General features: G+C 42.6%; 1 protein-coding gene and 1 long non-coding RNA gene across 2 annotated transcripts; both read left to right on the top strand.

The window, feature by feature from the left end:
- The first annotated feature begins 12,547 nt into the window (after positions 1-12,547).
- LOC114571644 (uncharacterized) lies at positions 12,548-27,684 on the top strand. Its single transcript, XR_003694690.1, has 3 exons — positions 12,548-12,766; positions 26,684-26,830; positions 27,580-27,684. It is a non-coding gene; the product is annotated as an uncharacterized LOC114571644 (long non-coding RNA).
- Positions 27,685-27,877: 193 nt separating this feature from the next.
- On the top strand, positions 27,878-34,501 carry cdc42ep3 (CDC42 effector protein (Rho GTPase binding) 3). Its single transcript, XM_028603483.1, has 2 exons — positions 27,878-28,495; positions 32,672-34,501. Exon 2 carries the CDS (start codon positions 32,887-32,889, stop codon positions 33,958-33,960), a length of 1,074 nt encoding a protein of 357 aa, XP_028459284.1. The 5' UTR covers positions 27,878-28,495; positions 32,672-32,886; the 3' UTR covers positions 33,961-34,501.
- The last annotated feature ends 36,182 nt before the right edge of the window (positions 34,502-70,683 follow it).

Here is a 70,683-nt window from a genome sequence, read left to right as displayed (position 1 = left end):
ATGGCCTGGTTGATATTTTATTGGCCCTTATGCATCCCTGTGTTTTGGCCCTATTTGTAACAAGAGCTTTTCTTCCAAATATGGTATGTTCATGAATATTTAGATGAGCTGCGCGCTGATTAGTTGAGCAAATCCCCCATACACACACATTAGAGACGCGCGCTGATTGGTTGAGTGAATCCCCCATACACACACATTAGAGAAGCGACAGAATCTCATATTCCAAATTCACTTATGAGACTTTTTTATGCGAGAAATCAACTATATAAAGCTCAAATATGGGCCGTTTTACGAAAATTGATGGCTAATTGCAAATTTGGTAAGACGTGTCGGACTTTAGGAGCTCCACACAGTCTGACGAGAAAGCGGCAGCCTGCTGGGCTCCATACCCAGGGCAAAGTCACCCTTTGTGGATACTGCACTACCGGGGCTCCGCGGCCGGCTGCCGGTTACCAGCATAACTATAATATATTTACAGTTTGAATTTCGTCACGCCACTTATATAACATCTACCCCAATGTCTTACAAAGCTAACAATGGTGTCAGATTTCAATTTAATGAATTTTTGTGAACATTACCTAGGGGTTTCGTTAGCTGCGACTGTCCCTTCAATCCTATGTGTACAGATTGACAGTTTGAATTTCGTCACGTCACTTATACAACATCTAGCTACCTAAAGGTCTTATAAAGTTAACAACGGTGTCCGATTTCAAGTTAGTGAATATTTGTGAACATTAAGGGTTTTGTTAGCTGCGACTATCCCTTCAATCCTAGCTGTGTGTAGCTACAAATTACCTGATAGTAAGCTTCATTTTCAGCGTAATTCGAGTATATTTACAGTTTGAATTTTGTCACGCCACTTATATTACCTCTACCCCAAGGTCTTATAAAGCTAACAATGGTGTCCGATTTAAATTTTATAAATGTTTGTGAATTTCAGAGGAATTCTAAGAGGAGGCTAGCTAGCTCTCATTGATAGAGCTAGCTCCATCCAGCCGCAGGCTCTATCAATGAGACTCGCGGACAAGAGGTGTTTATTTCACCAACCGTTTGTTTAAATAACTCAACACATTATAATTACACACATTATAAGATTAACTGGAACCTGTGGTAAGAGATTGCTGGCGTAACAAACTCGCTGACCGCGCTCTCACTCACACACACGGGGCATTTAGCAGGGGGGGAGCTGCAGGCCCTGGAGCTCTGTCCAGGCAGCGGCGTTTGTTAGTCCATTAACCCACAAAACGGTGACTTTGCGCGGGTATGGAGTGCCGTGGGCTGCCAGCCCTGACGGAGCTCAATCTACCTCACAGCACGCCGGGGTCTGTGAAGGAAGGCAGGCCAGGCAGCGAGGCAGCTACACAGGCAGCACCGGCCGCTGAACTCTGACACCTCTACATAGTTGATTTCTCGCATAAAAAAGTTTCAGATGTGAATTTTGTAATGGAATAGCAGAGATCTGCACGACCTAGATTCAGAAGACTACCTGATCTCAGGTCAGTTGTGTAGTCTATGTAAATGTTGGGGCGTGACCGTTCTCTTAATACACTCATGGCATGGGCGTGACAAAGGTACAGGTCTTGGGATGCTTACGTAAGCTTCCAGTTTTGTTGAGATTCGCCCGTTTTCAGCGGCAGTTTCAAAATATGAGATTTTCATAGTAAAGGGGTGTCAATGGGATTTTCAGCTTCTATGTATGTCCTATTTACCCACCGAACTGTCGTTATTCAACTATGACAAGGTAAAATCGGTTTTGCATTCTATCACCCCTTTAATGTTAGCATGACGTCACAGTGAGTCTATATCTAGGGATGTAAATTAGCCCTGTGGCTATAATCCGGCGTGTTTACGTCTGTTTTTGTTGTTTCAATGCAGATGTTCATTAATGTGCATTGTCCCTATCAAATAAAGGATTAAATAAAAATATAGAGCTTCAGCATTTTAAGTACAATTTTCTCAGGTGTCAATAAAATAAGAGTTGACAGCCATGCTAGCAGCTCTATGAGGCTGTACTTAAGCACAGAGGTGTATTGAGCTAAATGCTAAGTCTTCATGTTAAAATGCTCACAATGACAATGTTAACATGCTGATGTGTAGCAGGTATAATGTTTACCATGTTCACCATCTTAGTTAAAGGAACACGCCGACTTATTGGGACTTTTAGCTTATTCACCGTATCCCCCAGAGTTAGATAAGTCCATACATACCCTTCTCATCTCCGTGCGCTAATCACTCCGCCCAAGTAGCAGTGCTTTGCCTTCTGAGAATATAGTTCCCAGTATGTATACGGTTAGAAGATGGCTGTGTCCCATGTGACCTTGTTATTTGCACACGCTGTGACTATACAAATCACAACATGTAAAATGTTGGCGTTATTTTGTCACTTATTGGGAACAGTAGGCTAGATGGAGCCGGTTACGTCCAGAATCTGTGCTAAAAGAGGCTAGTGGTGGTTGTCCCAGTGATGCCCCCAGACAGAGTTACAACACACACGGAGATGAGAAGGTTATGTATGGACTTATCTAACTCTGGGGGATATGGTGAATAAGCTAATGTCCCAATAAGTTGGTGTGTTCCTTTAAGCGTGGTAACATGCTAACATTTGTTAATTAGCACTAAACACAAAGTAGCCTAGGCTACAGCTGAGGCTGACGGGAATGTCATTAGTTCTGGAAGTGTTGAATTTTGAAATAGTTGACAATCATGGCAATCCATTCAATATTTGTTAAGATATTTAAGTCTGGAACAAAATGGTGGACCAGCAGGCCGGCTGCCTAACAGACACACATTGCCATGCATAGAGCAATGTTTGGCTGCTAAAAGACTTGGCCTAGGTGCTCTTAAAACTTGCTGTTACACCTAATAACCATGATGAAATAAAAAACAGCGAGAGAGTAAGTAACTCAGTGTCTGTAGTAGTCCCAGGAGACACCGTTGTGGAACATCTATCGGCTTCAAAGAGCAACTGAATGTGCTGGTTCTTTCTTCATTTTCTTTTGATCAATGTTTAATGCTTTCGCGAAGGGGGAACGGTGAGTGTACGGCAAATAATAATGAATACACAAGTAAAGGGAGAAGTACCAATATGAGTGTATATGGCTATCCTTTTTCACAAGTGCCATGAAATGTCACAGAATTCATCGCTATTAATGCTGTCTGTCATCAGTCAGCTGTTAGATATCATTTCCACACTGATGGGAAATGCAGGTGCTGTTCAGAAGGGGATTTATTGCAGAATTGGCTGTAAGCAGAGCTGATTAGCCCCATCAGAGTAGACAAAGATGGCGTTATTATCATGAGGCAAACTGCAGAGGGGCTGTGTCACCAAGTTACAGACAGTTCAGGTTGAGAAGATGGTTTATTATCCATGACACGATGAACAGTATCCAGCACAGGCTTGTATTGTCTGAAGCCAGTGAGGCCTTACAGGGAAAGGGAGTACATTTTTGTGTTATTTCTAAAACATGAGATAGTAAAAGTTGCTAGAAGAACACATGGGGTTGGGATTAATAAGGGTTACATTCTGGCATTATAAATTTAAACTTCAATCATATACTGCAGTATACCCTGATGTACAGCCATTGTGTGATGCTTTATACCAAAGGATACAAATGGGATGAGAGAGGCCACAAAGAATTACAAGCCCCACCGCAGCCCCACCAATAGATTACCAGATGTTTGAGGTACAAAATCATGTCTGATTTCTTTTATTTGGCTGTTTTGTCTACCATTCTCCAGTTGATTATTTCCACTGGAATTATAGGATAGGAAATGTTTGTGTTGCTTATCACGCCAAATGTATAAAATGTATCATTACACTATCAAATGACCCGGTCAAGAGGTACCAAAATCTAGTTAAAAAGAGGAAGTGGAGGCAGGCAGAGAGAGATTTAGAACAACTACGAGAGTTTAACTATGTAAATGTGTATATATTATATAATATTTTGTAGGCTATAATCAGTAGGCCACATTATTTTTCCAACCTGATCCTACAGATGTACGTAAAAGTGACCACAACCTCCTATGTTTAACATTTTCATAGTGAGGGAATATTAAAAGAAATCTTACATAATGTAGCTTTAACTTTGGTGGTGTTTTCTTAAAGGATCAATCATTCTGGATTATTACAATTTGGGTCCTATTTGGGTAGGTTCGGCCATCATTACTTTTAGTTATAATAAGTGTGGTGACATTAACAGTGTGGTGACATAACTCAAAAGAAATCCAAGAGTTAAAAAAAAAAAGAGTAGTGAGATGATCATCCAGGTTTTAAACCAACTTTGACCAACCATACTTGGGTGTGCACACAGATTTCTTTCCGCAATGATGGGTTAGTATAAAAATTCCAAGTATGATCAATTTTGATTTTATCTCTAGCTGAAGTGGATTAGATAATCTGACTAGGGCTGCAACTAACGATTATTTTCATTATAGATTAATCTGGCGATTATTTTCTTTACTAATCAATTAGTTGTTTGGTCTATAAAATGTCAGAAAATGGTGAAAAATGTCGATCAGTGTTTCCCAAAGCCCAAGATGATGTCCTCAAATGTCTTGTTTCGTCCACAACTCAAAGATATTCAGTTTACTGTCACAGAGGAGAGAAGAAACTAAAAAATATTCACATTTTTAAAGCTGGAACCAAGGAGCTTTTTGTTTTTTTCATAAAAAGTGAGCTATACTTAATCAGATTCATTCTTTAAACACGAGTGCTGGTGATGCTATGGCAAACTTATTGTAAACTGCTGCGGGATGTCTTTGTTTTGGCGATCCCATAAATCAGCTCCCATAAATCAGCTCAGACACCATTTGATGGCAATAGATAATAAAAAAACAAGACAAACAGTAAACAATGCATCTCCTCCTCTCCTCGCCTGAAGCTTCAGTTTCTCATGTTTTTCTCTCTCAGGCATTATTTGTGTGGTTGCTGAGTGAAAGACACCACAGTGGCAGAGAGGCCCAGAATAGCAGAGGGCGGGGAAGGCCAGCAGGCTTGCATGTGGGCTGCTGAGCTGTGCGCTCTGTAGTGTCTCTCAACCATCCGCTGGCCTGTGGAATGGAGGCTGCTTCCTCATGCATGCCAGTGGTCAGAGCACGGTCTACACACCCTTAACTATTTCTGTCCGCTTCTCTTACTCTTTCGTTTTCTCTCCCTCTGTCTCTCACTTCTCCCCATACAGCTGCCTTTTAGAGTGATACAATATTTGGAAATGCAGTGGAAGCATACAGGAAGATGAAAGGCAGGAGGGAAATTGAGTTTGAGATGGAAAATAACTAGATTCATATTGCCTTCACCCCTGATTTCAACCTGATCATACTGCACCAAATGCAAATATATATATATATATATATATACAGTATATATATCTTATTCTACTCCTCTATTCCCACTATTCCTATTCTATAATTTAGTATGAGATAAACAACTTTTAGGGCAATGTATTTGACTTATTTATTCCCCATACTGTCTGTTTTCTACAATGTGCATCTTATTTTTGGCCGGTTTACTGTAATATAATACTGGTGAATATGATACTGGTGACACAAGAATATTTATCTATTTTTTCCCTTGTCGTAAACTGCTCTGTTGGGAAGAAAAAGGAAGAAATAACATATGCAATGAGTTAAACGCATGATGCTATTTCTGGATAAAAAAACCAAATGTAGGTAGTAGGCCTACAGGGAAAAAAGATAAACACACCCAGTGGAGTTGTTAATCACAGCATCAGTCATCAGAGTGAAATGAAATGCACTTTTAATGATAACACCGACATTCCTGGGTCGTTACTGCTGCTGATCACACAATTATGGGAAGCCGATTGAGTCTAATTCAATGACTAATGAATGTTTAGCTTCCGCCACGCAGGACAGTATAATCTGAAAGAAATGTGAAAAATTTCTTTTGTTTGGTATTTGAATGTGTTGGCAAACTGCTCCGCTGGGAAATATAAATTCAAAACAATGTAATGACGGGCTGTTGGGGAATTCTTCAGCCCGTACAGAGAGTGGTATTGTTTTAGGGACGCCTTAAGTTAACATTTGTTATTCTCCAGCTTTCTTTGCTGACTTAAATGTGTAGTATTCAGCAACACAAAGGACCATATGAGTGAAATATTGCCTGTTTGTCCAGATGCATTCCAGGCACCTGGTGAAGCACAAACACACAGACACTCAATGTAGAAGAATGCATCCACTGAAGACACTCAAATATCACCCACTCAAATACTCCCTTAATCTCCCTCTTTCTTTCCAACACTCACACTTACTGTACTTTAGTGGCGTGGAAACATGCCAGCTACGCCTACTGTATTTCTCTATCATGCATTACATACATGACATACAGCAGAGGCCCACTCTTTATGGTTAAGTTACCTAAATCGCCCACACTTTCAAACCCAACACATTTCAGCTTAGAGATGTAATTAAATACGCAGCTATCCATCCCCCATAATGCACCCCAGTCTTGTCTTCACATGTCAGCTCCGACATTTCTGTACGTATCAGCGGCTGAAGGCTCTGATTGACGGCTAGCCTTGGCTCCAGAAAGTAAGAGATAGGCAGGCCCAGATGGGGAAGGTCAGATGTGTCTGCCCACATGATTTAACCCCGAGTCTGGGACAGTGGAGGGGACCAGCGCGGAGCTTATGGCCCCACCCCCACCTCCACCCCATGTCAAATACATACCACATGGGAGAGGTGTAGATCACCGTTTGATCTGCCCTGTGGGGGGATGAGGATATGTTTTGCTGGTGTTTCTCTGTCCTCAGCCCCTGTATGACCCAGCTACTACAGGCAAAGAGGTTGGGATAGTTTACTGGGCAGTGAATTGTGACAGATTAAATATATTGCTGCTCATTATGCCACAGGAAAGCTCAGCCAATGGGTCGATCTTGGACTTCAGTCTCCTCATTTTTACAGTTGCGCGCTCTTCCTATGACCCTGCTGACTGGTGAGGTTAGGAGGTTGCATTATATTGTGCTGCAGAAAAATAAAGAAGGTTGAAAAGTGGCTGCTAATCATTGCACAGAAGATGAACGACGGCCCAGGAAAAGTAGCAGATGTTATCATGTAAGAATAAGCGTTTCTGTCTGACCTGTCTGTTTCTGTCTGCCCTGTCTGAATGGAAGATTAGTCTTATAATAAGCATTCCATTATTTTTTAGTTAACGATAATGGATAACAAGTCAGCGTCAGTGTTGATCGGGAGACAGAGGATTTGATTCTAAACAGCTCTCCTTGAAACATACAGGTTATTAAAGACAAAACAAGAGTTAAATGAAAACATCCCAAGTGGCTATGCATTACATCATTTAAACTTTACTTACCCACACTAAAGTACATACATTACAGAGATAAGCCACATTTGAGCTAAACTGTAGGCATCTATCATTTCACTCTATCTTAATAGCCCTGTAATATTTCAAAAACATTTCCTCCTCCAGCATCTTTCAGCTGAACTGTACAGTATTTACAGTAAGTGCTGTATGCTATGTTTTAAAGTGATGTATGCGTTGTTTTAGCCGGTGAGTTGCTCATAGGTGGGAAAAGAACCAAAGAAGCTTATTCAAGCAGGAGTACAACTCCTCCCCAAAGGTGAATACAAGCTGAAGGCATATTATTTGGTGTCAAAAGAGACATGGAAGAAGAGACATTAGTAGAGACATTAAAAAGAGTATTATCTAAGAAGCTACAGCCATGCTAGCAGCTCTGTGAGGCTGCACTGAGGAAGGAACAGCAGTGCTTTGAGCTGAATGCTACCGTCAGAATGCTAACATGCTCACAATGACCATTCTAATATGCTGATGTTTAGCAGGTATATGTTAACAATGTTTACCATTTAGTTTAGCATGTCAGCATGTTAACATTAGCTAATTAGCATCATACAACAAGTAGATCCGACCAGACAATCTGATTGGTCAACTAGACATTTAGAACGTGCTGAAATCAGCATGATAGCACACCCAGAGCCAAATATCACTTCGGCCTTTTCTGTGTCAACATTATGATTACGGAGTTAAATTAGGGTGACCAGATTTCCTGGAGCTAAAACCGGGACACTTTGCGCGTGACCGTAGTGTGTTTGTGCACGCACACGCTTTTTAACGTGAACATGTGCCAGCCCTGTTCAGACACAGACACAGACAGTAACTTCATTATTTTGATCCTAGGCTCCTCGTCTAATAATAAGTGTTTTTTCCTGTGAAATTAACAAAATTGCAGTAACAGCCTTTTTCAGTTTAGTGTGAGATTTATGTTGATTTTTTCTAAAAAAGATTTTTTTAAGTGTTATTTATTCCAATAACAGCAAAGTAATTAAAATGATTTATTGAAAATGTTGAGCATTAAACACTTAATTTCCTGCATTCTGGTGAATTTTTATGCACCTATTTCTACCTTTTTCTGAATCAATGTATGCTGCAAATATCGTTATGTAAAGAGAAACAGATTACAATCCAAATATAAAAACATAATGGAATATATTGCAATAAGGCTGTCAGGCATTCTGTATTGCTTTCAACTATTTATTCTTCTTTGGATGGACTTTTCTAATTATATCTGAGTCAGCACACATGTAGCCTATACGCATCATTTACTCTTACCTCCTGTTTTGCGTCTTTTGTTGGTTAAGTAACCTCCTTAATGTGCATATGACAATTATTCACCTCAATGATACATTCATTCATTTTAATTTATTAATAAACCCCTGGACTGTAATATTTCAGATGTTTGAGCAAGATTTACTGCTCTTGTGCAAAACTTTGTGCACATTCAAAGTATATAAACACAGTAGTGTTCTCTGTGATTTGGAGGAGTCGGGATATTTTGAGAAAAATAAAGTGATAATAGGCTATTACAAGAATAAAATCGCAAGCTATATTTCAGAAAATAATCTATACCTGCACCGTAGTCTGCTGTGCATTACGTGATTGCTCTGCTGATACGGTAAATCTCAGACCTTCTGACAGACACAGAGCCCCGTTTGGGTCTCTGGTCTCTGAATGAGACAAATTGTTTAGCTATGGAAGTGGCTGTACGCTGCTCTACGTGGGAGGTGGAAACCCGAAACTAAAGAATACACGGAGCACAAACGCAACACATCTGCCGCAGCATGGCCACAGCTGAGCGCGTCCATCCTCCTCCGAAAACTTCACCCCTTTCACAGCTTTCCTCACGGAGAGACGGTTGCTAGGTGATAGCAACAAATACAGCATGGTCGGACCCCGCACGTAGCTACCCGTTCTATTCGCCTCGGAAAAATAAATGGACAAAGTTACATTCGGGGCTACACTCAAAACATTTGGGGCTGAAGACACGGCAAAATCGGCTGACGCCGCTCCTGGTGTAAACCGGGACATTTTAGCGTCCCGACAAAAGCTTTTGTCGGGACTCGGGACAAGCAATTAAAAAGAGTTAGACAAGTCGATACATACCCTTCTCATCTCCGTGCGTGCTGTAATGCTGTCTGATGGCTCCAGCGGCATCAGGCCAGCACAGAACATGCAGGTGAATGGTTCCAGCAATCCTACTGCTCCGAATAAGTGACAAAATAACGCCAACATGTTCCTATTTACATGTTGTGATTTATAGAGTCACAGCGTGTACAAAAAACAACGTAACATGAGACACAAACGTCTTCTAACCCTAAACAGTATATTCTCAGGTGGAAGAATATAGTACTTGGGCGGAGTGATATGCTCGCAGCAAGCCTGTCTGAGAATATAGTTCCCAGTTTGTTTACTGTCAGAAGATGGCTGTGTCTCATGTTACGTTGTTTTTTGTACTGTGTACTGTGACTATACAAATCACAACATGTAAATAGGAACATGTTGGAGTTATTTTGTCACTTTTGTCACAATTCGGAGCAGTAGGCTGGTTGGAACCAGTTACCTGTAGGATAGCTAGGCTAAGCTAATGCTGGAACCGTCAGACAGTGTTACAGCACGCACGGAGATGAGAAGGGTATGTATCGACTTGTCTTACTCTGGGGGTTACGGTGAATAAGCTAAAGTCCCAGTAAGTCGGCGTGTTCCTTTAAATTAAAAACATTTGTCTTCATGTAAGTAATTCAGGAACCACAGTGGAACATACAACAGCTTTCCAACTAGTATATAAAGTGATTCATCGGATTAAATGACTTATTTGTTACAACTCTCTGAAGCTAAATTTCACGGGAAATGTTTTGGGTCAGCTGTGACGGCGCTATCTTGAACAGTACAGAGACAGGAGCTAAATCTGCCGATGAAAAAAATATTTAGTTAGGATAAATATTTAGTTAGCTACAACAAGATTAAGCTAGCAAAGCTGTTTGGTTTTTATATGTGTGGCAATTATTCAATTTGGAAAATCCCATGAGCTCTACAAAGCTAACATTAGCTTAAGTTGACTGGCTGAGTAACGTTAACGTTTTACAGGGACAGGAAATTGTCTCTGTTGTTTGAATTTCGCAAACGTTTAGTATCTAAATCTATCCATGGAAAAATAGCTTAAATTGACTGGCTGACTAAACACAGAGGGACTAAAAATCCTCTCTGTTGCTTTTTTTATATTTTGAGAGCGAATTGCCCCACAATAGGAATACAGTTTGATTATAACTTTTATTTTGTTGTTAACCGTTGTTGTATTATCGCAATATTACACTCGAGGGTTTAACGTCATATTATTGGTTAAATCAAACCCTCCAGTGTAGGCCTAATATTGCTTAATTAAACATAAAACAGCTGATCTGATGGGAATGTCATTAGTTTTGCAAGTATTTAGTGATAAACCAAAGTATTGGACATTTTGCCAATGTGGCTAAAAAGGAAAAGTTTGTCACATATGAAAAAACTAAATTGTTTTTAATTAACAAAACACGCATTAATAATTCAGTATATAACAGAATATAATTATAATTCAGTATATAACAGAATAACTAAAGTTGGCAGCTTTTCAGTGCAATGTAACTGATAAACTAGAATGCTTTGGTCAACATAAGGAATAATAATTGACAAAAAGTGCAAATATTAAACCATGCTACTAAATTACAGCAACATAAGAAATATTATTTTATTACCACCAGCCAATGTTAATTATCAGCTCGGCTTCAGATCGAGGTCCTGTTTGATGGTCTCTGTGTTGATGCCACACACGGTTTGTGCCCAAGCTATCAAATGCCCTTCCTTTCACATGATCAGCTCTTTTGTGGCCTCTCTGTGCCTCTGCCTTTTGCACACACTCAGTTTTACCGCACACGCTCGGTGTCTCAGTACTTCTGTACTCGCTCACTGGCTCTGAATACAATAAAGCCTGAGGTATCCCTGGTATTTGTCTAGCCCCCGCAGCAGCTCACTCCACCTCTGACACATACTAGAGTGTCTGAGGAACAGGCCGTTATTACAGGCCCCCGCACAATCCTTTCTGAGCTAATTTCTATGTTTGAGTTGAGAAATGTACTATGAGTGTGATGCTGTATGTAGCATGTATTGACGTTAAATAAAGTGAAGGGTCATTTTGTGAAGTTGAACAGAGGCTGAGAGGAATGTCAGGGTCAGTATAATTCATTTAGTTAGACAGAGTAACTGAGGGGGTGTCATGTTAAAATACCTGCAGTGTTCTTCCCTTCTGTCGACAGGTTTGGACAGGTCCCCATGGCGTTACCACTGTCAGCTTTTAAACTACAGTCACAGCAGATAGTAATTAAGAAGTTGCTTCATGCAATTTTGTTCTGTTGGAAAACATTTCAGATATATGCTCATCAAATCTTGTTTTTTTTAATTCTCAAATTAGATTAAAAAGTACAGCAGATGGTGTCTGGGCATATTTAAAAGTCATGGCTCAGATCTTCTCGTGCCTCGCTGCCATTCCGTGCTCAGCGCTGTTTTGGAACCAATCATATGCTTTACTGTGGGGTGCGTGCCATACATAGAGCTGCCTCTAAAATGAGCAATAATGCCCTAGAAATTCTCAAGACTGTGTTTCTTATTTCAAACTACACAATTAAGCAATTGTATAAGAAGTACAAATGCAATCAACTTAATCAAAGTGTTTCTAAGTCGGCAGCTGGAAACCGCTAACGCTTCTAATGAACTGAGCCTTTGGAGATAATCTCACCAGATGTTACAAAGCACATGGCTGTTGCTGGAAATGAAACCACACATACTTCTATCAAAAGCTGATGAAAAGTAGCCAACACACACTCATTCTGATAATGTACAGTGCTGCAGAACACTCCCAAAGATCATAAATACTCACTATCAGCTCAGATAAATCAAATCAAGAGCATAACTTTCTGTCGGTGATTTGGGACTCTTGTCTCCTGCTGATGCTTCTAGTAGCAGCAGAGTGGGGATTTTTTTAAAGGATACATCAAGATTTTACGTGTCAGCTACAAACAGAATTGTTTTTCTTTTTCCTTGTGTAGTGGTGTGTGCAGTAACCTTTGCACTCTGTTGACTCTCGAACGCACCTCAACTAGACCAAATTAGCTCCACCCAGACCCAACCCCCTCGTTAGCTGAGCTTATATAAATCACCTGTATCATCATGACTTTCTCTTGGCTTTGTCTCTGCTTGTTGGTCGCCACATGGGACCATCTCGGTGACTTTTAAGTAGGTAATAGTGTGAAGTCTTTTTATGCAAGGTGTTTTCAAATACAGAGTTGTATATTTCGCAGCAGTCTGCTGCCTGCCTGACTGTTGTCTGCCTGGGCCTGGAAGGGATTCCAAGCTCCCCTGCCTGGAGTGGTGTGATGACCTCTCCTTTAGCCTACTGAGTACATTTGAGTGAAGGTATGAGTAACTATAGCAGCACGTCAGGTATGATCACTACCTGAGCTAAAAGTTATCACACATTGATCACTGCCTTTTTTTCTTAAACGTGTCATTAATGGAATGTTCGGTCTAAATTGTAAGTTGTCAGCTGCTATTTTGACTTGGTATTCTTTTTTTTTTTTTTTGGGATTTTAATCATTCTAGTAAATCTTTGTTAGTGCCCCCAGGACACTCACTGTTTGTTATGCTTATATTTTAGGTTATCAACTGGTTTTATTGTTTTGCTTTCCAGTGGAGCTAGTAGCCAGCTTGTGGTAGAGGCTAGGCACATCAGTGTGGTTCCCTTCACAGATTGTAGTGATAACCGCACGTTGACCCGATTTTATGGTGACCTGATTTGCAGTGACTATCCATCGCAGTGGGCACATGCGGTGGGTAAGTTGGTGCACCCCTGCAACACACCTTTAGTAGACTGTCTCTCCACAACCGGCCTCTGCCCAATTTACACCATAACTGGGAGGGAATTTGTTTTAGAAGAATTAACCTGATCGCTAAATATATATTGTAATAAAACCTTTTCTACATTTTGTGTGTGTCTGCCCCAGGTGGTGTTGTCGGTTAGACTCAGGTGGCGACTCCTCCCCTAGTGCCACCCGGCTTGCCACACTTGGAATGACTTTCATAAACCAAACTAAAGCGACATGGATTCCCCAAGGACATCAAAGTAGGCGGGGGGGGGGAAACAGTAAGTAATCATTCCATCAGATTGGAGGTAACCAGACAATGCTGGGTTTCAGTTGAGAGGTCATTCCCCTCCCAAAGTTGTCATGCAACCACCATGTAACATACTCCAGGCTCAAAAATAGAACTGAGAGCCGTTATTCACCCAGTATCCTCCTTGCATCTTACAAGGAATGCTGACTATTTTTCTTTTCTCTTCCCCCCCTCCCCCATGTGAGCCAGAAAATCCACAGGAGAAGACTTTACTGTCTGGGTTGTTGCTCGATAATTTCATCCAAACATCAGTTTACGCACATTATCTCTTCACATGAAATATAATTATATAGACATACATTCTCTAAATTCCAACATGGTGGACCATGTTCTCAGAGCCTGAAAAGCATTTCTAATGAGGAACAGACTCTGCCATGGGCTGACGAATAAATCAATGATCTGCTAAGGACGTGTACAATACATGGAGTCCACCAGCACAACATAAGACATCCTTGACAAGTGTTGGCTCTCATATCCTCCTCCCAGCCAATGATGTGAACACACAACACATTCTTGTATGAAAATGCATGCACATCAAATCCATGATGTCCTACGAAAATAGACGTCAGCCGGCCGGACACTGGCTACAGAGCTCCGTGAGCTGTCAGTCCTATTAGCGGCCGTTGGTAGTTGAGTTTAGCTGACCAGAGGTTACTCGGAGCTGGCTACAAGGCACCGGAAGATGATGGTCCTTTAAGGGGCCGTGGCAGGTGAGTTTAGCTGTCAAAAAGTGAGCGTTATGGGGTGACAACAGTTAATTTTGGACACCAAAACGAGTAGTTAGGTTTAGGAAAAAGATCAAGTTTTGGATTAAAACCCTCCCAAAGAACGAACATGCGTTTCCTGGGTAAAAGTCTTGTTTTCCCCAGGAAGTGAACTCCGCTCCCCGGCTTAAAAGCGCTGCGTTTTATGACCCATCCACCTCCTTTCTTCCACAGTCAATGTGTTGCATACAGCAATAAATATGTTTAAAAACATACAAAATTAAAGTGCTTTACATTTTGTAGCTATATTTACAAATGGTTCATGAGAACAGCCTGGAAAACTGCAGAGTTTCAGGCTTCAGCTTGACTCTACTAGCTGGTATCCTGGGGCCTGTTGCACAAAAGTAGAATGAAGAAATCCAGGAGAAATGAAAAAGCGCAGCTTGACTTAGTGTGATCCACTCATCGCGGCTTAATCGGTTGCACGTTTGCCGAGCCAGGATAAGTAGGTGAAGCTATGTCAAGCCAGGTGTAGATAGCTGGGGATAAGTGCACATTCACGGCTTTCTTAAATAGACCACGGTATCGATCACAGATTTACTGATGCAGAAATGGAGAATATGCGTGCACCCGCTGAGCAGCAACTAATTATGGAAAGTTATGAGGAGGTGAAGCATATAATATGCAGAAAAGGGAAATACGGCGGTTATCAAACGGAGAGAAAAAGCCTGACAATAGCGGACCGACTGAATGCGTATGGATTTTAAATAATCTACTAGTCACTCAACATTGTGCTAACGTGCTAAATGTGTTGGTTTTACTGTAAAGTGTCTTTTAGCCTATGTAAAGCTCTATATAAATGTATTATTTAGCCTACTTTGCCTTAAAAGTGAGCAGAGGGAGTTAATGTTCCTCGGGAAATTTACCCTAAGAATAGGCTTAATTCCAAACCCTTATTCATAATGCGAGAATATGTTTTGCAACCATATGCACAAATCTCTATGAGCTATGTCTAATTCTAAATATCTTTCTACAATTAATAATCATACAGAACAAACATGACTCGTAAAATAAGTAAGTGACTTCAATACACACGGTAAGCATATCTGTAAAACAAAGTAGCCTATTATTCATGTTTTTTTATTCTCAGTCCCAAGCTCGAAGACAAGTGACAGCACCAAAATATAATGATTAAGAAACTTTGAACACATTCTCACTCCCATCACGTAAAATACGGACGTTTGGTCAGGTGCCATAGTCGTCGTTATTGACGCTAAAAGTCTCCACCGCTGCACGGTGTGGGAGGACCCCCCCTCTCCGCGTTGGACGGGGCACACTTCACAGGGACAGCAGCGGAGGAAAAGCCCATTTCCTCCATGTCGTCCCACTTAATCTCTGGGTGCCAGTGCAACCATTTCTTACCATCTAAACAACTGCAATAGTAGGATTTAAATCAAACTCATGACAGCAATAGTGACAAGTAATGCATGTTAATAAAAATAAAGCCGAACACATTCAGAAGACAACGGAATAACTGTTAAACACGTTTATTTCGGATCAGAGCGGCAGCTGATTTAACACATAAGACTCCAGGATTAATCTTAGCCTGCCTGTTAGCCTGCTCTGGAGCAGGCTAGCTGCAAAGAATAAATCTCAAGTGAAAGCTAAATTCATCCAGGATAACCTGAATATCCCTGCTTAATCCCTTATCTTGGTTTTGTGCAACAGGCCCCTGCTCTGCTCACCCCTCATGATATGGGTAAGGACAGCCTTCCAATTCTCATGGACATAATAGCGCTTTTGGTTGTGGATGGAGCAGGATGTGAAATGAACGACCACAAGCTGATTGTGAGAGGGTGGCCTGTGGCACAGCTACTGGAATTCCAGTGGGAAGACACACTCCTTAGCAAGTGATGTATCACTTGCTCTCTTTCCAAGGATGTGCGCCAGACATCAACACACCAGTGTGGATGTGGTCAGATAGTCTAATTGTCAAAGAGAGAGTTAGTCTCTTCAAGGTTGAGGAAAAATCCCCCTCGGATACTCTTACACTATCATCAATCTGAGATGTTTAATGCATTCCAGGAGTTGTTTTGCAATGAAGTGTTACATTAGGTAGCATTTACTTGTACAGTTTCCCTCAAAGTTTGTCCTGTTTCCATCTCCATGACAACAATCCTCCATTTGCTGCAATCCGTTGTGGTTTATACATGGATGTCACGTCGGTGTCGAGAGGCAAGCGATTATAGTAATGTGTGACCGTTGGCAAGTTTTTCCCATTAATAAAATGAAAGAGTTATACCCCTTACTCCAAATGCAGCGGGACTGTGGCTACACTGCATTCTAATCTTTTGAAGCTGTCAGTATCTGTGACTTGTTTGTGGTGATTTCTCCTAGTTTGACTGTTTTTAAGTAGCATATACACTACCGGTCAAAAGTTTGGGGTCACTTAGAAATTTCCATTCCAGACAGAATACCAGCAGAGATCAGTTGCATTGTTTTTTTTAATCAGGGCAGCAGTTTTCAGATTACATTATGTGCTTACATAATTGCAAAATGGTTCTCGACTGTTGTAAACAGAAGTGGCTGAAGAAATGCTTGAAATTCCATGCTTTTTGGTCTAAACGTCATACACAAATTAAAAGTGGTACAGCTCCCATATACTTTGACACTTAGGGGTGTGCCTGATATCATTGGAAAGGAAACACTCAAGTTGTGTCAGGGTGATTCTAGGCCTTACTGACACAGAGTTACAGAGGCTAGAATGGAGATTTTTTATTTCTGTCCAAGTTATAAATCTGTAAAATTATTAAAATACACTGCTGTAAACACATCTGACAGGTGACAGACAACACAGCATTAGCCACGTCTCAGCTTACTACAGAAAAAAAAATTCAGAAGCTAAAAGACTCAAAAATGGATTTTATATGAATTCTTTTCTACAAATATGTCTGTGCGTTTTTTTTATTTCTATTTGAAAAGTGCAAATAAAAAAGCCAAAAACTACAAAATACAACACTTCTCAAATACACAAACAAACCCACATCAATCACCTTTCCAATGATATCAGGCACACCCCTGAGTGTCAAAGTATATGGGAGCTGTACCACTTTTAATTTGGGTATGATGTTTAGACCAAAAAGCATGAATTTCAAGTGTTTCTTCAGCCACTTCTTTCTACAACAGTCGAGAACCCTTTTGCAATTATGTAAGCAAATAATGTAATCTGAAAACTGCTGCCCTGGTTAAAAAAAACAATACAACTGATCTCAGCAGGTATTGTGTCTGGAATGGAGTGGAATGGAAATTTCTAAGTGACCCCAAACTTTTGACCGGTAGTGTAGATTTTTCAGTCGGACAACTCAAGTTTAAAATGTTTATTATAACAGCAGAATATTGTGTTTGGCGGCCAGACTCCGACCTCATCACTCTGGGTTTACAAGAGATATTCGGGAGTGATGATAAAGTAGCTTCCCCCTGGCCGGAGCCTGCAGATGGATGCTGGGGTGGTGGTGAGGCTGAAAGCAGGCAGCGATACAGGTGCAGGGAAGCAGCAGCATTGGCAAGGCAGAGATGGGGAAATGTGCAGCTTAAATAGACTGCCAAATTGAGAGGGTGTGTTTGGTAAATGATACGGAGAGTGAGGCATGTCACGTGTGTGTACAGTGGTGCAGCTCGAGTTTTCGCCCCATTTTTGGCCCCTAAAGGCCAGTAAAACAAGCTGTGAACACACTTTTAAAGATGTTATGGCGAATGTGTTAGCAAAAGTTTACCTAATGACACACAAACATTATCATCAAATTGAAGTCATGTTTTTACCCACCTGACAAATATAAGTCCAATATTTACTCATCTTTTAGCTCTGTTTTGGTCTCCACCAACTTCTGAGGAAAATGGCTGGCTCTTTAACTGCTAATCATCTTTGTTTACCAGCTAGTCTCTAACTTTTTCAGTGTGCTGTTAGGTGCTGGGCAGGTAATGTACAGTAGTTTATCAGAGCCCATTTGTTAAAAACAGCTACCTGCTGCAGTTGTAATCTGGTTAGTGAGCAGTGCTAAACAAAAAGTTGCGGGCCGTGAAACGGAAACAATGAGCTGAAAAACGCTAAAAAGCTTTGTAACGTGATAATGTTCCTATCGTTTTTCCCAAAGAGCGATCTCCTTCACAATACACATTTTCATTTGACTCAACGTTAATACAAAAATTGTGTAGCTTCAAATGAGCTAATACTGTTGTCAAGAGGGAAGCTCTTGCTCTTTGATTTCTGAGGAACTGAAACCAAAACCTTACAGTGATATTTCACCTTATTTCAGATTGATAACCTTTGGCCATTTAAACAACCCCAGCTATTTGTTATCATGCATCTAGTAAAGTGTAAGGAATCAATTGTTCTTTTTAAAGGTTTGAATCCCACTGAATACTATACTGAGTACTATCTTGTAATTAAAAAAAGAGAATAAAGGTTGCACACCAAAAAGGGTCAAGACTCTATCAATGAAAACTAAAGTGTCAAATTGCTTAGTGAACTTACAGCAGTATAAGTTGTATTGCTACAGCAGCATTTTGAATCCTGAACTCTTGCTGTCCTTGCTCTTGAACTCCACCTTTCACCTCATGCTCAATTTGTTCTGTTGCTAAAATCGGCACAGAAGCCGAGGTGCTACCTCTGGTGTGTGTGGTCTGCTGTAATTCAGTGTGGTGCATCCCCCGCGCGCACACACACAAAAACATTTTGGGATGCAGCCACAGAGCAAGACGGTGTTTAGACTACCCACAATCCCCTCCTCCCCCTCCGCTCTGCAGCACATCTCCTGCATTCAAAACATTGGCCAGTGATCTCAGGATCGGGTCCCTCCCTGTGTGCTGCCTGCAGGCCTGAGAACACTGTGAAATGTTTACTGTCAGGATGGAACTAAATGTGCTCATGGTGACCTACGTACAGTAAATTAGTGCAACCCTGAGAGAAAGCTTTGATAAGAATGCAAATGGAGCATATAGACGAGGCTGTCAACATGTAGCTTCACGTCTCCAACTGTTTACAATGTATTGAATATGTGTGCAGAACATTTTGCTCATGACGTTGTTGTTGTTAAAAGCTGTGTAAAAATGTCATCGTAACTGTTACAGACTGAAATTGTGTCCCTGTGTTTAAGGGTACTGCACCACGGAACCTTTATTATTTAACCCAGGTTCCCCTCCGGGGACATTAAGAAGGTTACCCCGCCCTGTTGACCCCGCCCATGTGCTGCTCCTGTGTGTTCCTACCTGTGTATGTAGGCTGCTGCAGACGTTAAGAAAAGTCCGTTAACCGTTCAAAGTGTGCGTGCATTATTAACCGTATAAGGTTATAACACTGGCGACGAGGATTCAAACCAAGTTAGGTCGAAGAAGAAGTTTCCGTGTAGTTTAAGCATGGCTACTGTGGGTTCACTTAGTGAATATGTCGAGTCGGACGGTGACTGGATTGAATAAGTCGAGAGACTGGAGCACTTTTTCCTGGCGAATGACATTACAGAAGAGGACAAGAAACCGCGGAGCCCAGGAGGTATTGGGTTTAAGGAGCTGGTGAAGGTGGTGCAAGACCACCAAAACCCGAAGCCAACTGTAATTGTTCAGCGCTTCAAGTTTCATACTCATGCCCGCAGGCCAGGAGTTTTGGTGGCTGCGTTTGTGGCGGAGCTGAGACAGTTATCGCGGCACTGTGAGTTTGGAGCGGCCCTGGATGACATGCTGCGCGACAGGTTAGTCTGTGGCATCAGTGACGACGGCATCGGGGTCATATAGTTGTTGGGAGAAGCTACACTCACGTTCAAGAAGGCGTTGGAGATTGCACAAGCAATAGAAACCGCGGCCAATAATACTAAAGACATCCAACAGGCCAACGGGAGTGTGCAGCAACGCGCCGTTCATCGTGTGTTCAAGGAGAAAACGGGCAAGCCAGTAAAGTCAGTTGAATGTTACCGGTGCGGAGGAGCACATTTTGCTAATGACTGTGGCTTTAAAGACACTGTATGTCATAGCTGTAAGAAAAAGGGGCACATTGCAAAGAAGTGCAGAGCTGCTAAGAATAAACAGAGAAAGTATTGGGGGAAATCTAGGCCCAATGTGAACACACATCACCTGGAGAGTGAGGCGGCTGAGGTTTCCTTTAACATGTTCAACCTCATCGACCTCTGCGAGCCCTGGGCTGAGCCCATCAGTGCAACCCTGCTGTTAAATGGAAAGGAGCTGGAAATGGAGGTGGACACGGGCGCCTCAGCATCAGTGATAAGTCAGGCTACCTACCTCAACTTGTGGCGCTCCGAGGAAGCGCCTGCACTCGAAGGGACTAATGTCAGACTGAGGACATATACGGGTGAGTGCATTCCACTTCTTGGAGCTATAGAAGTTAACATTGTGTACCAAGGGCAGGAGGCTACAGCGAGGCTGTTTGTGGTCAAGGGAGAGGGGCCAAGTTTGCTTGGTCGTGACATCCTGCGGAAAGTTTACCTGAACTGGGGGGGAAATCAAGCACGTGAGAGTGATTGAAGACCTCCTAGGAAAGTACGCATATGTTTTTAAAGATGAGCTGGGCACCCTCCATGGCACAACTGTAAAACTATGTGTAGACCCCAACGCACAGCCACGTTTCTTTTGACCTCGCCCTGTGCCATATGCCATGAAAGCCAAGGTTGAGGCAGAGCTGGAGAAGCTCCAGCAGCTAGGTGTCATTGAGCCTATTGAGTTTTCAGACTGGGCAGCCCCAATTGTGCCAGTTTTGAAAGATGATGGTAAGGTACGCATCTTTGGAGACTACAAACTGACGGCAAACCAGGCCTCACAGCTCGATACCTACCCTCTGCCATGGGTGGAGGACCTGTTTGCTACTCTGGCAGGTGGAAAGACGTTCACAAAACTGGACATGAGTCATGCGTACCACCAGCAGCTGCTGTTGGATGAGAAATCCAAATAGTATGTCACCATCAACACCCACAAAGTTCAAGTTCAAGTGTAACCGCCTGGTATTTGGCGTTGCATCCAGTCCGGCGATCTTTCAACGCACTATGGAAAATCTGCTCCAAAACATTCCACATGTGGCAGTCTACTTGGATGACATTTTAGTCACTGGGAAAACAGAGGAGGAGCATCGGAGTAACTTGGGCCAGGTGTTGAAGAGGATGGCAGAAGCCGGGCTGCGGTTGAAGCGCAGTAAGTGCGTTTTCCAAGCTCCAAGTGTCACCTACCTGGGCCACAGGATTACGGCCCAGGGTCTGCCTCCTGTGGAAGAGAAGGTGAGGGCAGTAAGGGAGGCTCCAAGTCCAAAGAATGTGGCAGAACTCAGGTCATTCTTGGGCTTAGTGAACTACTATGGCAAATTCTTACCTGACCTCACAACTGTACTGGCCCCCCTCTATCAGCTACTGCATAAATAGAGGTCATGGAAGTGGCAGCAAGCACAAGAGGCAGCATTCCAGCAGGTAAAAGAACTGTCAAAAGGCATCCCACCCATGGCTTCAGCAAGAGTACAGTGCTGGGCACTAACCCTCTCAGCGTATCAGTACAAAATAGTGTATAAGGCGGGAGGTGAAAATGCCAATGCTGATGCCTTTAGCCGACTCCCTCTTCCAGACACGCCAAACCAAACTTTCCTGCCCCCAGAGACTGTGTTCATGTTAGACAAGCTGTTTAACACTCCAGTGAAATCAAAGCAAGTCAAAAATGTGGACTGAGAGAGACCCAGTGTTAAGTTAAGAGATGGGTGATGCAGGGCTGGCCAGCAGCAGTTGAGCAGGAGGTGTTTAAGCCCCATTTCAAGCGTCAGCTAGAGCTAAGTGTCCAGGATGGCTGTCTCCTCTGGGGATCCAGAGTGATTGTTCCACCCCCAGGGCAGGCACAGGGGATGGACGAGCTGCATGACGCCCACCCCGGCGTGTCCCGGATGAAGAGCCTTGCCAGGTCATTTGTGTGGTGGCCGGGGATGGACAGGCATGTGCACAATGTCAAAGTAACCAAAAGATGCCAGCACCTGCCCCGCTACACCCATGGGAGTGGCCTGGTCGTCCGTGGTCGAGGCTCCACCTGGATTTTGCTGGTCCATTTATTGGTCACGTGTTCCTAGTGCTGGTAGATGCACATTCTAAGTGGCTGGACGCACACGTCATGTCAAACATTACTTCCTCAGTCACCATAGAAAATCTCAGGAGCACCTTTGCTACTCACGGGTTGCCAGATACTGTTGTGACAGACAACGGTCCTACTTTCACCAGTGAGTTGTTTCAGGAGTTCACGGAGAAAAATGGTATCCGACATGTCCGCACGGCTCCCAATCATCCGGCCTCCAATGGCTTAGCAAAAATGAGCCGTCGAGACCCTGAAAGATGGTCTACAAAAGATGTCCGGACATGCACTGGAAACTAAGCTTTCCCGCTTCTTGTTCCAATATAGGATCACTCCCCACAAAACCACAGGCGTCTCCCCAGCAGAAATGTTAATGGGGAGGAAGCCCAAATCTCATCTGGATCTGCTCCACCCAGACGTCGGAGCGAGAGTTGTCCGTTCGCAGGAAGAGCAGAAAGGGAGGCGAGACCCACATGCTAAAGAGAGGCTTTTTAAGCCTGGGGACTGTGTGTTTGTCAAGAACTTTGCTCAGGGTCCTCCCTGGCTGCCAGGACTCATCAGCCGCCAGACGGGACCAGTGTCCTTCACGGTGGACTTGTTGGGTGGACGGCAGATCCGCAAGCACCAGGATCACCTGCGTGCTTGCCGTGGGGCTGAAGGGGAGAGGCCTCAACGTGTCAGTGTGGACACCTCTGCGGCTTTTTTTGAGGTGCCAGTAGCACCACAGCAAACTGATGGACTGTCTGTGCAAAGTGAGTCTGTACAGGTTGACCAGCCTGTCTGTACCCCAAACTTGGTTGGGAGTACACAAACTGCTACAGGACCTGTTGGTCCCACAGTGGGACTGAGGAGATCTAAGAGGCAGCACAAGCCTCCAGATAGACTGACATGTTAAACGGTCCAAAAGCTAGGACAAAATGTTAAATGTTAAGGTATTAAAGCACAAAGCATTTGGTAGATTATTGTTTAAGATTGTTTTAAAAATATCATGCAAGACACATTTCTGTAAGTTAGGAAAAGGCCGTAACATGACAGAAAATATTTACGTACTGAGTTTACAAAGGGGACCTGAATTATATAGTTGTATTTGTTTACATTATGTTTTCACTTAAAGGGGGAGAAATGTTACAGACTGAAACTGTGTCGCTGTGTTTAAGGGTACTGCACCCCGGAACCTTTATTATTTAACCCAGGTTCCACCCCCAGGGACGTTAAGAAGGTTACCCTGCCCTGTTGACATGTGCTGCTCCTGTGTGTTCCTACCTGTGTATGTAGGCAGCTGCAGACATTAAGTAAAGTCTGTTAACCGTTCAAAGTGCGCGTGCATTATTAACCGTATAAGGTTATAACCGTAACCTCCTCCAGAGTCGTAGGTAGTGGTGTGAGATACTGCAATATTTGATATCAAGCAGATACCGAGTAAATACAGGGCCAACAGCGCCGATACCGGTACGATACGATGTGATTTTTACATTTAGATTATTAATAATTCCTCTCTGCCATTCTTCAGCTCCATCTCTGTCCTGCTTGTGTGTGTGTGTGCTGCTGGCCGCCACCGGGCCTGGCTGCTTGCTTGCTTGTTTGCCTGGCGCCGCCGAGTCACGTGACTGTACAACATCAAATCACAAGAGGGGGGAGGAGTTTTGCATATTATGACAGTCTAACGTTAGATGTGAGATGATTGTCTTTAGATGTGAGATGGTGTCAGACTTTAGTCTTTTCAAAGTCTGTTCAAAGTCTTCTAGTGTATGGTAGGCATGAGTTACAACACGGCCTCACGGCAGTTCGTGAAATGGTCACGTTATTTATAATCTATTGATTTGTGTACAACAACACGTTAATCTCGTTTTTTTTCATGGTGGCCGGCACGAAATGGTCTATACGGAGATTAACTGGGAAAGCAAATGTCATACCCCGGGACACGGCCGCGGGGGAAGACGCCTCACACGCCGGGACACGGCCGCGGGGGACGCGCAACAATAACTGGATGGCGCAGATTGGGTTTAGGAAAAAACAACGGGGAAAGGACGCCTTACACGCCGGGAGACGGCGGCGGGGAACGCGCGACAATAACGGGACGGTTAACGGGGAAACAAAATGCCACACGCGGGACACGATCCCCGGCCTCTGGGGTGAAAGTCCTGAATAGTTTGACCCCTCCACCACCCCAACCAACCTCCTTACGCGGATTTTCGACATTTCATATTACTCGCTACTGTAGTCGTGCTGTGATCATGACATATGCTTCTCATTTAAATACATTAGTTTACATTTTCGTGCTGGCCACCACGAAAAGAACGTCCCCGATATCATGTGCATACGTTTTCATACAACATCATATGAAGCCGTTCATGAGAATGCGTTGTCTTTTTAAAAAGACAATTGTGTTTTATATTGCTCACTCACTTGTCATCCCTCAGCCAGAAAGTGATAATGATGTTGCTTACTCCCTAATGGGTGTGAACTCATGTGTCGCAGCAGCCGCCGAAGGAAGGGTGGAGTCGGCTGATGTGTCAAGAGGGTGAGATTACAACTAAATCTGTAAAACAAGAGAAATTCGTCATCCACACTTACCGTAGATGCTTGAGTTACAACACACAAGAAAATGTGGTTAAGAGTGTGTTAAGAGCCCGATGAGCGTGCGTCCTTAAATCCTGTTTTTCCCAGTTGTTTTACTTTAGTAGACAAGGACAGGCTTGTTTACCTGACCTGAGATTGTCAGATGGAGAAAAGTAATCTCAGTGGAACAGTTTAGACAGGACACCCAGACTGTTTCTTTGCTCTCCTTGTGTAAACGGCAAAGACACGGGCCGAAGCAGACCGAGGCAAATTAGTCTGGAAATGGTATAAAAAAAAGAGTCTTCAATTCCTCCAATAACACAACCCATAGCACAACTTGTGATGGAAAATAAAATGACAAGCATGTTCCTGGCAAACAAGCTCCGTTCAACAGAATACACCAAACAGTGTATGTTCCTGCTGCTGTCTCAGGTTTGTTGAAAGAATATCTGAGAATCGCTGAGGGGAAAAACACTGTACAAGTGGACTTATCAAGGAAACTGAAAAAAAAAAAACTGTCAAGGACGATAATCTAACATTGGGTGGTTGGGAAGTTTTGGTAACGCTTTCTGTTAAATGGAAATTATTAAAGCTTATGTCAGCTGTAACTTGTGGCTTTATAAATTCAGTCAGAAATTCATTTATTAAGACGTTATAGATCAGTAATAACCCATTAATAATTATGACCTAAGGTTTGCCAGGCTGAAAAATGTCCTGTTACTGAACACTGCTAATTCATTGTTTTATGTTATTTGCTGTTTTTATATGAATCTCTTCATGGCTAGGACTCCCTTGTTTAAAAAAAAAAAAAAAAAAAAAAAAAATCTCAATAGGAATATTCCTGGTAAAATAAAGTTTGAATTATTAAAAAAACAAAATGAACATCATGCTGGATTGAAGATTGCTCATTGAAGTAATAAATCAAGTGAGAAGTAGGGTAATTTCACCATAGAATTCTATAGAAACAGACATTTTGGAGCCAGTGGAGTCGCCCCCTGCTGGTAAGTCACAATACAGGTTTAAGGCACTTACGCGTTGGCTTCACTTTTCAGGCCCAGAAGTTGCCGCTTGTGTCAACATGTTAATATACCGTAGATGGAGATTAGTTCTGATACTGGAGCTAAAACTCTTGTGTGGACAGAGATCGTTTTTATTTCAAACGTTGCTTCAAAATGAAAACGTATAGATGTAGCCTCATTGTCATGGCTTACTGGGACATTTGAATGGAACTGAGCCATCATTAATGTTATTAGAGACACATGCTTTTCCTACTATAACGAATCAAAATATCTGCTGTGAAAAACAGCTATTGGTTTTAGAACATCTTGCCAAACTGCAGTTGAAAATGAGCCAGCTGGCTTAATGTACACTGGGACATTTACAGACATGTTGATTTATATGCATTGATGAAAACGATGAATTAACCATTTATAAAGTAATTACCGACAACTTATAAACCCTTTATGTATGTGCAACATGTAAGACCTCTCTTGAGGGGTGGGTAGTATGGGATTGGTGATGGTATGGGCTTGGGAAAAGGAATATTTATTTGATTTTCATATATGTTGTATTACTATTGTACAATGTTTAAAATTATTGTCCCGACTGCATACAAAAAATAATAAAAAAAACTTTTAGGAAATTAGGAAGACAGAATTTCCCATTTCTGTAGCCTACGACTAATTCATTTAGGGGGTAATTAGAATTACATTGAGTTTCCTTTTCCAGCAGTTGCTCTGGAGTTTCCAAGGTTTGATGGTCTTCCTAAATGAGAAGACAGTGTTGTGTGTTCTACTTACAGATCATGTGCCGGCCACATGGACGCCCCCCGATGACATCACCCCGAGGCGACTCGACAACACCATACTAAAAGGGCTTCATTCACAACTGCTGGTTAGCCGGTGCTAAATAACGCCTGTGGAAGTTAAATAGAGGGTGTCTCAGCCACGTAAGCCGTCCACCAACAGACACAACCCCGCATTCGTTTCAGCACGAGACTTTGCAAAGCATTATATATGGCTCGTTATTACACTGGTGCATCCATCACATTAAATATAACCGCATGGAGGAAGCGGATTAGGGAGAATGAGCTACTTCGCCAGTTTCAACGGGAAGTAGAGGTTAGAATGTGTGGTGTTTGCAGAAGGGGATGTGCTGCTTCATCTGCTGGACAAGGCGGGATTATTGTTAAAGTACTACTGCGGCTTGTGAGGACATGCATTCACCCCGTTTCTTAACCGCAGAGACACACACACACACACACACACACACACACACACACACACACACACACACACACACACACACACACACACACACACACACACACACACATTGAGATTCAAGCACCCTTCCCCCCACATTTCTCTTCTTTGCCCTTTTGTGACACACTGTACAAGCAGAAACACACACCTCTGCTTTCCCCAGCCTCTTTGGGGGGAAACTACACAGCAAAGTGTAATATCACCTCTGAGCTGCACCGGTTACCAAGGTGATGGGATTTTTTTTTTTATACAAGAATAGAACTAAAAAAAAGAAGCGATGCACAGACAGATTTGCCATATCATTGACTTGAGGGCATTATGTCAGAACCTTTTTTTTTTTTTTTTTTTTTTCGCACACTGTTTCGTGTCTCTGCATTTCAGATCATTATAGAGGGACAACGATTCCCACTGAGCAAGTCTATTTTTGTTGCAGTATACCCATGTGCTGTCCATTAGCTTATCCGTAAAGGTCCCCTGCGTGTGCGGCAGCGCTGCAGTATTCTGCAGCATTCAGCCCGTTCGCACAGTGTCGCCTCAGCCTGCTGCAGCTTTGAAAAATAAAGGACTATGCATAAAATGATTTGGCTAGCAAATGAAGTGATTATGCATTATGAGTTTTATAGTTTGGAGAAAACAATGGGAGGGTGTGGGCGCGCATGTGTGATGGATAAGGCTAGAGAGGAGAGGCTTAAAAGAGAGACAGGGAGAGTCCAGTCAAGAGTCTGACAGCTCTTATCAGATGCCGGCAGTCGCAAAGTCAGACAGGGTGAGGCAGAATAGCAGCAGAGGGAAAAGAGTGAACACGTACTCGGTGTGCGTATCATTTTAGAGAGGAGAGACAGCCAGACATCCCATGAGGCCAGTTCCTTCTTCCGCGAGACTAGAGCTTGTGATCACTCATCACCGCAGCTCCACCGAGGCACAGGAAGCAAGGAGGATCCTCAAACACCACAGAGCTCCTTAAAAAAAGAGAGAGAGAGAGAACATGCACAGGTGCTGCTAGAGGGAGAGAAGGGAGCGAGAAAGCAGAGAGGGGGGGGGTGCGGGGAGGTGTAGGAGGAGACTTGACTTGCTTCAGAAGGGAATAGGAGCCGGAGAGCTATTCCAAAACAGCTGTCCGGCAGACGTCCCAGTCGACAGAAGTGCAGCCCCGAGGCAAAGACAGGAGGCAGGGCATTGTCAACAAGCCACAGGAGCCCAACAGCAGCCACTGAACACACACATACAGACACACACACACACACACACACACACACACACACATCAACCTGAGGCTGCAGCGTTCAGGAGAGCACCAGCGCCAGCCTTACCTGGGATAGATCCGGATCTCCCCAATCGGAATACCTGAGGTGAGTGAGAGTGCGAGCATGTTTTATTTCACACTCTGCTGGTACAGTCATCTGAATCAGTAGACAGGATAATTTTGCTGCAGTATACCTGCTGCCATGTACTGTAAGTGTCTTGGTTTTTTTCTTGACTGTCTGGAGCAGAATGGGATATTGCTTAGTGACAGTGAAACGTGCGAAAGCATGCATGGTAAATTAAGCTTGTAAAGCAGTGTTTGTCCGGCACACGCTCTCAGACATGCAACACAAGAGCTAAACTGTTCGGAGCAACATGATATCCTGTCCCCTTTTTTTCTTTAGTCCGGCTACACGCTTAAAGGCATGTTCCTCTGAAATGCAGAGCTGGCTTTGCCATCTCGAGGGGAGCAGATTCAGAGGAGGCTTTTACGGTTACACTGTGAGGAAAGGACCTTTTCCTTTTTGCCAGTACATTCCTTTCATGTTTCATACACTTTGATTCAGCTTACTGCTTGTCTCTGCCAAGGATAACTCCGGCATGTGCTGGCCATGCTTGCGGGTGGCACAAGGGGAGCGAGAAAGAAAGACAAATACTCCACCCTGGCATTCGCCCTCGCCTCGTCCCGGCACCACCACCGGGCCCCCGAATGCAAGGCCTTTGCCTGTAATTGAGGGTTTTTTTTATGTAACAAACAGCTCAGTCTATTCTGTAAGGCTACCATTAGCCTCTGTGGTATATGCATTTGCTTTTTATAACAACCCCAAAGAGAGGGTCTTTCTGCTATTCAAAGGCGTGACACAAGTCAAGGCCACGGTTAGATGTCAGAAGAGTGTTTGGAGACTTCAAACTTCCACAAAGTTGTTTGTAGACACAGTGGGAGGAATAGAAGTTTGTCTCCCACACGCTGATGATGTTACACTGACCATAACTACTACACAAGTGCAGAATAGCATGCTATTTTTCAACAGCGCTGATGTGAAATGTCAGCACAGTAATCCCATCACGGGAGGAATATTTAGGGGATACACGATGTCTATTTTAAAGAATGGGGAAGTCATATACAGGTCATATTTTGAACAGCTGCTCTCCTGAGCCTCTTTCTACATATGTCCCTCATCACCGGCTTTGGAGCAGTTCGGCGAACTGTAAAGCATCATCAAACTGTGGCATGTATTTAGGCTGAAGTAGAGTTACACTGCCTCCAAGAATATACTGACAGAGTAACACGTGACTTTTAGGTATCTAGAAACACCCAGACAAATCACGAGCCATTAGTTCAATTATCAGATACCAAGCCCACATTTATCTGCCCCCACGTTCAAACTTTCATCACCTCGCTCCCGCTGCCGCCACCCCTCACTAACAACCAAGCCTCCAAGCACGAGCTGATGAGGCAATGCTCCATTTTTAAAGAGGCTGGAGTGGCTCCAGATCACTTCATGCCCAGACAGATAGCTCTTGCTGACCCAATGACACAGTGGCTTTATCCTGCAGCTCACATTATGACTGGATGGCTGCACAGGCAAGCACTTTTGAAAGGAAGGTGCCATCAGATCCCCACTTCCCCGGAGGTGTAAATGAAACCCGCGGCCGCAATCTGTGGCGGCGCCAGGCTTCGAACCAGTCAACACATGCCACGCCGTCTCTTTTTGGATCAGTTCCAAAAGAAGGGTGCAAATCTGGCCTTGGCTTTGAGATATACCAAAATACACCTGCTCAACTATTAACATCCTGCAAAGACACAAATGGATTCATTAGGTCAAGCCATAAGGGTCCATCCTGGGATATCCTGAGCTCTTGTAATTGATTAATTTCCTCTTTTGTCACAAGCTTAACTCACATTTCCATGAGTTTTGAGATTGTCTACACACACTCGAATTAATATAATTAAATTAACCCTCATAGGGGTTATAAAGCCGATTTCTAAAAGACCGACATGAGGATTTTGTTTTCTTCATTCTCTGCTGTCAGCCTCTGGAATTTCAGCCATGTATGCCATATAAGCCAAACTGGGCCACCAGCAGGATGGTTGAGGTGAAGGTCAGACTTCCAGCCTTTCATCGTACCAGCTGATCAGCAGATGTCCCCCTGGGAGAGTTGCACGAGTTGGCTTGCTCTTCTGCTAGATGTTTTCCTATAACTTCTGTCCATACCATTGATTCCAAGCAACATTATCATCTATTATAATGCATGGGCTGTGTGCTTTCTAATGCCGCTGGAGAGAGGGTCCACACACACACACACACACACCAGGCAGATGTTATAATTCTATCAGGGCAGAGCAACAATCAATAGATACGTTTGATTGGAAGTGCTTCAGCCAGCAGTGCAGCGGTGACCTTCTATTCTTGTGAATAGCATTGTAAAAGTTAATACAGATATAGATATGTGAACTGTTAGCACACAGGAAGCAGCTTTTGGCATGCTGGTGCATGTCTCTCACTTCGTATCCAAGCCCAATTTCCCACTGCAGAGAGCATCAGCTGTAAGGTCAGAAAGGATTGAGGAGCACCAGCGAAAAGGGAGAGACTACAGAAAGAAAAAGAATAGGAGAAAAGCTTGAGCTAAACAAGTGAGAGATTCTGCATTCTGCTGCCCCCCTTCATCAAACACTCCAGCACTCCTCTTCGCCCTCCTCCTTCCCCTTTGCTTTCTCTCCCTCACTGTTAGCAAACAAACACGCTCTCCTTCGCACACATGGCGTGCATTCAAAACTGCTATCTTTCACGAGCAGTCAGGCACCTCGCGCAAACACTCATGCCAGCACTCAAATCCACAAGGACCAGGAAGAGGTGCGTTCAACACACTCACACATGTTCTGCATGGCTCAGTGTTTGCCATGGCTATATATAGTCCCATAGTGCTTGTTGGGTGACAGGTTTATTTGTGTTGTAATGGCATCCCCTGAAGTGCGAAGATTTCACCCTGTACTTCACATCATATACAGTTTATTGAAGTTGTGGCTCTCCTACAAGGAGATTCTGGGGCTACTGCACTTCATCAAACAGGTTGGAAACACAAGAATCCATGTTGAAAGTGGATGTCAGTGCAATGGTTTCCAGCCTGCTATTTGGATCCAAATACGCAGCAAGTGTGTGTCCCTCTGGCTCCACACTAACGTGCCTGCTGAATAAACATCGCCCACTTAAAGTGTCTCTGATAAGGCTGATGCAGTGTGTCTCTATGGGATCGGTTGCAGCAGGAATGTGGATGTTTTCTTTGTGAAATTTTTGGGTGGACCTGACCGCCCAGGCACTTCTGTGCAGTGGTGCACACTGTCAGATGGTCACTGCTGACAGACCTCTCATAAGTAAATATGTCTATAAATGGGCAAGCTCTCCTCTCACTGGTGCTCTCTCCTACCCCGCTATCCCACACATATATACACACACACACACACACACACACACACACACACACACACACACACACACACACACACACACAAACACAGTCAACTCCCTTCCTGGAGTGTTTTTCCCATTTCTCCTTGGTTGCCATGTCGTTTCAAACGGTCAAACGGATTTCGGAGTTCATCCTACACTAAGCTAGCTGCCGACGTGGTGACATTCTCGGTTGGGTTTGTAATGGAAAAGCTCTGAAAATGCAATCAGGCACCTTTTAATCAAATCCAATACCCCCTTAATAACGTTTACCCATCCTGATGTATAGTGTAACCTAGCTGGTATCTCAGCCCTTATTAAACTCTCTGCCCATCAAAGCCAAATCAATTCACAATCTGCATCACCGTCTTTTTCAAGATCCACTTGCTCTGTAATCCCTCACTCTATCTCTCTCATACAATCCTCCAAAAAAAAACTAAACCCCTTCCTATCTCTGTGCGTGCCTGAGCAGTAGCTTGTTCCTAAAACGGGCTGCCCTGACCTGATCCTACTAAAGTCTTGCTTTGCGTTTCCTCTCCCAATCTGCTGTCCAGCTGTTCCACATTAGCACATCCAGAGTTGTGGAGGCCAAAGGAGAATCATGTGTGGAAATGTGAATAGAGCAGCTAAAAGCCTTAGACCCAGGCCTGATCCTCCTCTGCTCTGGCTTCTACACTCGCCAGATGCAGGATCCAAAGTTTGTTTGTGGGACTTGTGTTGCTGACCAGATTTCTTTTTTTCTAAAAGGCAGGACAAGGACCTTAAGAAAATATGTCAGTGCTGAGTTTATGATTAAAGAGAAATGCTGACATATTCTCTGTCTGTCTCTGATTTCAGGAAAGTGGCCATTTGACCTTTCCACACCGGCGGACATCACCGATCCTGAATCGATGCGGCAATTGCTGAAATTATTTCTGGAGTCCTGCCTGAGCAGTGTGTTACCGAGAATGTAACTGGAGCTTCTCCCAGGGGGAACTGTCACGTCCAGAACTTGTAGAGCATTTCCAACTCTTCTATCTTGCACATCTGAGATCTCTTCCGCAGTTACAGCCATGCCAGCGAAAGCACCCATATACCTGAAACCCACCAACAGTAAGAAGGGCAAGAAATGTCGCCTCAGAGATATTTTGTCCCCAGACATGATCAGTCCACCGCTTGGGGACTTTCGCCACACCATCCACATCGGGAAGGGCGGGGAGAGAGACGCCTTTGGAGACATGTCTTTCCTCCAGGGGAAGTATGAACTCCTGCCAGGGAAGGGAGACGTCCATCCTCAGTATGGCATCCAAAGTGAGTTTCTGAGAGCCAACAGCACCGGAGATGCTTCCTTTGCCGAGACCCCCTCTCCGGTGCTCAAGAACGCCATCTCCCTCCCAACTATCGGTGGCTGCCAGGCGCTTACCCTTCCCCTGATCTCCTCCACTGTGTTCTCCATGCCCCTGGAGCCGTTGGAGGACATCACAGGGTCCACAGCTCCCATCAAACCTGACAGCACAGACGAGGTAGAGATCCTGCAGATGGATGCTCTGTTGCGCTCCATGGACGTCTTCAGCAGCGAGCCATCGTCTCCCTCCGCAGGTATCCAGACGAAGCCCGACGTCCTCCTGGATCTGCTGGAAAACAAAAATAAGTCCACCTCTAAAGCGGTTGCCAAAGCCAACAAAATGAACAAGAGTGAAACCAGGTTTGACAAGCCATCGTCCTATTATATCAACGGTCACAGCAACAGCACCTTCAAAGCCAACGGAAGCCTGAACAGTAACATGAGCAGCGACAGCTTTGACAGCTTTAAAGGGGACTTCCAGAACAAGATCTGCAATGGCAGCAAGAGTCTCAACGGCAACGGCAACTGCAATGGTTATGGACACTTTAACAATGACGTTACCCTAGGCTTCAAGCCGGAGCTCTCAAAGTGCAATGGAGAGTGGGTGGACAGGGACAGCGGAGTGGAGGAGGGACGCATCTGTGATTTTGAGTTTGACTTTTCCAAGGAGAAGAGCATGTCGCAGGATTCCCTCACCCAGATCACGGGGTCATTCCTCTCTCTTGAACTTGATCTGGGCCCGTCCATCCTGGATGACGTGCTCAACATAATGGATAAACCCGCAGCGAAGAGCAGGCCTTGAGCTGCGTTGAGGCCCCAGAAGGAGAAAGGGAATTATTAAACTAAAGCCATGAGGAGAGAGAGACTCAAAAAGCAATCAAAATGGTGTCTGGATATATCATTGAGATGGAAAATGAGCTACGATAGACAGAGCTGCTTATGTTTTTATTGTCAAAACATATAACTATTCTAGCTTCTATGGAGTGTTGATCTTCTTCTTTCTTTGCCATGCCAGCCGCATGTTTAAGATGCATGTGCTATTGAGTTACAGCTAAAACACAGCTATCGTGCCTTTGATTTTACATTACTGTAAAAATGCTAAATGCTAGATTTGTGTTCTTATGTTGACTTCCACCGTATATACACACAAAAACTTTAAGGTCCTTTGCTTTTTAACACAGTCTTGAACATAATGCATTTTGTGACTTTGAGTGTGTTTAACAAAACATTATTTTGTTTGTCACATAATTCATTTGCCACATTTCAAACAACAGAACACTATGCATATTTGTGTTTTTAAAACTGTAACACAAATAAATTCTTCTCTTTTTTTTTTTCTCCTATTCTGGCTAATTTTTCAACTGATCTGAGAAGTAATTCCAAAATATGATTGAAGATATCTCGGGAGAGGCTGAACATCAGAATAACTCTGGAGAAAGAAGAAGCTCAAAAGCCAAAAGGCAAACGAGATAGATAGCAGGGAAAGAAAGAGCTACAGATTGACAGAAAGAAGGTTAAGATGGATTTATTTTCTCGCCTGTGACATTCCTTACATTCTGCGTCCCTGCCCTGCAGTGGGAGCACCGGTGGGCCTTCATCTGCCCAACCAGGCGCCTGCTCTATTTGTTTGCGTGTGGACGGGACAGGCAGAGGAGGGGGTCTTTGAAATTCCCTGCATTCCATCCCCAGAGCACAAGTGTCCAGGACCAGACATAAATCAGCTGTTTCAAGTGAGGAGGGAGGGTCCAGCCTGAGACCAACCAGAATGTATAGCAGGATGAGGTTGTAAAACACGAGCTTACAACCCGCAGGCAAACTTTGTTCAGTGCTGAACGATAGATGAGTCCTCTCCCTCTGTCTAGTTACAATAAAGATATGTTGACCCAGCAAACGCCTGAAAGAGCAGTACAGCAATGATTACCCATACACGCAGCCTCTTGAACTCAACCAACCCTCATCAGAGGCCTTCTCGCCCTGATCCCCTGTCCCTATGGTTCCTTCAGTGTTAGGCTCGCATTGCCAGTCCTATCTCCACAGCGCTGTGGAGGAAGGTCTGGCTACACCACAGATACTTTCTAGGATAGGAGAAAAAGACTCCCTGGGTTGTTTAAACCAATCACATTCATCATGGGCAGCGTTAAACTCTGGACGCAGCGATGGTGGCTCTGCAAAATAATCTCGGGAAGGATCTTCGCAAAAGAAAACGCCACATACAATATTAAATGAGGTTAAAGGAGAATTCCGGTTGATTTCAACACGTAGCTCTGTTGTTTCTAAATTTGGAGTGCCGTCAGTAAAGAGAAAAACGAAAACAATCGGTGCCGCCTACACCGTGTTATCCTCCTGCTAGCGTTAGCACCCAGGAGGCTGAAATGGGGCAAGTTTTAAACATGCTTTTAGCCTCTTAACATGTTCGAAATGTCATTACAAGTGCCTACCCATGTGAAGGGATTCCTTCCGAGTGAACACAGTGAATCTGACTGCAGTAGATGTGAAAGAAATGCATAAACGCTAATTCAGCTCTGTTTAGTTCCGGTGTCGAGACGGCAAGACGAGTGCTTCGGGACCGTCTACAAACTACAACACCGAAAAGAGATACAAAAATATTTTCAAAAATAGGCATATGCTTATTTTTTAAAAGTAAGTGCTGTAGTACGACTAGCAGGAGACAAGTTATAATTGAGGTGAGTTTGAAGACACTACCTTATTTAATCATTAAATTAATAAATATTTTTATTTTTCTTCTTTCTCGTTTCGGTGTTGTAGTTTGTAGATGGTCCTGAATCACTCGTCTTGCCAATCAACACCGGAACTAAACAGAGCTGAATTAATTTTATGCATTTCTTTCACATCTATTGAGGTAAGGATGAACATGTTAAGAGGCTAAAAGCACGTTTAAAACTTGCCCCTTTTCAGCCTCCCGGGTGCTAACGCTAGCAGTAGGATAGCACGGTGTAGGCAACACTGATTGTTTTCGTTTTTCTCGCTACTGACAGTACTCCAGATTTACAAACAACAGAGCTACGTGTTGAAATCGACTGGAATTCTCCTTTAACTATCATAATTTGCGCTTACCAGTGTATCACAGACTGTTCTTTGTCCACTGCAATCCCACCAATCGGTCCCAAAACCTCCCAGTTAGACAGTAAATGCCGTAAACATATTCTTTGTAAATCTTTACAATCATTCCCCGAAATAACCAAGCGGGCCTGCCTTGTTGCACGATCCAAATACTTTTTCAAAACTTGCCATTTTCAGCGTGAGGCTTGCTAGCTCCAAGTTTGTTGTTGTTTCCTGTAGCGAAGGGATTTTGAGAACGGCGCATGTCAGGCTTTATGCTGGAAATGTACTTCTGTTGATCCAGATTACTTCAGTGTAGACACATGAAGTGTAAATCATAGCAAATCCTTATGGAAGCTTGTGGCAGGCTTCCCCCAAACACCCATGTGCCACTTGTTCATGCTTGTTTCGGGAAAATATATTGTTGTATGTACATGAGCAAGGTAATTTCATATGCAAATAATTATCTGGGTTTAATTCCACTTCTGTCATTTAGCAGGCCAATGTGGCGAACTTCCCCAAAACCTTCAAAGGCTTCAGAATGTTCGTAAACAAACCGCCACCGGCAAGTCGTCGTGAAAACAGATGTTAGAGGCGACAAGAAGAAAAGCCTTGTCATGACAGATGCTCCAGCCATTAGAAAATCCCAGCATTGGTGCTAAAGAGTTTGCATATGCTGAGCTGAAGCATCCAACCTCTGAGTATGAGTAATGAAAACCTTTGCTGTCAAGGTAATTACTATGCTTATACCTGCAATGGTACATCATTGACTTGATGACAGCCTTCATTTTGACAGGCATGGACCCCCACCAAACTTCCCTTTGGTTCACAACAGAGCTTGGGACCACAGCACTGTAGAGTGTTGTGTAACATATTAGAAGTATTTCTGTAGAGGTGCCAAAGCTCTCGGACACAAAATACCAGGAAATAGCAGCGTTTTATGGAATCCAACACAAATACTTGACATATGTTACACCCTGAACACTGCCTCCATGTTCTCAGAATGTGAGTTCAGCGCTCCAAATGAAATACAGAGTGAACATTTTGGTCAGTTGGCTCTGGGCATGAATTTGGAATTTTGGTCATGAAGCTCTGTATTGCTATGGTTGTTGTACACAAACCAACTAGCAATTTGTTTGTAGAGATGCATGCCCAAAAGAAAAGCTCACATTTCGGGTTGAAAGAAGAAACACATTAAATCAGTTAAACATTGTGAAAGACTTGGATATCATCAGGCTTTCAAATACGCGTAAATATCACAACTGCGAACTTTTCAAGAAGGTGGTTGAAGCAATGAAAGACTGAGGCTGTGTTCGCACGCTCCAGCAAGTCTGCCACTGGTGGAAAACTTTGAAAATATCCTATTTTCCACGGCTGCATGTACACGGGAACATTAGTGTAAATACATTTTCATTAGTAATGTAAACAGCTTAGTAGGAATATTGTCTTTTTCAGAATAAGGGCAAAAACCAGAATATTGTGTGCATTTAAACATAGTCACTGTGTTGGCTACTGACAGACGCAAGGTGTCTTCTCTGGAGGCCTGAAGGCAGGAGAAAATACCAAAGACGGAAGGTAGAAATATCCTAATGGACTGTTTCTCATTACCACAGGGCCAAGGTGACCTGAAGAGACCTTGACTCCAACTGCCTCTGATATTCCATGCTAACAGCAAAAACATGCTCTACAGCAACACAATCAGGCAGCTCATTGTGACACCCACACACTCACAAGCAGAACAATATTCCACTTGTTTTACTCGCAAGTCACATCTTAGCTTAGCTTTGTTTTTTTCAGTTTGCTTGAATGAAAGTTCCTTTTTTATTATAGGTGTTACTGAAAACTGACTGCCAAATGGTGTTACTGAAAACTGACTGCCAAATTGGTGACGCTAGTCGAGAGAGGGAGGGGACACGGGTGTTACCACTACCTGCTGCCTTGTAATTTACCAACCAGTTGCCTTTTGCGACAAAAATAGAAGAGGCCTAATTGCTAAATTCTGTCTCTTTGACTTTGATGTCGTGGTTTAGGAGGAGGGTGAAAAACACGAGGAGCATGTTAGCATCTTGTGAGGCAAATTCTATCATATAAAATGTAAAATATCAAGACAAAGAGGCACACAAATGCTATTTCTGCAAAACATTTGTCCTTACATTACAAGGTAATTTATTCAGGAACATTATAAATGTTCCTCCAGAAGATTGGTGATCTGGGGGATCCAGCTCCTCAGTTTCCTGGGCTAAGGTGAAGCTGTCAGTTCACAGATGAATAAGCTTTAGCCCAGAAGCCACCAGTGCCAAAGAAAGCACAGCTCAGACCCAGCAAAATTTTCCACCCAACCTCCATAACTGAGCTGCATAATGTGCACACTGTCTTTCACATAGAGGTGTCGGTGAACAAGGCCCTCATAGCCGGACTTGATCAATGTCAGTTGGATGAGAGGGGAAACTTTAATAAGATGTTTCCCAATGTGCAGCAGGATAAAGCTCCTCTTGTCTTCACCTGCTGTAAATGTCCCACAGCACAAAATGAGCCCAAACACAGATACTTTCCATCTAGCCAACAGACCGGACAGGCAGGAGGAAATATCTGAGGTATGAGCGCAGCTTTTCTTCAAAATATTATTGTAAAATATTTCTCTTGCTTGCTGGAGAGATATCGTTCATTGTTGATACATACTGTATGTGCTCCAAAAATTGAATGAATGCCATGACTTTGATAATCGGGGGGGGGCCTCAGTAGTAGAACGTTTCTTGGGAACATTTACTTTGGGATGCTGAGCATGGAGCTTGGAATCAAGTGTTCTGCAGATCTGCTGATTTAGCAGCGCAGGGCTGCAGCTCCCTTTCGAAAGACAACAACAGGAGAGAGCAGAGAGAACTTATTCCCAGGGGGGAATAAAATAAGCCTGAGCAGGGGCTGATGCAATGCAGATACAGAACGAGCGAGCTCCAATGTAGTTTGGTCTGGCAGGCAATGGATACCTCAGGCTCACTGTACTGTTGACTGTTGTTTGGCTGACAGTAACCATAGCGAGTTGAGTTTGTATCTTCAGCACATGAGGGCCGAGCTGAAAGGAGGGCAGGGACAGGATGAGAGTGTCACCTCAGTAGCACCAGAATACCTCTGTGACATAACCCAGGCCCAGATAATCGTGGTGCCACGCTATGTAGAGCAAAACAAGAGCTACTGTACGCTTAATCGTACACTCTATTTATCTCTAATGTGCATCATAATTTGGGGGTTATTTGCAATGGGCAGTAATCGCCACAATACCTGGTCTTGTGTGAATAATTCAGAAAGTGTTCAAATAAATAGCAACACAGCTAATAGCATTAATTTTTAAAGTTAATTACAACCTATTTTATAAATAATTTAGCATTTAGCATCACAGACCAGTGAGGTTTTGCGCTCAATATGTCGCTTGTTGTGCTGCGAAAACAGTTTTAATACATTTAATGTGTCTGTGAGAGGTGTGTGTCCAGGACTGTGAACTGAACACAAGGACATGTGTGTTATGGCGTTTTTCCATTACATGGTACCTGCTCGACTCGCCTCGACTCGCTGTGCGTCCGTTTTCCATTGCAGATTTTAGTATTGCCTCAGCGTGGCTGGTCGTCATAGCGACTGCCGTGGGCGTGGCTTAGTAGCTTGCTTTCCCATTGACATATCCCCAAGGGGGTAAGCTTCGCTTCAGAACGCGAACCTCCGATGGCGCCATTTTGTTGCTACAAAGCGATCACCTCTTGTTAGCATTACACTGACCGCCATTTTTTTTTTACGTCACTAGACTGCGAATAACTTTACATCTGAAGCGTTTAAAGACTCTATTTGTCCATTGTTTATTTATAAAGAAACACGACAATGTATAAAAGGCTCCATTACCTTGTACCTCACGTAGCAGACGTTTTTGTAAAAATAAGCTAACGATTGTGTCATTACCAAAGGGCCTACTGTCGCACAGTAGAGGAATTACCGTACAGTACAAGAGAAGCTCGCAGGTAGTTTCGACTTACATTAGCTGTTTAGGTTTAATTACGAATGTTAACTAGAATGTTAGTTAGCAATAATTAGCCTGTGCTTATGTTATCTCCTTACATATACCTACACTCTCCGTCTCTGTAAGATTGGAAATGATTGAGATTTTTCTTGTCACAGCTACCAGAAGACTTACAACTTTCAGACACGTTGCTCACGTCACATTTACGTTGTCTCTGTCAGTTGGAGGCTGCGCAGTAAAGCAAGTGATCACCGGAAAAGTGCTTCTAATAGCCTTCACTGGTCTCTGTCCAGAGCAACGGGGTCTATTGGTCCATATGTCAATGCATATCCCGACGCATTTCCTGGTTCTCCGTCTCCGTAAACAACATGATATCAAAGAGATAGTTAACGTTTACTGCTCCAGATTTCCCACCGTGGTCACATATATATGACTCTAGAGTCGCTACTTGCTTTGTCTCTCTCACATATATATGACTCTAGAGTCGCTACTCGCTGCGGAGATAATCACCGTCACTCTCTCACTTCTCCCTCGCTCACTAGCTCCCCACACACACACATACGGCGACTCGACACACACACATCACACATGCACACACCAGCGCACCAGTATGACCATCAGGCCACTTGTATGCTACGGAGAAAGCTCTGCGTGGAGCCTCCGGCAGCAAAAATGCCGTCTCTCGCTAGCAATGCAGTGATCAGTGACGCTTCTTTCCGACCAATCAGCAGCCTGCAGGGTTTCACGTCACCTTCTCGGCTCGCCTCAGCTCGCTTGGAACCTCGACTGAGCAGGTACTAAAAAAAGTACCTGTTAGCAGGTACCAGGTACTTTTTTTCTTAATGGAAAACCAAAAAAGGCAAGTATAGTCGAGTCGAGGCGAGTAGGTACCATGTAATGGAAAAGCGCCATTAGTGTTAGTAGTCCACTAAAGTAAAATGTCTATCTTTAGGGTCCAGGAGCCTTGCCCATTTTGTGCTAAGTAAAGGCGATAAAAAGAAATACCCCATTTAAACCAAGACTGTGTTTCTTTCAAAAGAAATAACAGAACTTCCTGTTACAAATGAAACTTTGAATTGATAAACAATAAAACAAACGCTCTCTCAACTCTATACACTCCATAGTTTTGCTGTTAGACATACTTGGCCAGTAACGTATAGAAACAAGCGTTAGTTTAGTTTACTAATTTGTTAGCTAACTTTGTGAGCTAATTTTTCAGCTAACTTTGTGAGCTAATTGTTAGCTAACTTTGTGAGCTAATTTGTCAGCTAACTTTGTGAGCTAATTGTTAGCTAACTTTGTGAGCTAATTTGTTAGCTAACTGAACCCTTGTGTTGTCGTCCTGTTGACCATGCACTTGTTGTCCTCCAGGGTCAAAATTAACCCGGTCTGTTTTGCCTGTTTAGTTTACTTGTTACGTATAAATCGTAACCCAATATTGTGTTATATCTTCTTAGCCAGCTTAATTCCAAATTATTACAAGTTTTACACTTATTTTTGGAATTCATGGTCGATAAACCTAATTTACGTGAAATTATACCTAATTTTGGAGTTAAAAAAGGCAAAAAATTCAAAACATCCAAAATGTAATCATTCAAGAGTGTTGTATGGAACATCCATGTTATTTTTGGGCAATTTGGTTGAAAGAAACCCATATTTCCAATACAGAAACCTTGAAAATGCATCAAATTTGACCCGAGGACAACAGGAAGGTTAAGAAGCATTATACAGCATATAGCTATCTGAGATATTGCTGTGTAATGTATATTGGTGTGTTATGTCACTGTTTTTTTTTTTTTATTATTGACAGTTCTCTGTCTGTGTTATTGTAATAATACGTTTTAGCATTTACCATTATTTTTGGCCACGGTGGCAACTGCGCATAGTTTTCTTGCCTTTATTTAGCACGAATAAGGCAAACAATCATTACTTTTTGTCAAAAGTATGTTAAACTGCTTAATTAAAGAAACATGATACTAAAATATCTTTAAATAAACTGCAAGTAAATAAAGAAATAAATAAAAACAAAAATTTCAATTTATGAATTCAAAATAATCTATATTTCCCCAATAACTCAAACACACTGGTGACTTTGTGTCCCAACTGTTTTATAATGTTGAGTCATATGCATATCAGCCTATTGTCAGGTGCAACAGTAGGCTACAGATCATTTTCCAGATAGACACTAGATAATGTACATTACTGTATTAGGTTCAGCCTGCAGTCAGTGACATTTACTGTACTCCTGTCAACTTTATAATAAATACTGCATGGTGGCTCTGAGGCATCGGGCTTAGCAAAAAGTCTGCGCTTGCCATTTTAATCGGCTTAATTTACAACAACCCCCACACTGCAAACAATTCATGAATTATTCATATTTATCCAGCCTGGGAAGAATTGGACTGTGACTGAGCCCAGTATGATGGGACAGTTGCTCTCTGTATTTGAACGCTCCTTCTATGGCAGCATGAGGGAATGAAACCAAAGGCCATGATCATGTGAGTCTTTCTAAGATCACCCTTGCCTATATTTTGTCTCTTTTCAAATGGTATGCCCCCAGCAGGGCAGCAACTGCCCATTTGGGTCCTCTCATTTTGGCCAGCAAACTATATTCACCCATGGGAGGTATTTATATATTTGCTCTTTGCCACATTTCCTCCAGACAACCCCCTGAGAATTCCTTTAACGCCATGCAGACGGCAGGGTGTGGGAGGGGAAGTGGCTAAGGGGGTATCTCCCCTTATAGATGATGGTGACATCACTTTCCATCTTTTCCTCTAGCTGGTCACAAACATTGCCGTCACCCTAATGAGATGACTGGCCTCAGTCACCTTCTGGGATCAGATAATGAGGCCAGGTCATTGAGTTGCCCTGGGAGTGGCGTTTATTGGCGGAAACATGCCACTCCTGGGAATAGTTTAGAGATCGTTGAGATGTAAATGCAAAAAGAAAGAAAGGAAATTCCGTTGCACATGTGATTTTCAGTGTTACTTTGTAAAATACATTTAAAAAAATAAAGTATATACAGACAACAAGGCCCTTCTTTAATTGTACCATAACTTGTTATCTATTGTTTTATCCTTCTTGTGACACTAAAGGAATAGTTCACTTATAGAAATTTGCTTTCTTTCTAAGATGAGAAGTTTAATACCACTCTCAAATCTTGAGAAATTCTTGATATCTAGGAGGCTGACATGAATTTTTTCTGAGTTGGTTGCTCATTGTAATTATTTGTAATTATTACGGTCTGAATTATATGAGGCAAACATGGCATAAGTACGGAGCTGTAGTTGGAACATGGTTATCCTAGCCTAGCATAAAAACAGCTAGCTCTCTCAAAAGTAAAAAAAAATATGTGAAAACTATGGATGTATAATAAGACCTGGAAACAGTGTTCGAGGCAGAGCCCCATTCATTCCTATTGAGAGTTGGTCAGTGGTGCATGCAGCCAAAAAAACTTCAACTATGGGGCCCATAGAGCAGGCGCACTAGATGTGCGGTTCTTCTAGACTTTTCAAATATTATCGGACCGAATGTATCAAATTCTTAAAGGGAAATAAAAAATGTTGTGGGGGTTGTGAAGCTAAACATTTTTTATCCACTGATGCTAAATATGTAGCCACCACCAGCTTAGCTTAGTTCAATACAAAAGGCTGGGAACAGGGGGGAAGCTAGCCTGGCTCTGTCCAAGTGTAACCAAATCCACCTACCAGCAACATCTAATTGGTGAGCTTAACTTGTGGCTCGCTGTTTTTGAAGTGCTTAACTTTGGCTAGCTGTTTCCTCCTGTTTCCAGTCTTTATGCTATGCTAAGCTAACCGACTGCTTGCTGGAGTTTCACATTTGGCGTACAGACACGACAGTGGTATCAATCTTCTCATGTACCCCCAGAAAGAAAGAAAATAAGCCTATCTTCCAAAAATGTACTGAAATGTAATCCTTCAACTGCTCCACTGACAATGAACAGGACACTGACTGTGTTGATTCATGGGTAGTTTCACCCTGATGAGCATTATTTAGTATGTGTAACTCACAGAAGGCCTTTGTAAAGCTTCCAACTCTCATGAAGCAAATCTTCCAACATTGCTAGAAAATTATTGGCTCTAGAAAGTTAACCTCCTGTTTATTTTCAATGGAGATGCCTCTGGACTCTTGATAACATGCTACATTCCAGACTTATATCTACAAAAGAGATGACTCAGAATTGAACTGTCAAGACCATCCAGCAGCACCAGCCATTTACTCATATTTCATTTTATCAAGTGTATTTGTAAAGGATTGAATGCAAGTACCTACCTGCATGGATTTATAGAAAGAAGAGTGTATGAAAGTACAGAGCATTCAGGTCAGAGGACTACATTCCTGCTGTTACGGCCTACAGCCTTCAGGATTCTGCCTTTTAAGGTAAGACCCCACTCTGTTTCTCTTATCCCCATGTGAGCTTGATCCCTCTGGGCTCACAGGGTGCCCCAGAGTCTCCTTTTCTAAGTTGTCACCAGCCAGTCATGCGATCACATCTGCAGGAAATTTCCAAGCAGGTTCCTTTCCTACGACCGTAAAAAAAGAAACAGCAGCTGGCGGCCATTCATTTTACGCTTTGTTTAGAGGGGGATTTTACACTTCAGGTTTGCACAGTTGAATTATGGCCAGGTGGTAAAGCGAAACAACACACAGCACAGTTAAAAAGAGAGCAAAAACGCAAGATATCCAAACTTCTAATTTCAGGAGAGAGAAAAAGAGAGTTACGTGTGACGGCCCTGAGCTTGTTGTCATGCATGTATACTGTCAGTCTGTGTTGTGAACTTGCAGGTTTGTGGCTGAAGGCGAAAACGAGATGACTGGGAGCACCTGGCCAGTCTTCCCAGGCTATTTAACCCCGCCTGCCCCGAAACCAGTGTGCAGCATTCTTTTGACCGAGCACCATCATGATTTCATTCTGTTTAGTTATTATTTCCTTTGTTAGCTACTGACAGCATGCACCACGCATTCTTCACTGCATCCATAAACTTTCATACACTGATACTGACAACCACACCTCATCGCCTTCCTGTTTGTATTATAAGTTGACTGTGCATCTCCCTATTTTGTTGTGGCCTGTGAGCCGGTCGTAACATATGAATGAGTGTTGGTGATATTCTCACAACGTCTGTGACCTCTGTCCTGCTCTCAAGAGCTGCATTGTGCTTCCACCTGAAACACACTGAGCCATGTCTGCGAAATTCATCTAATTTCCATTTGACACCGTGGGGAGTAAAGCAATATAGCAGCTTATACGTCAAACTCTTTCACTGGATTGTCAATCATCTGTGAGGACTGAGGAGCCCTGGCTCTCTTCATAACCTGCATCAATATTGAGAATGTCTTGGACAGAGTCCCGGTATGCATCAGGATCAGCATTAAATGACTGCCAAGAGTTTTAACATTAAGCCATACAAAAAGGAGCCAGTGTCTGGATTTGGACAACACCGGAGATGACTCAATAACTCAAAGCAGAATGTCACGTTGTCTTCAGATATTTCCCTGTATTTTCCCTGTAAAAACACACCTTTAAATCTCGTCCCCATAGGCCTGTGATTCAAGTGATTCAATGCTTCACCGAGCTGACAGTAGAAAAACAGTAAACCAAGTGAGCCCTCCACAGGCAAGTTGTGCCATGACACATGAATAAGAATATTATTTTTTACTGTCCCAGTTACCTCAGGTTTCCTGTGCGGATGGCACAACTTCTTCTACATTGTTGCCCAAAATCCTGGAGTGGTTTGGGATGAGGGGCCCAATTTTGGAAAATGTTGTTAAATCCATCCCCAGATATATATCTAAGGGCAGAGTAATACATATATAAAATCCTAAAAATCCTCCTTCTCACCTACAAATCCTTCCATGCCCTGGCCCCACATTATTATATAGTGAAACTTTAAACAAAATTAGAAAAAGGATGACAAATTTGACAAACTGTGAGTGATGCTGAGGGCTGAGTGTGGCTTCAAACAATACTGATGGTGGAGCATAAACATATAACTAAGGTATGGAAAACACCCTTTCCCAAAAACTTTCCCAGTTACCTCAGGTTTCCTTTGCAGATGGCATGACTTCCTCTACGTTGTTGCCCTATAGCCTCATTAATCCCACATACACTCGTAATCAACCCTTACGTAACGGACCTTTCCCAGGGATCACAGGTCACAGGGTCGTCTTTTACGGGAGGGGAAAAATACCAGCAGTGAAGTCTCCCAGATGCCAAGTTCGTTTTCTGGCTGTCAGAAGAACATTGCGTGTCGTCAGGAATATCACAGACCAAAGACAAATCACCGAGGTCAGAGTGGGAGCTGCTCCGTTGTCCAGTTTTTAGAAATATGTTCAAATTGATGGATTATTGATGGTTAGATGGTTAGTCAGATCAGGAGAAGCAGGGATAAATACTGCTAATACCATACTCCCACTGCTACTTACAGCTACCACTGCCATATGATCCCTAAAGGATCCCAGTGGTGATTGTTCTGTGTGTGTGTGTGTGTGTGTGTGTGTGTGTGTGTGTGTTCGTGGCGGGTGTGTTATTATATACACACACTATATATTATAGGGTGATTGGGATGAAGGTGTCTATATTTCCTCCGTGTGTTTGTATGTGTCTATATGTATATTTGTGAGGCCCTGTACAGACTTTGAAAACAAATTTTCCCAGTGGACAATAAAGACTATCTGTCTATCAATGTACTAGTAATGTCTGAGCACAACGCTTCTTCCTTTGGAATATAAATATTCATTGTTTGAGAAGCTCTGAAGGAGTTGTAGAAATATCATTAGTGTACAGTACATTTACATTGGATTAATCCACATGGTTTGCCTTTGATGAGACTGATCCCTGATGAGACTGGCAAAGTTGGAATAGTTTTGGTTCTTTCTCATGACAGATTTATTAGGGCCCGAGCCCCGGCGAAAGCCCTATTGAAATTGCAGTTTTTATTACTATACATATATCTCTCCAAGAAATCCAATTTCTTTTTATTTTTTAAAGATTATTTTTGGGGCTTTTCCGCCTTTATTTTGATAGGACAGCTAAGTGAGAAAGGGGAGAGAGAAGGGGACGACATGCAGGAAATTGTCACAGGTCAGATTCGAACCCTGGACCCTCTGCATCGAGGCATAAACCTCTCAGTATATGTGCGCCTGCTCTACCCAATGAACCAACCCGGTCACATAAATCCCATTTCTGAGGCGCTTCAAGTGCAGAACACACCTACAGTATGTGCCTTGCGGTCATTTATACAATAAATGTTTGATGTTACTTGTCTCTAATCATTCATTAGAGGGCTTTTTTTTTTCATTCGAAATGAAATTTTTTTTTTTTGTAATAAGTGACTTGACTTTTTCTGCTTCTTAATCATATTGAGTACAGTATATGTTTGAAAACAGCATGGCCTGGATGGCTCTGTAACACTGGATTTGGAAAATGGCTGTTAGAGACATCTCTGTCACTACAAGGCTTATTGGCCAAGAGCTGATTTAAATTAAAGCTAATTATGGATGGTGCTGTAGTGGGACTGTCAATAACTCCTAATGGCTGGGCTGTCTCCAGTTCTTTGATAACAGCAAGGTGTTTGACGTGAAGATAATAAAATCACCCTTCATTTATTTAACGAACATTTATTAAGTCATTGTTTTAGTCACGCCCAGTTTTCCCTTTGTTTTATTTTTCTTCTTTTGTCTTTCTTTTTCAGTTTTTTTTTTTTTTTGGGGGGTCATTGGATTGTTGTTATAACACCTGTGTGGAAAGTTATGTGTAATAAAAAAATCCCAATAAAATAGGAATTTAGATATTAACCCTTCCCTTGCAAGAATTTACCAGCTTCAATCTAAAAATAAAATGAATATGTTAAGCTAATGCCTAAAAAAAAAAAACAGTGGTCCCAATGATACCAGTATCAGAAAGTGGTGAGCAGCACCCTCTACTGTTGCAACAGTTAGTGTCTGTCTGCTGCTCTGACTCTCCAGCCCATGATCATTACAAGACAGCCACATTTAGCCAGAGGTTTAACTTTATTAAGAAGATTTCCCCATTGTTTGGCTCCAGACCACCCGTGAACTTTGTCTTAGCACTTGACTAGAAGAACATTCCTTGCTTATGAATGTCAAACACAATTAGGGCTCAGTTATCCTGGGACCAGGATCTCCTTAGTATAGAAGAAATGAAGGATTAAGAGGTTAAGGGGTTAAATAAGGAGTACGTTCAATCCAGAGTGGCCTTGTGAGATTTCTGTAGGGGTCCTAGGAGGCTTTGTACTGTAGAAATACGTATGTAATGTACTTATGGTGTCAATAAAAATAACCATAACCAAAAACATGTATAGAGAAATGAATCCATGTGATGGGTAAACCTTTCTTCTTGTATTGTATACAGGGATCTATACATATATATATATACATATATAGGTCATAACAATACATCATATTTTGTATACAGGTTACTGACTGCTGAATGGAAGTGTTCGATCACAGCATGTCGATGACAAAACATTAGATCAAAATGTTTGTGCTTTAACCTCATGAAGCAGAGGATAATATGTTGCGATGATTCTGGTGCCTCCAGGGTCGTCCCACTTCTCTTCCCAGAGCAGGGTCAGGTCAGAGGGGCAACACAAGAGTAGCCTGGGAAAACCCTGACCAACTTCCGGCAAATTTGAGATTTGCTCTGCAAGTCAGTCTGGCCCAGAACCCATTCAAGCCCATTTCCAATTTTTCCAAATCGAGGCACCGATCACAACCGTTGAGGCAGGCTTTACACGATAACGACCGAAGTGCAGCAACCCGTTGATGCCGCTGTCGCTGCTACGTCACCTGGATCCTTGGTCCGATTGGTTGGTGATTGGATTGAAGGACTATCCAATTGCACCCAGAGGCATTTGAGAGGCGTCTGTTGGTCCCTTTGGAAATGAGCTGTGAATTAAGCTTGCCCAGACCCACTCTCAGTTATAACTGAGAAGGGTCTGGTGTCAACCAGGCTTACACAAGAGCCAAGCACAGGCTGAACTAGTTGGGTGGATAAGAGTAATCAAACAGAAGATAAAACTGAACTGCATCACATGGTGTAAAGCAAGGCCGGCCAATTTGGGGCCTGCAGGCCAAGTTTGGCCCGTGTTCCCTTTGTTTTGGCCCCAGGGTTCAACAATAAGGGTTGGCCCGGGGCTAGTAAAACGCCATGTCGGGCAAGTAAATATAACAACCCACTTGCCTGTTCGGGCATCATCGTATCATAAATGACGTAATCGTTCTCTTGCCCCCGTCAGAGATGATGATTTGATTTGTATGTGCCGCTGGCCAATCAAGAATTGAGTTGGTGTTTGCTTGTGACGCTTTTGAAAAGTTTTTCAACACTTTTTATGTTTTAGTTTTTTATACTTTTTTCTCTCGAAGTTAGACTTTTTTTTCTTTCAACGCCTCTGACTTTTTTTTTCCCCATTTGTATAGGGGCCAGTAAAAATTTACCTGGGGAAAGAAGAATTTTGTCAGGTCGGGCAAGTGAAAAAAAGGTTAACGTTGAACCATGGGCCTGCTGTGGCATTTGACATGCTCATGCTTATTCTCCTCTTATTTACAAAGTGCTGAAAAATCCTAACTGTAATGACTACGGAAGGTCGACCCGTCGACCATATAACCTTTTGTTTTTCTGGCTCAGAATTTAAAATTATTTTAAATAATTTTTTTTCTACACTTTTTTCGCTTTTCCCAATGTTTTTGTCACGCTTTTCAACATTTTTGGCACTTTTTTCAACATTTGGTTGATTTTTTCTACACTTTTTATGACGTTTTGGTTGTTTTTTTGCCCATGTTTTTTGGAGCTTTTCCCAATGTTTTGTTACTTTACTCCACTTTTTCCCATGTTTTTGTTCTTTTATCAATTTTTCTTTAAATGCTATAAAATTTAATAAAACACCCAAATTAAATGAAAGTAGTTAACTGATCATTTAACTTGTGAATAGCGCTGTATGGAACCATCCAAGTTATTCTTTTTGACAACTTGGTTGAAAGTAACCCAAATTTCTGATATAGAAAATATTGAAAATGGGTCAATTTGACCCGAGGACTACAGGAGGGTTAAGATGCAGACAATAAAACATGTTAACATTCATGCAAAAGCAACAATAATGTCAACAAAATTTACCGGCAGCACTATCTCTGTGCGGGTGTGTCAATTCACAGCTTCAATCAAGGGTTACTCTAAAGCTCTTTTACAAAAGTTATGTTTTACTAATGAGATTATGTGCGTTTGCACTTCCCCTCCAAGGGTCAGGGAGAGGAAGAATGAAAATGACTCAACTATTTTGTGGTCTGGCCTGATCCCAAGTCCTTTGCATGCAACCTGCTAATTGGTCCGGCTGGCTAATGAGCCGCTTGCGTGCCAGTGGATCATTAGCGGCCCTGTCAGAACTGGTCACCAAACATGTCACATGCCCCCGGTCACTCTGTTCAGGGCCGACTGCCTGAGCAGAGATGGCCACACAGCAGTGTTCAGATCCTTTACTTGTGAGTAAAAGTACTAATACCACACTGTAAAATTACTCTGTTACAAGTTAAAAGTCCTGCATTACATGTGTTACTGTGTTAATAAAACTATGTAAGTATCATCAGGAAATTGTAGTTAAAGTAGTAAAAGTAAAAGTAATCAATGCAGAAAAACCCTCACATTTTAGAAACTGGTAACGATCCAAACAGTTCCGTCAATCAGCTAAGTGTCTAATCGGCTAATAATTTCAGCTGTACTAGGCCTATATCAATTATATTGTTGGGTAGTTTTATTGGTTTCTATAAACGACATGTGTTTGTGTTCAAAAATCTTAATTTGTAAAGAAACTAGTAACTAAATCTGTCAGATGAATGTAATGGAGTCAAAAGTATACAATATTTCTCTCTGCGAGGTAGCGGAGTATAAGTAGAAAGTGGCATGAAAAGAAAAGACTCAAGTAAAGTGCAAGTACCTCAACATGTGCACTTAAGTACAGTACTGGAGTAAATGTACCTAGTCACATTACACCACTGCCACACAGCCACGATGCTTGGGGAAAATAATACATAAATTAGCAGTGAAAAGGCTACCAAAAGCAGCTAGGAATAATGTGTATATGATTTCTGCCTGTTTAAAGGAAAATTCTGGCGCAAAACGAACCTAGGGGTTATTAACTCTGTCGATATCTGGGACATGTTTTCATGCTAATCGAATGATTAGCTACCGCGGACCGCTGGTTAGCTAGTATTTGGGGCATGGGGACACTCAAATTAAATTGTTATTTAATACCTCGAAATATCACTACACCATAACGTTAACATAATTAGGGTCCCTAAATGTGAACCGAAGCATTGACAACATTGTAAGTGTACAGATAGTTTATTAAAAAGATAGATTATAAAGACAGTCGCGTTCATGTTTACTTGCGGGAGCCATCTTGGAAACCAGTCATGACTAGTCGAACGCCGTGCAACGTGGAATCTCCATAGACAGTATGGGAATCTCAGACTCATTTGCACGGCGCTAGTACCGGACGGAGCCACGGTGCCTCTGCTAAATAGCCTAGGGAAGGATCTTGTTTTGGTGGAACATGTGTACGTTCAAAAGTTGTTTTAGTTGTGCAACAGAAAACTCAGATTGGACAGATAATAATTCATAAAATTTTATTTAGCACTTTATCATAGACACTCAAAGCGCTTCACCTAGGTGATGCACGGCAGCCTTACCACGCCAGACGCTGTTAAGAATTCTAAAAGACGTGTTAGTTCTGATTTCTGGAGGAGGAAGGAGAGGCTGGGTCGAATTGAAAGTTAAGCAAAAGGTTTAATGAAACTGCATGAAAACGACAAGACAAAACACAATCAAACATAAAACATAAAACACTGCAGCTGACAGCGGACTGATCTCATGCTTCTCCTTGCGGAGTTACAGAAGAACAGTCATGTGACATGACAAACAATACGCTGTAAACAGCGGACTTCAACGTGCTTCCCCTGTTGGGGTCACAGATTGAAGTCCCGAAATCACCTCAGTTTACGAATTATATTCCTGTGGAATTGTGGGTCTCTGATTAAAGACACACCTCTGATTTTAGGTTTACCCCAGGTCACAGACAAAGGTCGTTTCACATGGTAGTGCCGATTCTGTCTAATCACGTCTGGCCCTGCAGGGAGTGGCTCCCCAAAACCAGAAACAATAGTTACCTTTCCTGTGGGGAGAATGAGTCTTCTTCATATGCTAAATGTCAGACATGACCTGATCAATTCTTTTGAAGCTACAGACGGTGTGAGCCAGACCAATGCTAATCAGTGTAGTTATTTGATTAGATCTAGCAAGTACATTGTTTTTAAAACATAAGCCGGGTTTTAACTTTTTAACTTCAACAATGACGCTCACCACACATCAGCTTGGTAGAGAGGGAGGGGAACATATTTTTAGTGGTGGGGAAAACCAGAGCACCTGGAGAAAACCCACACAGACACAGGAAGAACATGCAAACTCCACACAGAAAGACCCGGGACAACTAGGGTTCAAACCCGGGACCTTCTTGTTGTGAGACCACAATGTTAACCATTGTGCCACCGTGCCGCTAAGATAGTCTAGCTAGCTGTCTGGATTTACCCTGCAGAGATCTGAGGAGCAGTTAACCATAGTCCTCATAAGTCCACCAGAGTTTAGAACGCCAACACAAAGAAAGAGGAAGGTAACGGACATCCGGTCAAAAAGAGGGACATCCGGCGGAATTTCCAGCGGCACCTGAGCCATCCCGGAAGTGGAACGTCGTGGATGAGTGCTGCTTCATGTACTGCCCAAGGGGGTAAGCGTCTGTCAACATCCCGTACCTCCTATAGCGCCATTTTGATGCTACCAAACAATCACCTCCATTCTATTGACTCCCATTCATTTTGACGTCACTTTGACAGCAAATAACTTTACATCTGAAGCGTTTAAAGATTCTATTTGTCCATTGTTTATTTCTAAAGAAACACGACAATGTATGAAAGTTTTGACTTACATTAGCTGTTTAAGTTTAATTATTACCAATCTTACTAGCATTTTAGTTAGCAATAATTAGCCTGTGCCTATGTTATCTCCTTACATATACCTCTTGGCACAGCTACCAGAAGACTTACAACTTTCAGACAGGTTGCTCACGTCACATTTACGTTGTCTCTCTCAGTTGGAGGCTGCACAGTAAGCAGCAACGGGATCTGTTGGTCCAGTTTATATACTGTCTATGGTACTGGCTCACTGATGCACTGTACAGCTGATTGGGTGTCAATCGTTCTCTTTCTGGGAGTCTCTTTAAGCAAAACACAATGGCCCTCATTTATGAAACGTGCGTATGACCTAAAACAGGCGTACGACGGGCGTACGCTGATTCCTACGCAAAGCTCGGCATTTATCAATTTGTGAGCGTCAGATCTGGCTCTTTTAGAAGACCTCTATGCGCCGGTCTGCAACATTGTTTTAGCCTGTGGGGTTTTGCACAACATCGCACAGGAAGACACGGTGCCATAAATGTAGCGATGGAGCCAGATGACCCGATGCCCAGAGAGCAGTGTCCAGAACAGCCACCAACTGAGGGCTATATGAAGGAGACAGGATATTATTCCTCACTTTTAAAAGTTAGCCTATAGTGTTATGTTTGGCAATGATATTCAATACAGGAAACATGACGATGCACAACATTTTTATTTATTCTTCAGGTTTTTGTTTCTCTTTCAAGTGAATGATTTATTTCTCAATTCAATTCAATTCAATTCAATTTTATTTATAGTATCAAATCATAACAAAAGTTATCTCGAGACACTTTACAGATAGAGTAGGTCTAGACCACACTCTATAAATTCCAAAACCCCAACAATTACAGTAATTCCCTCAAGAGCAAGCATTAGTAGTGGCTGTTGCGACAGTGGCAAGAAAAAACTCCCTTTTAGGAAGAAACCTCGGCAGACCCAGACTCTTGGTAGGCGGTGTCTGACGGGCCGGTTGGGGGCGTGATGAACAGTGGTGATAACAGTCACATTAGAAGTCACATTGACTTCGAAGGTTATCGTGGAAGTTCATGTCATAGCAGGGCACATCGTGTCATACTGAGTAGTGCAGTCTCCTATACCGGATCCTGACTACTCTGTGCGTATGAACATCACAGCAGGGCGTTGCGGGATGTAACGTGGGCGCTGCAGAGCACGGGTGGAGGCTGCGGATGCAGCAGGACGCAGCAGGATGCAGCCGGAAATGCAGAGAATCGCAGAGCATAGCTCTGCGAAGAAGAACATAAGGACTCCGGGGAGTAAACTCCCCAGAGCTAGATTAGTAACAAGCATTTCTGGGACAGGATGCATACAAAAAGTAACAAGTAGAGATGAGAGAGCAGCTCAGTGTGTCTTAGGGAGGAACAGCCTCCCGGCAGTCTAGAATTGTAATAGCATAACTTAAGAGAGGCAGGTTAAAGAGAGGTGCCTGGTCGGGCTAGAACTCCCCCAACCGGATCGGGCTGTACTGGCCTGCCTCCCTCTACTCTCGCTCGATTATTAATTATACAGTATAGAAAAAACTGATGACTATGAGGAGAAGCAGTGGGCGGGTTAGGTGGACGCTTCAACTCCTCGTCCCTAACTATAAGCTTTATCAAAGAGGAGGGTTTTCAGTTTACTCCTAAATGTGGTAACGGTGTCTGCCTCTCGAACCCCGACTGGGAGCTGGTTCCATAATACTGGAGCCTGATAGCTGAAGGCCCTGGCCCCAGTCTACTTCCAGAGACTCTAGGAACCATAAGTAGCCCCGCATTCTGGGAGCGCAGTGCTCTAGTGGGACAATAAGGTACTATGAGCTCTTCTAAGTATGATGGTGCTTGACCATTTAGAGCTTTGTAAGTCAGGAGGAGGATTTTAAATTCAATCCTATATTTCACTGGAAGCCAATGCAGAGAAGCTAATACAGGAGAAATATGATCTCTTCTCTTAGTTCTCGTCAGAACACGTGCTGCAGCATTCTGGATCAGTTGGAGAGTCTTAATGGACTTATTTGGGCAACCTGATAATAAGGAATTGCAGTAATCTAGTCTAGAAGTAACGAATGCATGGACTAGTTTTTCAGCATCGTTTTGAGACAGGATATTCCTAATTTTGGCAATGTTACGAAGATGGAAAAAGGCTATTCTTGAGGTTTGTTTTAAGTGGGCGTTGAAGGATATATCCTGATCAAAAATAACTCCTAGATTTCTGACAGCAGTGCTGGAGGCCAGGGTAATACCATCCAGAGTAACTATATCTTTCGAAAACGAAGTTCGGCGGTGCGTTGGTCCTATCACAATAACTTCAGTTTTGTCTGAGTTTAACATCAGGAAATTGTGGGTCATCCAGGATTTTATATCCTCAATACACGTTTGAAGTCTTGCTAACTGACCACTTTCATCTGGCTTAATTGACAGATATAATTGGGTATCGCTCTGCGTAACAGTGATAGTTAATCGAGTGTTTCCTAATAATATTACCTAGAGGAAGCATATATAAGGAAAATAGAATTGGTCCAAGCACTGAGCCTTGAGGAACGCCATGGCTAACTTTAGCGTGCTTGGAGGGTTTATCATTAACATTAACAAACTGGGATCGTTCAGAGAAATAGGACTTAAACCAGCTTAGTGCGATTCCTTTAATGCCAACTAAGTGTTCCAGTCTCTGTAACAGGATAGTATGGTCAATAGTGTCAAATGCAGCACTAAGATCTAGTAGAACAAGAATGGAGACAAATCCTTTGTCTGCAGCAGTTAGAAGGTCGTTAGTAATTTTCACCAGTGCCGTCTCTGTGCTATGATTCTTTCTAAATCCTGATTGAAAATCATCAAATAGACTGTTGCTATGTAGAAAATCACATAACTGATTAGCAACCACCTTCTCAAGGATCTTGGATAGAAAGGGAAGGTTAGATATAGGTCTATAGTTTGCTAAGACCTCAGGATCTAGGGTGGGTTTTTTTTTTCAGAAGAGGTTTTATCACAGCAATTTTAAATGACTGCGGTACATAACCTGTTAGTAAGGACATGTTGATCATATCTAATAATGAAGTGTTTACCACGGGTAACGCTTCTTTGAGTAGCCTCGTTGGGATGGGGTCTAAGAGACAGGTAGACGGCTTAGCTGAGGATATCTTTAACATTAATTGTTGAAGGTCTATAGGATAAAAGCAGTCCAAGTATATGTCGGGAGTCGCCGTTCTTTCTAGCGGTCCTGCATTTAAAGATGAACTGTTAGAAGTTAAGGGCAAAAGGTGATGAATTTTATCTCTAATTGTTATAATTTTATCATTAAAGAAGCTCATGAAGTCATCACTACTCAGAGCTAGAGGAATAGATGGCTCAGTAGAGCTGTGGCTATCTGTCAGCCTGGCTACAGTGCTGAAAAGAAACCTTGGGTTGTTCTTGTTTTCTTCTATTAATGATGAGTAATAGTCTGATCTGGCCTTTCTTAGGGCCTTCCTATAGGTTTTCAGACTGTCTTGCCATTCCAAACGGGATTCCTCCACTTTGGTGGGGCGCCACTTACTTTCGATGTTTCGTGAGATTTGTTTTAATTTGCGAGTTTGGGAGTTATACCAAGGAGCTAATTTCCTTTGCTTTATCGTCTTCTTTTTGAGAGGAGCGACAGAGTCTAAGGTCGTCCGTAGGCAAGTCGTAGCACCGTCTACAAATGTATCAATTTGAGAGGGACTGAGGTTAACATAGAGGTCCTCTGTTATGTTAAGGCACGACATAGACTGGAATGCTGTAGGAATATTTTCCTTAAATTTAGCTATAGCACTGTCAGATAGGCATCTAGTGTAGAAGCTGCTATCTGGTTTAGTATGTTCAGGTAGCAAGAATTCAAAAGTAATTAAAAAATGATCTGATAATACCAGATTCTGGAAATATTATTAAATCCTCAATTTCAATACCATATGCCAGCACAAGGTCGAGGGTGTGGTTAAAACAGTGCGTCGCCTTGTGCACACTCTGACTGAAACCGATTGAATCCAGTAATGAGTTGAAAGCAGTAGTAAGGCTATTGCTGTCAACGTCCACATGGATATTAAAATCACCAACAATAAGTACTTTGTCTGATTTAAGGACTACACATGATAAAAACTCTGAGAATTCAGATAAAAATTCAGAATACGGACCTGGAGCTCGGTAGACAACAACAAATATAATTGGCTGTACTGATTTCCGTGTTGGATGTTGAAGATTAAGAACAAGGCTTTCAAAAGAGTTATAATTTAGTTTGGGTTTAGGGTTAATTAACAGGCTTGAATCAAATATGGCTGCAACTCCCCTCCTCGGCCTGAGCCTCTAGGAATTTGAGTATTAATATGACTGGGAGGGGTGGCTTCATTTAGACTAACATATTCTTCATGGCCCAGCCAGGTTTCAGTAAGACAGAATAGATCAATTTGATTATCAGATATCAATTCATTTACGAGTACTGCTTTAGAAGACAAAGATCTGATATTTAGTAATCCACATCTAATTTTCCTATCCTTTTCTATCATTGCTGTGGTAGTTTTAATTCCAATTAGGTTGTTAAGTGTTGCCCCTCTATTCACCACTTTGTGTGGTCTGTTGTTGATAATTACTGGAATAGTACTAGTACCACATGTTACTGGAGTAATACTAGTACTACATGTTATCCTACAGAAAACATTTTCAGATCCATCCACTTGTATAGTGCTATCAGGATCAATACCTGGGGGACATGAATCTGTGATATTTTCAACATAATGTCAATACTTGCCTTCTGTCAGTGTGGTCGTTATGTTGTCAGATAGCAGCCTGGCTCCGTGTCGGTTTGGGTGGAGACCATCACGCTTCAGCAGGTTGGGCATCTCCCAGAACAAGTTGAAGTTGTCGACATTGACCAAGTTATTTAGGCTTGTTTTTCCAGCCCCTCTGGTGTCAGGAGACAGGGTCCAGCACGGGGGGGCGGAGGACACGCGCTCTCCCTCAGCTGTTGCCTCGTTCCGACGAACACGAGTAAAATAAAACACACTGCATAAACTCCGCTACCATGTGTTTATTTAATTATAGGTAAACCTACATGTAGGCCTAATAGATTGCAATAGAAGCCTGTATATTACTATTAGGACTATAGAAAATGTGTCAAGGATGTATAAATTAAATAGGCTAAACTTCAGCTGGAGTCCGATTTACTACGGCAACACTGTTGACCGCATCAGTGATCTCTTTCCATCCCGCATTCTTTCTACAGCCTTTAATACCAGTTTTCAGGCTGCCAAATAGTACACACGTTAGTGCAAATGAACCAGAGATATCAGGGTTTCAATCTCCACCTCTGAAAAGTTCCGCTTCTCAGCCGGATTACGTCTCGCCATGTCGTAAATTGTAGGGGCGAGGCCTCAAAACCCAGAATATATTGGAGCGTCATATTTAAATGACGATCGTTTCCAGCCGCCGCATTTATCAATGTACAACCATTCTTACGCTCGGATTGGTATGATACGAACTTTTCATGAATCCCACGTGAAGCCTGTCGTAAGATTATTTCTGCGCTCATATCTGCGCTGGTTTCTACGTTAGGTTGATGTATGAAGCCTATTGCTGATTCGCAGGAAGAGAGACACAGAATCCTGTTTTGGTCCATGGATTCACTTTGAGATGTAAATAATACTATTTTTGAAAACATATTTTACATATTTGGTCCATGTCATATATGAAGCTCCATTGTTGTCGAAATCATATTATTTTGTGGTGCTGAGCTAAACAGATACAGGACAAGTATGTGTCTTCTTCTTCTTCTTCTTCTTCTTCTTCTTCTTGGCTGTTGTGTTTTCCTGTAATGTGTGGAGCCACTGGGTGGCACCCTGCCATTATCAAATTTTCTGTGAAACTGACAACAGACGATAATTTCTCTGTGTGTGGTGTCATGAACTCACATAGAGCTGTGAACTTTGTCCCCACACCTAACCCCAAAACTCTGAGTTAATAAGTGTCTTAGCACAGGTTTAATTAGTGTCCACAGTGTCCCCAGACGCAACTTTTGGACTTCCCCGCCCTAAGAAATCTTCTACAATCTTTACATGACTGCACTTAATATTTCTGGTTGTGCATCATTTGTATGATCCAACACATACTCCTCCCAATATAGGGGAATATCATCATTCCAGTTAAAAAGTAGCATTTGTTGAAACAAGGTAGCCATTTATCATTACATGAGCTTTATTCGCTCTTAATGATTCTCCATTAAGACTTAAAGTTGCTTTTTCTCCCAACCTTTGGCTTGTGAACCCCTTAAAGGGCCCTGTGGAGTTTTCTTTTTAAACAAACAAAAGTTATGTCTACATTCAGCGTTTCTCACATATTCTCAAGTGTTATATTAAAATGTAATTTCCCCTTGCAGAATTAATAAAGGTATATGTCTTCTCCTTCTTCTTATGTGTATCCTTGAGGTCTAACAAACATGTTGAGTGCATTTCCTTCCTCAAAAAACAAACATTCAAAATAATTAGTTGTTTACATCCAGGCTTCTTCTTCACTATCTATCTTGGCACATTGCTACTCTTGTTTGTGCATTACTGACCACTAACTATCACGTAATGCCCAAGTGCTTGCGCAAGTTGATGTGCGTCCAAACAAAACAGGGGAGCCACTTGTAAAAAAAATGGTATTTGTGTTTATACCTTGTCTGTGAATTGTCCTTTTAATTGCCCCTCTGGGGCAAATAAAGTTGTTTGAATTGAATTGAATTGAAAACATTGTTCCATATTGTTATTATGGGTAAAAATCTCCACAAGGTACCTTTAAAGCTGCAGTGTACGACAGCGGTTTCCAACAGTTTTGGCTTAGGAGCTTTCAAAATTAAGTTATAACCACTCCTGACCCCTCACAGTCTGAGCCTCAGGCCTGAGTTATGCTTCAGTGTCAAATCTACGCCGTAGGTACTTATATAGATACGGCTAGATATGGACCCTACGCCTTAGCCTGGCGTCGCATTTCCTCCTTCTCATTTCCTGGTTCTCCTTCTCCATAAACAACATGAAATCAGGGAGAGGGTTACCTTTTCCTGCTACAGCTATCCAATTGTGGTCAGAAAGCACTGGGGAGACACTTTGTTTCTCCGCCTCCACCGCCGGAGTTGGTACTCGCTCCAAAGCTAATCCCCGTCACTCTCTTGCAGCGAAGGCTCTGCATAGAGTGCAGCATCAGCGTTTAGTGTGGACATGAATTGTAAGAAGTCTTTTTTTTCTTCTCAAAATGTCCATTTATTATTGGAAATATTTTATAGGCCAGAAAAGGTAAAAGTTTTCACGGAAAGAAAAGCTTTTCATTTAGTGAATCGTCAGATTTATCATGGGGTCCCTTTGGGTGTCCCGCCCCCCAGGTTGGGAACCACTGCTGTAGGAGATATCTATGTACAAATGTCCCCATCTTATTTACCTAAACCAAAACGAGTAGCTGCGACAGAAAGGAAAGTTACATCTTTACTACCTGAGATATTAGATTCTCCCTGTGTGTCCTGAAGGAAACTGAAAGGAAATCTCCACCCCTCAGAAACAAATTCAATTTGTGCTCAAGTCTACAACATTTGTTTCATTTAACCTCTTCATACATGCCTGTGACTTTACTTACAAATGTAGGTGTATATACAATTTTGAACTGTTCAAGTTCAGCAGCACCATCTCATTATGACCTGTGTTTGTATTAAGAAGGGCCCCTGGCTGGCACTAATACGCAAAATGATGAGGGAATATTCCAGCAGCTTAATCCTTGCATGCTAACTGATCCATTTAAGCCCTAAAATGATCCGATCCAAGGGAGCTTTTCTAAATTACATAAACCTTATTAGAAGAGTTTAACAACTCAGAATGTGGAGCAGTCACAATACAGCCGCCATATGACTGAAATCTCATCGGTGACCGCAGCAAAACAATGTTTTTAGTTTTTTTTTTTTTAATCTGTTCAATAATCTTACATGAAAAGCTTTTTGTTTCATGGTAAAACCAAATACACTGACATAGCAAGCCAAGTGGAAAGTTTTTGTTTGGTATTAAGTGGTCACAGTTCAGTTTGTGGCCTGGCTTTTGAAGTAAATGTATGAGTTTTTGTGCATTTCTGTGCATATATGTGCTCACACTGCACAGCATGCATTTGTACAATATTTACCCGTGAACACTATATGTAGTGAAAAGGGATTTGAAGTGATGCATCAGAGAATCTAGGCTGATATCGCATTCGCAAATGTCTTTTGACTGACAGCTCTATAACTGTGATGAAGTCAGTGTTGGGAAAGTTCACTTTCTACATGAACTAGTTCAAAGTTCAGTTCACACATTTTAAAATGAACTAGTTCAGTTCATAGTTCATACTTCAAAATGTTTAACTAAGTTCACAGTTCCAAAAATGTTCATAGTTATTAAATGTTGCTGCAAGCTATTATTTTTCAAAATTGAAAGGCTAGCCGGGTGCTTCAGTTCAATGTGTCGTTTCAGGTTTGCAGTGGATGTGACTGAAGTGCGGATTTTCTTTTTGAAAGGCAATGTTTGCACAGAAATGTAAGATTTTTCCCATCCTCACCTGCCTAAAACTCGTTTAAATGATCATACGAAGCCTCCTTGCTGCTTCGTCACCTCCATGCTGCTTTTTGTTTTGATGACGCATGCAGCAGTGCGACACTGGTGGCTGGTGTTGCCAGATTGGGTGTTTTTTTCGCTACATATTAAGGCCTGTTTACAGTGTGTTTTAACCGGCTTTTCGTCTGGAAGGCTCTATAAAAATCTGGCACCCTATTGAATGAAGTTAAACTGAGAGAGCGTGCCGTTCACAGACGCCAGAATGAACGAGTTCACAATAACGTTCATCAGTCAGTACTACAGTACGTTTAGTTCACGTTCACCCAAAATATGAACGGGTTCATGAACTATCGTTTAATGAACGCGTTCAGGCACACTGGATGAAGTCATAATGTGTTTTTATGACTATTTGTCTCCAAAGAACAGACTAGGGTTGACACCCATCACTTAAAATACAGAATTGTGTCGTATTTCAAAAAATTATCGTGCGTCTCATTTTGTTTTCTGTTCCTGTAAAAGTCCTTTAAAATCAACATTGTTTTAAGAAAAATATATTTGGCTTCCCTTTATTTTTCTGCATGAAAGTAGGCAACCCTAGAACAGTGTCAGAGGAAAAAATAACAACAACTCTTCTTTTCTTCCTCTGTCTGTTAAATTAAACTTTTTGCATAGTAAGAAACCATAACACTACTTGCCCCCACAAGATAACATGGAGTCATTGGCTATCTTGTTTGGGGCCCGAGGACAGAACATGCGTCTCTCTAACCAGATAAAGGGGACGCCATCGAGTCTGACCAGAAAGATGAGATGACATCTAAACTGACAAGATACGTAGATAATTGACCGTTCGCAAAAACCACGCCCCCTAGTTATTGTTACTACGCCCATCAAACAATGGAGAACCAGACACATAGCCATGGCTGGGTTGAGCTCCATATACCTGTTGGTATAAGTGATTGGTTTTGGAGTAATGCAGCAGACATATCCTCCAGGGCACGACAGAAAGGCCTGCAATATGCAGTGGAGGGATGTGTTCAATGACCGTCAACCTCTTGCTAAATTATCTGTGTCGATAGCATGTGCTTGACAGGCTAACAGCTATCAGGCTGCCTTAATTTCCTACGGAATAATAAAGTATCTAATGTTCTAGCTTTATTACTTTCGATAATAATGCTATATAGAACCACAACTGTCAACTTAAGTCCAGTTTTACAGATTGTAACTGTTCAACCCGGTCTCACGGCAGTTCGTGTAAATGTCCACTTATTCTTAATCTATTGATACGTGTTCACGGAGACGTTTTTCTTGTTTTTTACGTGTAAATGTCACATTATTTTTTATGTGTAAATGTCACATTATTTTCTCGGGAAAAGGACACCGGGAGGCAGCCGAAAAGGTCGCTCCATAAGCCGGGAGGCGCCCGCGAGGCGGACTCGCTGGGGACCCCGCTGGATGAGGCGGCCGGGAGGCGGCCGAAAAGGTCGCTCCATAAGCCGGGAGGCGCCCCGCGAGGCGGCCCGCTGGGGACCCGCTGGATGAGGCGGCCGGGAGGTGGCCGAAAAGAACGCGCCGGGAGGCGGCCCGCTGGGGACGCCCCACAATAACGGGATGGCGGAGGTTGGGTTTAGGAAAAAACTTAAGGGGAAAGGGCGCCTTAAACGCCGGGGAAAGGGCGCCTTAAACGCCGGGAGACGCGCCACAGTAACACGCGGGACAAAACGCCACAATAACGGGATGGCGGAGGTTGGGTTTAGGAAAAACGTACGGGGAAAGGGCGCCTTAAACGGCGGGGAAAGGGCGCCGTAAACGCCGGGAGACGCGCCACAGTCACACGCGGGACCAAATGCTACACGCAGGGACGCCATCCCCGGGAAACAAGCGCCTGTGAAAGTGAAAGTCCTGTGTTGTTTGACCCATCCACCACCCCGACCAACCTCCCTACGCGGATTTTCGGCTTCTTATATTACTCCCTACAATTTCGTGCTGTGGACACAAAATATGCTTCCCATTGAAATACATTACTTTACATTTTCGTGTTGTCCACCACGTAAAAACCGACAAAAACGTCTCCGTGAACACGTATCAATAGATTCAAATAACGTCACATTTACACGAACTTCCATGAGACCGGGCTGAACTGTTATGTACTTAGCTACTTAAACTACTTATTGATAATTGATATAAGTTAGCTCGCTAGCTTTACTTACCTTGGAGCAGACATATGTAGCTATGCTTATTAATCTTCGAGGCATTTAGCTGTGAGTGAGGTCTCCCACACTGCTTAATCCATTGTCGGCATCTTTCCGCTTGGTTCTTGGGCTTTGGAAAGGCAAAAAAAATGACCCCTCCCTCTAAACTTTTGGGGTACCTGGTGTCAGACTTGCAGGTGCCATAGGCGCATCGTTTCACCATCTTGCTGAAATCGCAATGTTTGACGGGGGTCCTTCTCCTTAGTTACAGTTGCTGAGCTAGGATTGGACGAGGACCGTTCGAGGGCAGGGTTTTGCGAACGGTCAATTGACGACATCAAACTCTGTAATATGATTGTATTTCACAGATAAATAAGCTACTGTTCGAGGCTTATGTTAGTCACTTTCTGTACTTGCGCTGTGAGTACTGTAAACTGATTCTACTTGCAAGTAAACAAAACTTTATTATAACTTCAGTGGTTCTGTCTATCCTTTGATAATGTAAATTATTTTAACAAACAGACTGCTGGTTTCAAGATGACGAGAGACAAAGCCTCTGTTGTTTTTAAAACGCAGCTAAAGACACGTTCTTATCTGTGATAAGTGCTTTAAAAATACAATTGACTTACTTACTTTACTTATGAGGCCTTACCAGACTTCAAAATGTGGTTGAAGACCAGAAGGAGTTAATGGATCACAGTGAGAAAACCTTCCTGGGAAATAGTTAGATTTATCATATTTAACTGCATGATAGTGTTGACATCTAGTGTTCAAATCAACATGGTGCAACACCAACTGCTGTCTGTGTACAGTACAAGACACCAATTCAGACAAAATGTATGAGTTCCAAGTATATTTAAGTGATTAACATACATGCGTATATACAATTTTGGTGTCAGTTTAAGGGTCCTTGACATGAACAAGTTTGGAAACTGGTTTAATCAACCCATGATTAATAGTTGGGAAGCAGCAGTTAAAATATATACTAAGGAACTTGTATAAGAGGTGATACAGAGACTGCTGGAGGTGTGGTTGTGATGTAGTGTGTTGACTTTGCCGTCTTTCGTGACTTTTCATGACAACATCAAGTGGCCATGTTACCCAAGTGATCTGGATTAAAGTCATGTGATTGGTGTCTGACTGTCTGCTCGAACCTGGCATACAAATAGCCATTGATCAATGACTACACAGCAAAGGTTACATGGCCAAGAGACAGTGTTGAATAAAATGATGGTGCTTTGGTTTGTGTGTGACTGTGTTCATTAAGGTGTATGCATTAGGATGAATAAAGGTACATTTGTGACACACATGCATTATGTAGAAACAGAACTACGTCACGTTGTTTAAGTGAAGTAATTTAACAGATGTCCATGATTTTAACCCTAGCCACAAACCAAGTAGTTTTTATGCCTAAACTACGGTGGCCCTGAGAGGCCACAGCACGCAACAATAAGACAACACATGCAAATAAAACACAGCACGCAACAATAAGACAACACATGCAAATAAACCACAGCACGCAACAATAAGACAACACATGCAAATAAACCACAACACTCAACGATAAGACAACACATGCAAATAAACCACAGCACGCACTAATAAGACAACACATGCAAATAGCCCACACCACAACGGAAGTGTTTCCAGGGGACACTTTAAGTAATGCACACGTGCCTCAACCATTAGCGTTTCTGGTACATAGACAGACCAACAATTTTAACAATTTTCGCCATTTTATTCATCACTAAATTCACTTCTGAGTATGTTTTAGGCGAGAAAATAACTCTTTAGATTTTGAATATAGGCAGTCTTGCGAAAATCGTTGCCGAATTGACAATTTGCTTCAAAGTTTTCGGAATTGAGTAGCTCCATAAAGTGACGCGACAGCCAGCTAGCGCCTGCCGGGCCGCTAGCTCGTCGCTCAGACAGTCCTGCTCGGAGACCCCACTCTAAGCTGGAGGTCTCTCAGACCGCTCTCGTAAACAAGAGGCTTTTATTTCGCCGTTGATGGATCGTTTGTTTAAATATCACAACACATGTCCTTCATGAGATTAACGGGAACCTGTGGTTAGCTGCATTTTCGGAGTTAAACTCCACAAGCGCTTGCAGGCTTAACAACCTCGCTGGCCTACCGTCACACACACACACACACACACACACACACACACACACCGTCTTTTCCATGGTGAGAGGACACACAATGGTGCCGTCTGTGTCTGGAGTGTTTCATCTGTTCTCCTCTGGTATAATACTCTTCATGTGCTCTTTTAGAGGCAGGGCAGCATGTAACGACAACAAGCTTTTTCAAAGTGTTCAGTATCTCCCAGAGAGCAGTTGGGGATTTGAGAGAGAGGGGCTGAGGCTGCTCCTGAGGGATGCGGTGACAGAAACACGGACAATCATAAACTGCTTTCCAAGACGCGTTTCAACAACCACAACAAATTCCCATCTATCCACCTGAGGTTCAGCTTCCGCTTCAACTCCAGCGGAATGGCAGCGGAAAGAAATGAGAGATGACAGGTGAACAGGACTATGGATAACTGCTCCTCAGATCTCTGCAGGGTAAATCCAGACAACTAGATAGCTAGACTATCTGTCCAACCGGCTTAGCACCGTCCATGATGATTGTGATTGGTTTAAAGAAATGGCAATAAACCAGAGCACGTTTTTCTCCCATCCCAGAATGCTGTGTGGACTAGCCAGACCCTCCTCCGCAGCGATGTGGAGGAAGGTCTGGCAATGCGAGACTAAAGCGACAATGACTTAAAAAACTTGCCTTCAGGCAACGTCTTGTTGTTGTTGTTGCCCTTCGGAGTTCATATTTGACATCGTTCATTTCAATCTGTCTACCATGACATCGCAACTAGCCTGCAGCTGTGGTGCGACGAGCAGATCTTCAGGTTGAGGAATCAGGTGGCAAACACAGCCAATCCCCTTGAAGATCCCAGTGACAATGTCTGAATGACTGATTGTGCTCACATTATATGTGTTAATCATTATTGAAAAGCCAAATTTGGGAAAATGTAGGGATTCAAATAGAGATAGAGAATGTGGTGGACATATTCTGTCTGCACGGAAGGCTGTGCAATGTCCTACACAGGCTTTTCTGCAGGTTTTTTGCTGGATTTGCACAAGTAAATATTTTATCACATTACTTTAGCATGTGCTAAAACGTCTGCTATAAACGAAAAATTAATTCTCTAACACAGGCTGATTGTGGATAATAATACAAACTGTAAAACTGCATATTGCAGCTTTTAAAAAATGAATGTGTAGTAGTGTGACAAATATTGAGAGCATTACAGCTGTGTCAGCATGAAAGAAAGCAGTGAGGGCGGTTGAATTGGTCACAGTGCAATGAGTCCGTTCCCCCTGTGAGCATTCCTGTAGTTGCCATTCTTCTAACCAAAGGGTGGTTGGGGAATTTATTGAACCATTGCAACAGAATTGCATATGCATCCTATAATGTTGTATAATGAAATCTGGTGGGTACACAGTTTATTTATCAGCAGATGCCCTTGTCCTCCATCCCAAAGCAGGCTGAGGTCGCCCCAAGCATTTAGTTACAGTTAGAGTAGTCTATATCCATGACGTTCCCCTTCCGGGATTGTTCCGGTGTTGCAGAAAATTCCACCGGATGTCACTCTTTTCAGCTGGATGTCCGTTACCTTCCTCTTTCTTTGTGTTGACATTCTAAACTCCGGTGAATTTATGAGGACTATGGTTAATGCTCCTCAGATCTCTTCAGGGTAAATCCAGACAGCTAGCTAGACTATCTGTCCAATCTGAGTTTTCAGTTGCACAACTAAAATAACTTTTGAACGTACACATGTTCCACCAAAACAAGTTCCTTCCCGAGGCTATTTTGCAGCAGCACTGTGTTGTGTTTTTGTCATTTTTTTGTGTTACTAAAGCCTTTCCCAATGTTCTTTTCCTAAACCCAACCGTTTATTGTTTTCCTAAGCGTGTGACGTTGGTCACCGTCGTGTTTTTGTCGTGTTTTTTTGTTACTAAAGCCTTTCCCAATGTTCTTTTCCTAAACCCAAACTTTTTTATTTATTTATTTTTGTGTGTGACGTTGTTCTAGCGATAGTACGGCGACGCCACGTGGTGTGTATGTATACAGCGTAGACACACACGTGGATAGCTCAAAAAGCGTACAGATAACACGCCATTTGGCTTTAAGAAAGTGCCGCGTATGTTTACGCAAAGTCATGATGCCATGTTGCATCCCAGAACGTTGTGTGGACTAGCCAGACCCTCCTTCGCAGCGCTGTGGAGGAAGGTCTGGCAATGCGAGATTAAAGCGAACTTTACAGTTAGAGTGAATCTTTGGAAGTGAGACGGCCCAAAAATTCCGGATCTGAGGATGCAGCTGACTGATAGCAACGGGGACTTTGGATGTGTGGACAGAAGATTTGACGCAAAATCGTTTTTCTTTGTGTCACTTACTGGCATTACATCAACAACATCATGTGTGATGGGTAGAGGTGCAGGTGCAGGACTTTGAGTTGACTTGAAGATAATTGCAGGTAACGGGTTGGTTACAGTCCTGAGCTTTGCATGCAGGTGCGGGTTTGAAAAACTGGACCTGTGCAGGATTCTGACTCATAGGGACAAACCTATAGGTGTAGATTTTGGGGGTGATGCAGGAGATATGTCCCCCCCAATATTTAGAAGAGGTAGATTTGTCCCCTTCAAAAAATATGAAAGACAACCCAGCCCCCAAAAGAGGCAAAAATAACCGTTCAGGGGGCTCAAAACAAGAATTGTGTCTACTTGTGCTACATTGGAGGGTTAAAAAACACAACAAGAGCATGCAAAATAAAGAGATTTATGTAGATTTAAACTTTGGAGTTTCTGGCTTAAACAAGGTCTCATTCATGTACATGATTGCTGAAAAACATGTTTTGAAAATGCAGAAACTTTTGAACGATCCAGGAGACAATAAATAATGTCCTTTACATAAATAAAGCCATTTTCATCCTAAATTGTTGCATAAAAATGCCCCCAGAATGCAGGAAATTAAGTGTTAGACGTCCAAGCCTTTTTTAATTTAATGGGCAACAACCCCCCTGCCGTTGTTATGTGTCCCCCCCCCCCCCAAAGTTGAAACAAAACATACACCCTTGGGCAAACCCACAGAGAATCATCACTCAACTCTGAAGTTTCCCTTATGAAGCATTTTAAGCCTTTTAGCTCACTGGCTTGGTGTCGGACCAGCAATCTTGCTGTTTCGGGTAATTCTCATCAACCTTTCAAGCAAAAAAAACACTACCTGCCCACTTGATGAAGACCAGAACAGAGCTAAAAGGAGAATGAATATTGGAAAAACTGAATAGTTTTTATGCTCCACATGTCTGGAACAAACTCCCAGAAACCTGCAGGGCCACTGCAACTCTCAGATATTGTGCATTATATGAATACAATGGTGTCAATCAGTGTATTTCCACCTAAATTCCCTCTCCAAAATCATTTCAGAAGAGTAGTCACAGCGCTTATTTGCTTTGGTGTTTATAAATCATTAAATTTCTTTAAAGAATGGTTCACATTAGAAAAGTTCCTTTTTCAATTTTTATTTTCTATGTAGATGCACTCTCCTACAAAATCACCCCAGTAGTCGAGAATGATTTATTATTTCCAAATAGAACTATTGATGTCATCCTGTAAAAAAAAAATATTGCAATGTCAGTTTTTTTTCCAATATCGTGCAGCCCTGGTTCAAGGACACTGAGGCACTCAGGAGGGTGAACCCGTTTCGGCCGTGAGGCCTTCATCAAGGCAAGTATTAAATGTTTGCCTTTGAGCTGTATCTTATTGCCTATTGGCCAGTAGTCACATGGTCAGTAGGAGAAGAGTCACATGATTGTTGTGGACAGGTAGTCACATGACAGACCATATTCAGCAGTAAATCAATCAGCATGAGTCAAACAATATAAAGACAAAAAAAAGCAATAAACAAGGAAAGAAAAAAGAGCAAAAAATACATACCAAATATTTAAACCTCTTAGGCAAAGCAGCCTATCCCAACATGTATCAGGACACATAGAAAAATATATATACAAAACTTCTCTCAGCATTGTATATGGACTACTATAAGTTAAATGTAAGTTTTTGAAGGAATGCCACCAGTCAAAACAAACTGCGAGATGCACACAGCTGGCCAGCCACCATGAAGTCATTATGAAGGTTTCAGATGGGCTGCAGCAGAGAAGCACAACATCCTCATGCTAAGCAGAGCTGTGGCTTGTCAGTTCCCCACTCCTCTGGTCTGTATTGATCTGCAGGCACCACGGGGATAAGCTGCCAGTGGCCTGCGGTGCAAACACAGGCTGGCACCTTCAGCTTCATCTCCCTCTGTCTAGTGTCCATCTCTGTCTCGCTCTCTCATGTCCATAAACTCACATTTAATCACCATGCGACAGTTTTGTGGCATTTTTAATTCTGACTTCCATATGTGTCAACATTAATCTGATCATCTTATAGAGACCAGACAGACACAATCTGATATCATGCACCTGGAACTATGCATGGTCTCATTCAAATACAAATACAAAACTGTACCAAAAGTAACTTTCCCTTAACTCACCATGACTTTGACATCTTGTCTGTGCAGAAAGACGGGGGTGCAATGGGTGTGTGTGTGTGTGTGTGTGTGTGTGTGTGTGTGTGTGTGTGTGTGTGTGTGTGTGTGTGTGTGGTGGTGGT

The sequence above is a fragment of the Perca flavescens genome, chromosome 17 (assembly GCF_004354835.1).
Source record: "Perca flavescens isolate YP-PL-M2 chromosome 17, PFLA_1.0, whole genome shotgun sequence".
Taxonomy (NCBI): Eukaryota; Metazoa; Chordata; class Actinopteri; order Perciformes; family Percidae; genus Perca; species Perca flavescens.
The sequence above is the reverse complement of the archived record's forward strand: the minus strand, read 5'-3'. Positions and strand labels throughout refer to the sequence as shown.

What these genes read in the sequence shown, in the direction of transcription:
- cdc42ep3 (XM_028603483.1), top strand. Translation starts at nt 32,887, where the DNA reads ATGCCAGCGAAAGCACCCATATACCTGAAACCCACCAACAGTAAGAAG.